General features: G+C 37.4%; 3 protein-coding genes across 3 annotated transcripts; all 3 read right to left on the bottom strand.

The window, feature by feature from the left end:
• Window positions 1-49,342: 49,342 nt before the first annotated feature.
• LOC140862115 (secreted RxLR effector protein 161-like) lies at window positions 49,343-49,900 on the bottom strand. The gene has a single exon (XM_073265120.1). The coding sequence runs from the start codon at window positions 49,898-49,900 to the stop codon at window positions 49,343-49,345; it is 558 nt and encodes a 185-aa protein (XP_073121221.1).
• Window positions 49,901-52,053: 2,153 nt separating this feature from the next.
• On the bottom strand, window positions 52,054-53,253 carry LOC140862114 (uncharacterized). The gene is made up of 2 exons (XM_073265118.1): window positions 52,744-53,253; window positions 52,054-52,455 (listed from the first exon to the last, which is right to left on the bottom strand). The coding sequence occupies exons 1-2, from the start codon at window positions 53,251-53,253 to the stop codon at window positions 52,054-52,056; spliced, it is 912 nt and encodes a 303-aa protein (XP_073121219.1).
• A 4,720-nt stretch (window positions 53,254-57,973) lies between these two features.
• On the bottom strand, window positions 57,974-58,703 carry LOC140862113 (uncharacterized). Its single transcript, XM_073265117.1, has 2 exons — window positions 58,347-58,703; window positions 57,974-58,177 (listed from the first exon to the last, which is right to left on the bottom strand). Exons 1-2 carry the CDS (start codon window positions 58,701-58,703, stop codon window positions 57,974-57,976), a joined length of 561 nt encoding a protein of 186 aa, XP_073121218.1.
• Between the last annotated feature and the right edge of the window lie 13,386 nt (window positions 58,704-72,089).

Here is a 72,089-nt window from a genome sequence, read left to right as displayed (position 1 = left end):
AAAAAATCCTCAACAAAGGCATCCAAATTCTATTTATATGGCCGCGCCCAATAAAATTCCTTCAAAATAATATAAAAATCCGAAACTAGGTCATGGACACGCGCGCAGCTTTAAAGAACAGTGACTTCGAATGTCTCGCGCGCGTGCGAGGAAAGAGCTCGCGCGCGCGCGACTTCTCTGGAGATTCTCTGGAAATTTCTTCGGCGCGCGCGGGACATGAGCTCGCCCGCGCGCGCCTCGCCCTGGAAGCATCTGACTTTTCCTTCTATGCACGCGCGAGCAAGAAGCTCGTGCGCGCGTGGCTTGGACGCACAAAAATCCCAAATTTTCTTTAATTTCCTACAAAATTCAACCAGGTGAGTCCAAATCAAACACATAACATAAAACACTAATAAAACTTACGAAAATCACTTAAATGCATGCAAACTAAACATAAAATGCTATAAACTAATGCATACTAAACACACTTATCAACACCCCAAAACTTAAACCTTGCTCGCCCTCGAGCAAGACTACACAAACACACAACAAGAATCAAGAACTACTATGGAGCTATGGCCTCTGCAAGAAAACAAATTTTAAATCCAATCTCATCAAACCTACTAACACATAAAAGTTTATAAATAAACTAGTTCACCGCATAAATTATAATCTCTTCAACTCATGTTTCAAAGGCCTTCTTCCAAATTCAATCCATACATTCATATATCAAAAGGACTTCTTAAGGTAGCAAGGGGATCAAACAGAAGGTAACGACACACTCACAATTAGCTTAATACAAAGAAAAATAGTGTGTGCGTGTTTTGATTAAAAATTCATATTCATCAATAGTGTCTATCAAGAATCCATATGCTAAATTCTAACAACTCTTCTCCACTAGTATATTGGGCAACTGTGACTCGGTCAAGAGGTCTTAATAGGCTTATAATGTTAGGTCTGGCTTATGGCTACAAATGAAGGATAACAATTCAAAGCAAGGAGTAAATTATGACTACGATATTATTTTTCACCTCCTTCTTCTTTTCTCATTCCAAATCACTTCACCATACCATTGATTCTCACATTTTCAGATTTCCCTTTTCAACCCACGCTATCAATTTTTTTTAAAAACATAATTCCACTTTTCAAATTCAAATTCCGGAGGATATATCATTCAAACATGCAATTTACTCCTTTCAAGGTGGGAATTAGTGTTTAAGCTCGTAATTGGTAATGAAAGCGGGTCATGAAAAAATGACGAATGAGGGTTTATCACACGTTTTCATGCATGCCATTCGATTTCATTAAAGCTCAAATAAGATACTAGGGATAGAATGTATTAATGGGTAGCTTGAAAGGCTCAAACGATTCAAAGAAAAATTGCCTAAATCATCCCTAATCACTGTTTTGCCCGTATTGTGCCTCGAAGAGTGTTCGAACTAGTTCTAGACAAGTTTCAATTCACCATCAACTTATACAAATTCAATCAGTGCGAAGACCCAAAAATCATCAACAAGGAATGATGATCATCACAAATACCAGGAAATGTACCTCATGTACTCATATAAGTGTAAGCTCAAAAAGGGGCACTAGAGATAATTAATTGAAAGAAAATTAGGCCCAAAAATTCCAACAACGCCTCAATCATCTATATGTTTGCATTTTTCAAACTCAGATTCTAGCACAAGTGACAGAGTCTATCAGAGATCATTTATATAATTGGTTTCACCAGTTCAAATTGGTCAGACAGGTAGATGATCATGGATTACATTTAAAAAAAAACAGAGCAACCCAAAAGCTGCATCATTGGCCATGCTATCCAATTCTTTCTTGACTACAAAATGAAATGCTATGTTTACGAACTAGATGCAACTAACGACAGAATGAATGCAAACAGAATTCCACAAAACACGAAACTAAAACTAAAATAACTAAACACCCCCCAAACTTATCTAAAGAATTGTCCGCAATGCTTCAGAGATACACAAACACCAAAAACAACAAATAAACAACGAACATATGCAATGAAAAATAGAAAACACAATGCAGAAGACAAACAAAAATATACTCCCTTGGTCTACTATGGTGCAAAAGCATCGGGATCCTCCTCATATTCTGGAGGAGGCTGTGGAACATAAGCGTCTTGTGGGGAAGGCGGAGCATACTGGGAAGGTACGGAAGACTGGAACGGGAATGGAGGTGGATATTGCGGTGCCGCATGAAAACCCGATGTATCAAGTCCCAATTATGTCACCATGCTGCGCATAATGTCTTCCACGTTATGTAGATGAGTGGAAGAAGCCTGAAAATAACCCATGGCATAGTGATCAAAAGCCGAGCTCTCAATAGCCATGTCCTGCGCGGTGCGACGCTGAGGCGTGGGCTAAGGCGGTGTTTGACTGCTAGAAGAACTCCCGACATGCGTCTGACTGCCATAGAATTCCAAATTTCGCTTTGCTTGCTTTGAAGCAGCAAGCTTCTCATCGACGGTTTTGAATGCCGGGAGACACTCCTCATCGGGACTAATCTGAACGCCCGCCTGGCGACATAAGGCTGTGATGGTGTGGGGGAAGTAGAGGCCCACCGTTGGATTCCGCATCGAATACTGAATGGAATCGTGGACAAGAGTGCCCACATCAACCGGCCACCTCTTCGTAATAGCATAAACAAGAATAGCCCTATCTGCTTGCACGTCAACGGTGTGTAGCACGGGTAAAAGACGTCGGGCAATGAATGCATACCACAAAGCTGACTTAATTTTTAGAAAACGCTTCGGGAAATGAGTGACCCGGAGGGGGTCGTGCCAACGAACACCCGCATGACACATCTCTCTCAATATCAAAGGATAATTTGGGTTCGCCTTAAAACTTCTAAATTGACTATCATCCACTACCGGAGTATCAAACAACCTATTCAATGATTCGGCATCAAACGATACAAGTCTCCCCCTAACAAAAGCTTTCAAATCCTCTCGGGCAGGGGCATTCACATAAAATTCCCGAACCACCGGTATAATGGCTGGTTCGGGTTCTTTGCAAAACACGGTCCATTTCCTCTTGATAATCCCCAAGGCAACAAATTCATTACAATCCATAGTTATACCCCGCTCAACAATAGGATTTCGATTTAGTCGAGCATGTTTGTACCTTTCTTGGGCTTCCAAAGAGACGAACTTGTTGGAGAATTGAGCGGAGGACGAGGAGCTAGGGACGATAGGGCCGGATGAACGGAATCTCTTTGCAGGCATGGTGGTGGTCGGCCGGAGCAGAGGCGGCAGGCGGCGGTTAGCGGCGGCGATGTAAGGAGGAGAGCACAAATGGAGGATTCCTACAGAAATTGACGTACCCAAATGAAAGTGCGATAAATACTCCACAAATCTGCAATTTAAGAGTAAGAATGTCAAGAATCAAAGGAGAAATTGGAGGAATAAGATTTGGGGATTTAGGGTTTATGAGAAAGAGGAAGGATAGAAGGAGAAGAAAGTGGGAGAGAAGAGAGGAGGCCCGATTTGTTTTCATCTGCGCCTCTCGCGCGCGCGATAATTCAATATGAGGCTCTGGACAATTGACTTGCGCGCGCGCGCGCTATTCCTTTAGAGTTCTCTGGAGCGCGAGCGTGCGTGCGCACGAGAAAGGGGCTCGCGCATGCGCGGTATAAATATGCAGGAGATCTAGCCTGCAAAAAGAAAAACATAACTTAAAAAAAAACTAAAATCAAAATTAAACTAAAAAAAAAATACAGAGCAAAAAACAATGCAAATAAAAATAAACAATGGGTTGCCTCCCAGCCAACGCTAAATTTATAGTCTATAGCCCGACTCTACCTCCCTCTTTAATTTTTCGGGTCTTGCAAGTCGACGGAGGTCTGTTTCTGATCCACGATACCACCTCGATAAATTTTTATCCTATGCCCGTTAACTTTGAATGCTCCTGTGGCCGGACTAAAAATTTCTACCGTACCATACGGCATCACTTGCTTGATAGTATACGGTCCTGACCATCTAAAACGAAGCTTTCCTGGCATGAGTTTCAAGCTTGAGTTATATAATAAAACATCTTGGCCTACCTCGAATTCACGTGAGACAATGCGCTGATCATGCCACTTCTTGGTCTTTGCTTTGTAGATTCTGGCATTTTCATAGGCCTCCAACCTAAGCTCTTCAAGTTCATTCAATTGTAGTAATCGTTCTTCACCTGTAGCCTGCACATCAAAATTCAAAAATTTAGTAGCCCATAGTGCTTTATGCTCAAGTTCAACAGGAAGATGACATGCTTTACCATATAACAACATAAATGGAGAAGTTCCTATAGGTATTTTAAAAGCAGTTCGATAGGCCCATAACGCATCATCTAATTTATTTGACCACTCTTTCCTGTTCGCATTCACAGTTTTCTCCAAAATTCTTTTCAATTCCCTATTAGAAATTTCAACTTGCCCACTAGTCTGGGGGTGATAAGGTGTTGCCACCTTGTGAGTAACCCCATATTTTGTCAAAAGCTTCTCAAATTGCTGATTACAAAAGTGGGTTCCTCCATCACTAATTATGGCTCTAGGGGGTACCATATCTAGAAAATATGAATTTTTTCAAAAATTTTATAACCACCCTAGAGTCATTCGTCCTACAAGCTAGTGCTTCAACCCACTTAGACACATAATCGACCGCAACCAAAATATACTTGTTCCCTTCAGACACAGGAACGGTCCCATGAACTCTATACCCCACACATAAAAAACTTCACATACAAGAATATTATTGAGGGGCATCTCATGTCTCCTAGAGATATTACCAACCTTTTGACAAGCATCACAAGCAATCACATAGGCAAAAGCATCCTTAAATAATGAAGGCCAATAAAATCCGGACTGAAGTACTTTGGCGGCGGTATGACCCGCACCGAAGTGACCTCCAGTCGGACCTGTGTGATAGTGTGAAAGTATAGATCTTACCTCTTCTGCTGAAATACACCTACGAATGATACCATCTGCACAAATCTTAAACAAAAACGGATCTTCCCACAAAAAATATTTCAACTCAGAGAAGAATTTATTCTTCTATTGATAAGTTAAATGCGCGGGAAGAAACTTACTTGACAGATAGTTAACGATATCTGCATACCATGGTAGGTTGGATACCTCAAACAACTGCTCATCTGGAAAATCATCATGGATCACCTGCGTTTCAGCGCCTTGATTTTCCAAACAAGAAAGGTGGTCCGCAACTTGATTTTCAGCTCCTTTCCTGTCAACAATTTTTAAATCAAATTCTTGCAACAATAAAACCCAACGAATTAACCTGGGTTTAGCATCCTTTTTGCTCATCAAATACTTCAAGGCCGAGTGATCCGTGTGAACTATGACTTTGCTCCCCACCAAATAAGATCTGAACTTATCCAAGGCGAATACGACTGCGAGAAGCTCTTTTTCAGTAGTCGCGTAATTAAGTTGGGCGGCTGACAGGGTGATACTGGCGTAGTAAATCACATGAAGTGCCTTGTCCCTCTTTTGTCCAAGCACGGCTCCCAATGCGGTGCCACTGGCGTCACACATCAACTCAAACGGCAGATTCCAATCAGGTGCTACTATCACCGGTGCAGTTGTTAATTTCTCCTTCAAAATTTGAAAAGCCTGCAAGCACTCAGCAGAAAAATTAAAAGGCACCTCTTTGATTAACATATTAGTCAGGGGTTTAGCAATAGAAGAAAAATCTTTAATAAATCTCCTATAGAAACCCGCGTGCCCAAGAAAACTCCTAATGCCCTTCAAATTTGCGGGAGGTGGAAGTTTTTCAATTACTTCAAGTTTTGCTTTGTCCACTTCCACACCTAACTCAGACACCTTATGGCCTAAAACAATGCCCTCTTTCACCATGAACTGGCATTTTTCCCAATTCAATACCAAATTGCTCTCCTCACATCTCTGCAACACTTTTTTCAGATTAAACAAACATGCATCAAAAGATGATCCTACCACAGAGAAATCATCCATAAACACTTCTATGAACTTTTCAACCATATCATGAAAAATAGCCATCATACATCGTTGAAAAGTAGCAGGGGCATTACACAACCCAAATGGCATCCGTTTATATGCAAAAGTACCATAAGGACAAGTAAAAGTGGTTTTGTGTTGGTCCTCAGGTGCTATAGGAATTTGCATATATCCGGAATAACCATCCAAAAAACAATAAAACGCATGCCCTGCAAGTCGCTCAACCATCTGATCAATAAAGGGAAGGGGGAAGTGATCCTTACGGGTGACATCATTCAATTTCCTATAATCTATGCAAACCCGCCACCCCGTAATAGTTCTCGTAGGAATTAATTCATTGTTGGAATTTTTAATTACAGTCATCCCTCCCTTTTTAGGCACTACTTGAGTTGGACTCACCCATTCACTATCAGATATAGGGTAGATAATACCTGCATCAAGGAGCTTGATTACCTCCTTTTTCACTACCTCTTGCATTGCTGGGTTAAGTCGCCTCTGTGGTTGAGTCGATGTCTTACGCTCCGCCTCCATCAAGATTTTATGCATGCACATGGTTGGACTAATACCCTTGAGATCGGCCAAAATCCAACCTATGGATCTTATGTGTTCTCGAATCACACGCAGCAGCTTTTCCTCCTCGCAACCTGTCAAAGAAGATGAACAAATTATTGGCAGTTTATCGTTCTTTAATAAATACAAATACTTCAAATGAGATGAAAGTGGTTTAAGTTCAAGATTAGGGGGCTCCTCGGTGGATGGCTTCAGCGGTTTTGGAGTATGGTTGAGCTCCCCCATCTTGGTATTGATGAGTCTGTCGAAGGGTAGACTTCAATCCAAATACCGTGCTACTTCATGAACTTCCTCACTAACATGTTCTTCATCAGTTGTACCTGTCAAAAATATTTCTAATGGATCCACCGACAACTGTTCCTGCATAGAACACTTATTTAAATCATCAGTAACATCAATTCTGAAACAATCAGAATTGTCTGCAGGATATCGAATGCCATGAAAAACATTAAAAATTACTTTCTCATCATTCATACGCAATATAAATTCTCCCTTATGCACATCAATCAAAGCCTTTCTGGTGGCTAAAAATGGTCTACCCAAAATAAGAGGTATCTCACGATCCTCTTCCATATCAAGCACAACAAAATCCACTGGAAATATAAACTTATCAACCTTTACCAACACATCCTCTACAATTCCCCTTGGATATTTTATAGATCTATCAACTAATTGTAGGGAAATAGTAGTTGGCTTAACTTCACCAATTCCTAGCTTTTCAAAACATGAATAAGGCATAAGATTTATACTTGCACCTAGATCACATAAAGCCTTATTAAAAAATGATTTTACAATAGTGCATGGAATTGAAAAGCTACCGGGATCCTTAAGTTTCAGAGGGGGTTTATTTTGTAAAATGGCAGAACACTCCTCCGACAACTTCACAGTTTCAAAATCCACAAGTTTTCTTTTGTTAGACAAAATCTCTTTTAAAATTTTTGCATAACTAGGCATTTGAGCTAAAGCGTCTGCAAAGGGAATATTAATATGAAGCTTTTTGAAAATCTCTAGGAATTTTGCAAATTGATTATCCAATTGCATTTGCTTTGCTCTCTGGGGGAAGGGAAGTTTACTCAAGTCAATATTCTCATTAATAGATGAGTGAGAGGACTTACCTTTATTGCCCGTAGGCGTGGAGTCTGCCTGCTTTGGTGCTTCATCCAGCTCTTTTTCCTTGACTAGGTCACTTGCTTCCTCATCCTCAGTATTCTTCGCATCAGTATCTGCTTGCGATCTAGTTATCGCCAGAATAGCATTGACATCCTTTGGATTCCTCTCAGTATTGCTAGGCAACGATCCTGCTGGCCTAGTTGATAGTTGTGTAGCTATCTGACTCATCTGTGTCTCTAATTTTTGTAACATTGCCTCTTGATTCTGTAGACGGGTCTCAGTACCAGCTACATATTTCATCATAATTTCTTCAAAGGAGGGCTTCTTCTCTACTGGCTTCAATGTGTTAGCTGTAGGATCTGCAGCTTTCCAAGAGAAGTTTGGATGGTTTTTCCAGCCAAGATTGTAAGTGTTGCTGTATGGATTGTACTGCTGTCTCCCTTGATTTCCCATAAAGTTCGCTGCATCAACTTCAAATACTTGTTGTTCGTCAGGCTGTTGGATTTTCACTTGATTAGCTGAAGATGTCTGCATAACCGACATCTGATGAGTAAGTGCATCGATCTTGGCATTAAGTGATGTTAGTGCATCGACTTATAGAACTCCAGCTTTCCTCTCCTTTTTAGCATCTGGCCATCCAATGTTGCTTTCAGCCATATTTCCTATAATTTCCCATGCCTCTACCGGTGTCTTCCTGAATAGGCTTCCGTTAGCAGCAGCATCAAACATGGATCGAACAGATTGATCAGCACCATTGTAGAAAGTCTGAGTCTGCTGGCTCTGAGTGAGATTATGTTGAGGACACATCCTCAACATCTTTTTGAATCGAGTCCAAGCAGCATTTAATGATTCAGCTTCCTTCTGCCTGAATGATATGATATCAGAGAACAGTTTTGCCATCTTTGTGGGCGGAAAATATTTATTCAAAAAGTTCAGAACAAGTTGATCCCATGTAGTAATAGAGCCAGCAGGAAGATCATCTAGCCATTCAACAGCTTCTCCTTGTAGAGAGAATGGGAATAACCGCAGTCGCACTCCATCAGATGTTACCCCATTCACCTTGAACGTGTCGCAGATCGACAGAAAATGCTCCAGATGAGCGTAAGGGTCTTCTACAGATGAACCCCCAAATCTAGCTTACAATTGAATCAGCTGAATAGTAGAGGGCTTCAGCTCGAAATTGTTCGCCTCAACAGCGGGGCGAATTATGCTAGATCCATAACCTTCAGTTGGCGGATGGATAATATCCCATACAGTACGGTTGTCTGCCATCTCTACTTCAGATTCAGATTCTGACTCTAATTCAAGATTGAAAGATTTCTTGGCTTTTCGGATCCTGCTAAGTGTGCGCTCGATCTCCAAATCAAGTGGTAGTAATGTCCTTGATCGAGTTTTATGCATACACAACAGAAGGTACCTGAAAATCACCAAGAAATTATGGTCAGAATTTAAGAAGATAAGTAATGTCTAATCTCAAGTGAAATAAAAATTTTGATATAAAAACAGTCCCCGAAAGCGGCGCCAAAAACTTGACTGGCTTTTTCGGTATGAATAAATTCTACTGGCAAGCGAACCAGGTCAAATTATAATAAAGTGGACTAAGGTCCAGATGTCGAACCCACAAGGACTGTAAAAATATGATTACCAAAATCTATTTATCTCTAATTAATCTAGACTAACGAATAAAGATGATTTCAGATTTTAGAAAAATTAATAAAATTGCAATAAATATCAAATTAATTAGAATGCAAATTAGAACGCAGCTGGAACTTTGAATTACTTAAAATTTTGGAAAATTTCGATCAAGGACACACGTAGGTACCAGACAATTCATGCAACAAGCAATCGATCTAAGATATCAGACTTAATCATAATTCACAGGAATTTTCCTAATTTGTTCGAAGGACTATTTCTAGAACAATAAAACCTATTCAAATATTGATGAACTAATCTTTCGTAATTCTAATCAAATTTGAATGCATAATCACTGTGAAAATTCAGTTAACACCTAAACCACATAATGAAACCAAATTCTATTTCTAGTCAGTTTTACACTATGTTGAAAATCAAAGTGATCGAATTCGAAACCTCCTCTGTCGACTTGGAATCGATTAACAAGCCAACAAATAACTGGCCAAGAAATTTGTAAAGCGAAGATAAATTTGATAATCAATAAAATCAATTAAGTCTGAAAATCTCAAATAAATAAACCAAGTTTTTACATAAATGTATGGCCCAATCACGTGGCCTTGATCGAAAGAAGAAATTACTCACTAATAAACATGATTCAATAAACCAAGTTTAAAAACATAAAGTAAAAAATACTAGGATAGAAGAAAATCTGAAGAACTTTGCTCCCTAGCCGCCGCAAGCTTTGCCCGTACTCAAAAATATCAAAAAAAATCCTCAACAAAGGCATCCAAATTCTATTTATATGGCCGCGCCCAATAAAATTCCTACAAAATAATATAAAAATCCGAAACTAGGTCACGTACACGCGCGCACGCGCAGCTTTAAAGAACAGTGACTTCGAATGTCTCGCGTGCGTGCGAGGAAAAAGCTCGCGCGCGCCTGGAAGCCTCTGACTTTTCCTTCTACGCACGCGCGAGCAAGAAGCTCGCGCGCTCGCGGCTTGGACGCACAGAAATCCCAAATTTTCTTTAATTTCCTACAAAATTCAACCAGGTGAGTCCAAATCAAACACATAACATAAAACACTAATAAAACTTACGAAAATCACTTAAATGCATGCAAACTAAACATGAAATGCTATAAACTAATGCATATTAAACACACTTATCAAGCGTCTAGCAACATCGCCCCATGATTCCCTAGGTATCACTGATAGTTCCTGCAAGAACCAGTAGATTTTGGTTAGCGTACAGTACGGTCCCTTCAACCATATATCCCGATCGAATCAACAACCATTGGTACATCGAGAGTTGTTCGAGATTTGATAACTATGCAAAACATCTTGAAGATCAAATAGTGACATCGCATGTGCTACTAAGAAACCATTTCTTAAAGCGCATCATGTACTCTGGCCAGAGATTTGTCACACTAATATCTCCTCAGATTGCATAGGATATTCATGCTCACAAGCATGTGGTGAATCCTTGAAAACAAAGCATCGACTTTTATATGTGTCGTAACTGCACCCAATCCCGACACCTGATGACCCCAATAGAGTCGGTAAACGAGTCAAAGTACAGTACTAGCATATAGAGTCTCCATGATGTTTCAAGTAGTAAGGACTAATGGTGTACAACCAAGACCGCGGACTTTATCCACTCGATAAGTGATAACCACTTGGAAAGTCCGGATAGGGTAGTTCGATCATTCATCATATGAATATCCATTTGCATGCTTTGAACATCTCTATGTTCCATACCAATGAAATGTTGTACTCGGCATCACAAATGCTAATCTCAATCTTGAGCGATCCTTAACCTGATTTGCGGACGGCTCAATTGACTAGGAACTGTTTAGAATATACAATGATTATAAGATGTGTTTCATGTCAGCCATCCCAATGTACTATCACATATTACATGCACTCTATTATATTCAAAGTCTTCATCTAAATAACAATAGTATATCACAATATAAAAATATGAAGAAAGATAAAGTAAATGCCATGATTAAAGTGTAAATTATATTAAAAAAAGATTGTTTACATATAGAGTCATCAAATCCCTTAGCTACAAGTTGGCTATCCGGGCACCCACTCTTTCAATCTCTCACTTGCCCTAAAACCAACTAGTCATACTACGTAATCCCATTGCTTCGCGATGTTTGTCAAACAATGGTCCTGGCAAGGGTTTAGTAAGTGGATCAGCGATATTGTCTGCAGAGGCCATTCTCTCGACAGTGATGTCTCCTCTTTCCACGATCTCCCGGATGATGTGGTATTTCCTCAGTACGTGTTTGGATCTTTGATGAGACCTTGGTACCTTTTCCTGAGCAACGACACCAGTGTTTTCACAGTACACCGGGATTGGACCAACAGCTTCAGGAATTATGCCCAACTCTTGGATAAAATTCCTCATCCAAACGGCCTCTTTAGCAGCAGCTGATGCTGCAATGTATTCTGCCTCAGTGGTGGAATCCGGTGTGGTGTCCTGCTTGGAACTCTTCCAAGAGACAGCACCTCCATTGAGCATGAATACAAATCCAGATGTGGACTTCGAGTCATCCACGTCACTTTGGAAGCTAGAGTCGGTATAGCCTTCCAATTTCAATTCTCTTCCTCCATAAAGTAAGTACTTAAGAATGTCCTTCACGGCTTTCCAATGCATTTGACCGGGATTGGCTTGATATCTGCTCGTGACACTCAGAGCATAGGCCACATCCGGTCTGGTAGATATCATCCCATACATGATACTCCCTATGGCTGACGCATATGGTATGTGTGTCATTTTCTCTATCTCTTCGTCAGTCTTGGGACACATAGACTTGGATAGAGAAACTCCATGACACATAGGTAGATGTCCTCTCTTAGACTCATCCATAGAGAACCTTTTCAATATGGTGTCGATGTAGGTTGCTTGAGTGAGTCCTATCATTCTCTTAGATCTATCTCTATAGATCTGTATCCCTAGAATATAGGATGCCTCACCTAAATCCTTCATCGAGAATCTACCTGATAACCATATCTTTGTTGACTGCAACATCCCTACGTCATTTCCAATGAGTAGGATGTCATCAACATAAAGTACTAAGAATGTTACCGCATCCTTAACTACTTTCTTGTACACGCATGGTTCCTCCGGGTTTTTGATGAAACCAAAGTCCTTTATTGTTTCATCAAATTTCTGGTTCCAACTTCTTGATGCTTGTTTGAAACCATAAATTGATCTCTGAAACTTGCATACCTTATGCTCGCTTCCCATAGATGTGAATCCCTCGGGCTGCATCATATAGATTTCTTCCTTAATGTTTCCATTAAGAAATACAGTCTTCACATCCATTTTCCATATCTCATAGTCATACCAAGCTGCAATGGCAATAAGGATTCTTATGGACTTGAACATTGCGACTGGTGAAAAGGTTTCATCATAGTAAACACCTTGTCTTTGAGTATAACTATTTGCGACCAATCGTGCCTTGTAGGTCAGTACCTTTCTGTCAGGCCCAAGTTTTCTCTTGTATATCCATTTGCACCCTATTGGAACAATTCCTTCGGGAGGATCTACTAAAGACCAAACTTGGTTAGTATGCATCGAATCCATTTCCGATTGCATAGCTTCAAGCCATAAATTCGAATCCGCATCAGAAATTGCTTCCTTGATGTTTCTTGGATCACATCCAATGTCGGGTTCACTTTGATCCCCTTCAAGAAGAATACCATATCGAATAGGAGGTCTAAAAATCCTCTCGGATCTTCTAGGAGTAGGCGTGTCCTCTGAAGTTTCTTGAGGTGTAGGATCGTTATTCTGTTTCTCGGGTTCTTCTCGAATTTCTTCGAGTTCCATCATCTTGCCTTTCTTATCTAATAAGAACTCCTTCTTCATGAAGGTGGCATTCCTCGAAACAAACACTTTTGTTTCAATAGGATGATAGAATTAATATCCGATTGAATTCTTCGAATATCCTACAAAATAACATAAGGTGGATCGACTATCCAACTTATCTCCCACTGTCTGCTTCACGTAAGCAGGACATCCCCAAATCCTCAAGTACGAATACTTAGGAGCTTTGCCATTCCATAACTTGTATGGAGTTTTATTCACTGCTTTTGTGTGGACATTGTTCAACAATAATACCGCCGTTTCAAGCGCATAGCCCCAAAACGAAGGTGGAAGCTCAGTGAAGCTCATCATGGATCGAACCATGTCCAACAAGGTTCGGTTGCGACGCTCCAAAACACCGTTTAGCTGAGGTGTCATATGAGGAGTCCACTGAGAGAGAATCCCATTCTCTTTAAGATAGCTCAAAAACTCGGTACTCAAGTATTCTCCAACTCGATCCGATCGAAGTGCTTTAATACTTTTACTTAGTTTGTTTTCTACTTCAGCCTTGAATTATTTGAACTTTTAAAATGATTCAGACTTATATTTCATTAAATATAAATACCCATACCTAGAATAATCATCAGTAAAGATAATGAATTAGGTGTGACCAAATTTAGTACCACTACTAAATGGGCCGCAAACATCCGTATGGATCAAATCCAATAGATTTTTACTACGCTCAGGCTTCCCTTTGAAAGGAGATTAGTCATTTTTCATTTTAGGCAAGACTCACAAGTAGGTAGAGAGTTAATATCAGACATATCAAACATGCCCTCTCCCACTAGCTTGTTCATCCTCCTTGAGAAAATATGACCTAGCCTAGCATGCCAAAGGTTTGCCGGGTTTTGACTATCGTTTTTCCTTTTATTTGTTGTTATCGGTTTATCAACATAATTAATTGGAACGTCTTTTAATTTTAAGCTATACAGATCGTTTTCAAGTTGTCCATTTTCAATCAAACATTTATTCTTGTAAATATTTCAAATCTCATTCACAAAATTGCAAGAAAAACCATCTCTATCAAGCATAGAAACAGAAATAATGTTTTTAACTAAATCTGGCACAAATAAAACATCTTTCAAAAATAACTTACAATTGTTCTGCAAAACTAAATAAACATCTCCCATAGCTTTGGCTTCAACTCTAGAACCATTTTCGAGCCTCAGCTGGGTCTCACTCATCCTAAGCTTACGACTTCTTGTCATCACCTGCAAATCATTGCAAATGTGAGATCCACATCCGGTATCCAATACCCAAGAAGTAGTATTAAGTGAAACATTTAGTTCTATGTAAAATGGTAGCGCTTATCGTGTACGCCCAAATTACCCGACTCAATCAGATAAACAAATTAATGTAGTAGCGTGAGTAGGGATCGTTCCCACGAGGAAAGGTAAATTTAAAGTATTCTAAATAAATAAAATAGGGGGGTTTTTAGTTTTGATTAACTACTAAAAACTTTAAGCAATTAAAATTCAATAACATGCAAGAATGAAAATTAACTTGGAAAAATCAATAAGAAACGAAACTTGGTATCGGTCGACTACACCCTTGATATTATTCATTCAATCATTGATCATCTAAAAATAATTAATCATATCAAATATTCATCATCGGAAATTTAATTCCTGTTTCACCTTAATTTTAGTTAACTAGACACAAGCGTTATAAGTTAACCCTTATCCCATAAACTAACCCAATACAAGCGATCAGATTTAAATCCACGGTAGCATTCAAACTAGTAAAACTGATAAAGCTAGACAACCCATACACAAGCGGATAAATTTATCCTAGTCAATTATTATCCCTACAATTCCTAATATCACAAGCGGACAATTATTAATTGTAGTTGCTTCACAAATTAGAGGTTTCAAATAATTACGGATTTGAATTCTAATTTAGCATTCGATTGTATAATGAAATCCTAAGATGGCCAATCTAAAAATCTCATACACAAGCATATCAATCAATTCAGAATAATTCATGATAATTGATAAAAATCAAACATTGAAAATCAAAATCTCATGAATAAATTAAATCAAGGGTCTCGTCTTCCTCAACCAAGTAAAAGAGTTTAGCTACAACTATTCATAGCAAAATCCATAAAATTCAAAGAAAAAGAAGAAAACTAGAATTAAGAAGAAAAGAAGAAAACCTAGCCTCCCCTCTGTCTCCACAAGTCTGATAATCCTCTAATAAAAACGGAATAATAGTCTAATAAAGGCTAGGAACTAAATTAACAAAGTTTCCAAAAATATATTTTTTTTTCCGAAACATGGCTCTCGCTCGATCGGTAGAAACATGCGGATCGAGCGAGAGACTCTCAATTGCTACTGTCTTCCGGAAAATGGGTCTCTCTCGATCGGACAAGTTCCGCGGATCTAGCGAGACTATTTCTCTTCCTTGCGCGTTAGCGTATCCCAGCCGCGCTTCATTCCTTGCACTGAAATTGTGCGCGATAGCGCCTCCTGGCAAGCAACAGCGCTTCATTCCTTCTTTCTTTCTTTTCTACAGTAAGAGCCCTTCGTTAGAGCGATAGCACTCCTTCAAGGGCTGTTCGTTAGAGCTGTTGGGTAGAGCTGTTCGTTAACAGCTCTAACGAACCGCTCTACTTTTTCATCTTCTTTATTTGCTTCTTTTCTTCAATTCTTTTGCACTCCAAACTTTCTTCATAAAATGTTGTTTCCTACATAATAAATCCGGGAGCATGTTATGTAGACATAATAAATGAAATATGAACAAAATGCTAAATCAAAACATATAAATGCATGCTAAACGACACTAAAATGATACTAAAATATGCAACTAAAACACACCTATCAAATACCCCCACACTTGAACCTTGCTCGCCCTCGAGCAAGTTATGCAAAACAAAATGAAAACACAACGAAAACATAAGAAAGGATGAATCACGCAAAACATAGCCTCAGAGAAAACCACTTTCATCTAACAAATAAGTTCATAGCGACTCTCAATCATCAATGATACACCTTCAGTCGAATGCGAAAGTGTGTGTGTGCCATGTTACCCCAATTACATGCAACTTCAAAATACAAAGTTTCAAGACTGTTCGCCGACCTATTAACAATTCAGTGTAAGCTACACCATCAAGAACTCTCCTCCCAACAATCCTTCAACACAACACAACTTTCTTGAGAATAATTACGCACCTCCGGATTTTGCACCCGGTATTTCTTTAGCCCCAATAATTACCCGCAAACTTAGCTACAACAAAGACAGGATTAGAATTTCAATCCCCTCATCTATAGCCCGGATGGAGCATCAACCCCATTTTATCCTCATACTTAGCCTTGATCTTGCTCTTTTAAGATTTAAATCCTGTCAAGGCCCGGATGGAGTTGTACATTATATATATATATATATATATATATATATATATATATATATATATTTTCAGGTGCGCCCAAGATCATTTATGTCATATCAAAGAAATCATCAAGATTCAAACTCTATCAAGTTTCACAAACACCTATTGTCGTGCAATGGTCCAACAGACATCCACGATATCTAATACATCGCTACACTTCACTGGTTAAACATGCGTGCTTAATATTATTCAACAGACAACCTACAGTTTTTCATATCCAACTAAGAGTCAAATTTTTTTTTAAAATCCATTTTTTTTTCAACTATCTCGTCATAGGCTAGAATTCATCCTTTACTTATACACACAAAACACTCATGACACAATTTACGAACTATATGCAAGTACGCAACAAACATAATGCAAAACAAACAACAAAACACTGAATGCACCCCCCCCCCCCACACACACTTAAACGAAGCATTGCCCTCAATGATCGAGAACTAAACTAAACAACTAACAATCACAAAAGAATATGAATGCAATGCAATGCAATGAAAAGAGAAAAAAGAAAACTCCCCAGGTTTATGGATTGGTGTCCTCCTCTGCGATATCTGGCTGAATAACGGAAGATTCCAGTTGAAACTTTGGACAGCAGATGGTGCGGCTAGGTTAACTGAAAAACAAGGAAAATAAAACAAAACAAAACCAAACAAAACAAACAAATATGAAATAAAGGAAAAAAAACACTGGGTTGCCTCCTAGTAAGCGCCTTTGTTTACGGTCATTGGCTCGACTGAATGTTGCAGTTCCTCAGGGTGGTTTAAATCTGATTCCTTTGTCCACCTTCACCCACTTCATAATTTTTCCAGTCAATGTTCCATGCTTTTTCTGCTTTGACTTCTTGGAAATTCTTTTCGCTCGGTCAGGAGGATGTTTTGTCGCGGTTTTTGGTGCCTGCATATCAGAGATAAAATTTTCAGCAGTAGAAATTTCAGCAGGCGTTGCAAGTATATTAATAACACTTTCACAAACAGGATTTTTCAGGGCATCAAAAATATTAAATTTGGAAATTTTCCCATCGAATTCCATAGTGAGAGTACCTTTATCAACATCTATTACAGACTTAGAAGTTTTCAAGAATGGTCTTCCTAATAAAATAGGGCTATTCAATTCATTGTTTTTCATGTCAATCACATAAAAATCAGCAGGAAAAACCAGATTATCAACTTGCACAAGAACATCCTCTATCAGACCCCTAGGATAAATAGTAGATCTATCAGCCATTTGAATAACAATTGCAGTTTCAATCAAAGGCCCAAGATATAAGGACGCATAAACAGAGTATGGCATGACATTAATCGATGCTCCTAAATCTAGCATGGCCTTATCAAGCTGAGAATCTCCTATTTTGCACAAAATAGAGAACATACCTGGGTCCTTGCATTTTGTAGGTACCTTTCTTTGAATGACGGCAGAGACCTATTCTCCCAATTCAACTTTCTTACATCCCTTCAACTTTTGTTGTCTTTTCATAGTACACAATTCTTTCAAAAATTTAGCTTAGAGAGGTACTTGCTTAATAGCATCCAACAGTGGAATGTTTACCTCGCATCTACGAAAAGTTTCATAGAGCTCCTTAATCCCCTCATTTTTCCTAGAATCCTTCAAAGCTAAGGAAAAAGGGGCTACAAGTTTATACTCAGAAAAAGGGGAAAACTTACCTCGCGGTGCTTCTTTAGGGGTGGACTCACTCTCCTCCACCTTAGATTCTTTGTCCCCTTCAGTCTCTACCGGTTCTTTGACCAATCCATTTTGAATCTGCAGCTCTTTTCCACTCCTCAAAGTAATATCACTCACATTCTCCCTCGGATTCACCACTATTTATGAAGGCAAACGGCAGGAATTTTGTGCTTCCAACTTGTTGATTGCTGCAGCGAGCTGCCCCATTTGGGTATTTAAGTTTTGGATGCTCATCCGAGTATCCTGTTGAAAAGCCAAATTATTAGTGGCAAGATTCTGAACTATGTTTTCAAGAGACTCACCTGGCGTAGGAATCTGAGGGTGCTGTGGTGGAGGGTACGTTTGCCTATAAGATTGATTGTGCTGGGGTGCTTGAGGTCCAGGCTGATTTGCTGGAGGATTACCATATCTGAGGTTTGGATGATCCCTCCAACCTGGATTAAATGTGTTAGAGTAAGGATCATACTTCTGCTGAGGTGGCCCTGGAAATCCTCCTGCTGCATTTACTTGTTCCGCATATCCCTCTTGAAGAGTGGGACACATGTCAGTTGCATGTCCCACTTGAGTGCAGATTCCACATACCTTTGCAATCTGTCCATTCCCTACAGCCATATGACGCACAAGAGACGTCAGTTCGCTCAGTTGTTGTTCAAGGGAAGAAACGTTTACCTCGTTACTCTTCCTTGGTGCAGGATCACTTCTGTTGGTGCCAAATTGCTGAGAATTGGCAGCCATATTTTCTATTAAGTTCCTTGCCTGCACCAGAGTTTTGTCCACAAAAACTTCTCCACTAGCCGCATCCAGCATATTCCTGTTATGAGACAACAACCCTTCATAACAGTATTGAATTAGTAAGTTTTCACTTATCTGATGTTGTGGGCAGCTGGCGCAAAGTTTCTTGAAGCGCTCCCAATACTCGTGCAGTGATTCTCCCATCTGCTGTTTGCACCCATAGATTTCTTTCCGGATGTTTGCTGCTCTAGAAGCTGGAAAGTACTTCTCTAAAAATATCCTCTTCATCTCAGTCCAGGTGGTGATGGATCCAGATGGTAAATAGTACAGCCAATCCTTAGCAGAACTCTTTAGAGAGAAAGGAAAGGCTCTGAGCTGAATCTGTTCCTCTGTAACTTCATGTGGTTTCATGCTTGAACACACCACGTGGAATTCCATCAGATGTTTGTGCGGATCCTCACCTGCAAGACCATGAAAAGCAGGAAGTAAGTGTATCAGTCCAGATTTCAATTCAAAATTAGCATTATTTTCTAGAGTGGGAAAGGAATGCATAAGGGCTGTTGGTTAGGATCAGGAGTGCCCAATTGTCTCAAACTCAGATTGGCGTTAGCAGCCATCTCTTCTTCAGGGAATGAAACTCGAGCAGCTTCCTCTTGTTGTTTCCTACGAGCTTCTCTCCGTCGCGTAAGCAAGGTTCTTTCTATCTCTGGGTCATATGGAAATTCTTCTTCTTCCGAAGATTCACCTGAAAGCATGAACAAACCAGAGTAGCACTACGAGGAATAAAAAAAATAAAATAAAAGAAGAACACAATAAATTAACACCGATCCCCGGAAACGGCGCCAAAATTTGGTAGCGCTTATCGTGTACACCCAAATTACCCGACTCAATCAGATAAACAAATTAATGTAGTAGCGTGAGTAGGGATCGTTCCCACGAGGAAAGGTAAATTTAAAGTATTCTAAATAAATAAAATAGGGGGGTTTTTAGTTTGGATTAACTACTAAAAACTTTAAGCAATTAAAATTCAATAACATGCAAGAATGAAAATTAACTTGGAAAAATCAATAAGAAACGAAACTTGGTATCGGTCGACTACACCCTTGATATTATTCATTCAATCATTGATCATCTAAAAATAATTAATCATATCAAATATTCATCATCGAAAATTTAATTCCTGTTTCACCTTAATTTTAGTTAACTAGGCACAAGCGTTCTAAGTTAACCCTTACCCCATAAACTAACCCAATACAAGCGATCAGATTTAAATCCACGGTAGCATTCAAACTAGTAAAACTGATAAAGCTAGACAACCCATACACAAGCGGATGAATTTATCCTAGTCAATTATTATCCCTACAATTCCTAATCTCACAAGAGGACAATTATTAATTGTAGTTTCTTCACAAATTAGAGGTTTCAAACAATTACGGATTTGAATTCTAATTTAGCATTCGATTGTATAATGAAATCCTAAGATGGCCAATCTAAAAATCTCATACACAAGCATATCAATCAATTCAGAATAATTCATGATAATTGATAAAAAATCAAACATTGAAAATCAAAATCTCATGAATAAATTAAATCAAGGGTCTCGTCTCCCTCAACCAAGTAAAAGATTTTAACTACAACTATTCATAGCAGAATCCATAAAATTCAAAGAAAAAGAAGAAAACTAGAATTAAGAAGAAAAGAAGAAAACCTAGCCTCCCCTCTGTCTCCACAAGTCTGATAATCCTCTAATAAAAATGGAATAATAGTCTAATAAAGGCTAGGAACTAAATTAACAAATTTTTCAAAAATATATTTTTTTTCCGAAACATGGCTCTCGCTCGATCGGTAGAAACATGCGGATCGAGCGAGAGACTATCAATTGCTACTGTCTTCCGGAAAATGGGTCTCTCTCGATCGGACAAGTTCCGCGGATCGAGCGAGACTATTTCTCTTCCTTGCGCGTTAGCGCATCCCAGCCGCGCTTCATTCCTTGCACTGAAATTGTGCGCGATAGCGCCTCCTGGCAAGCAACAGCGCTTCATTCCTTCTTTCTTCCTTTTCTACAGTAAAAGCCCTTTGTAGAGCGATAGCACTCCTTCAAGGGCTGTTCGTTAGAGCTGTTGGGTAGAGCTGTTCGTTAACAGCTCTAACGAACCGCTCTACCTTTTCATCTTCTTTATTTTCTTCTTTTCTTCAATTTTTTTGCACTCCAAACTTTCTTCATAAAATGTTGTTTCCTACACAATAAATCCGGGAGCATGTTATGTAGACATAATAAATGAAATATGAACATCTAAATCAAAACATATAAATGCATGCTAAACGACACTAAAATGATACTAAAATATGCAACTAAAACACACCTATCATAAAACATACCCTTTGCAGTTCTCAACTGCTCGAGGTATTCTTTGCAGTTACGCTTCCAATGACCGATTTTCTTGCAGTAATGGCAAGCATCATCATTCTTGTTCTCGTTTGAAGCCTTTGTCTTGCCCTTCTTCTTTGGTACAATTTTCTTGGGCGGGGCAGAACGTTTCTTGCCCTTTCCACTTGGCCCTTTCTTAGAGTTAGAAGAGGAACCAACCAAGAGTACCGGTTTATCCTTCTTTAGTGTGGCTTCATATGTGACAAGCATTTGACCATCTCTTCAAGGGTGGCCTCTATCTTGTTCATATTGAAGTTAACCACAAAACCTTCATACGATGAAGGAAGAGATAGAAGTAATAAGTCCGCACTAAGTTCGTGCTCCAACGTCAGATCGAGTTTTACCAACTTTTCAATGAGCCCAATCATGTGTACCCCATGCTCACGGACCGAAGTCCCATCTCGCGTGCGGCATGTCATAAGCTCTTTGACAGTCACATATTTTTCGAATCTTGATTGAGCTCCAAAAAGTTCCTTGAGTGCCTTGTGAATGTCAGCAGCATTCACTGCATCCTCAAATCGCCTCTGAAGTTCATCAGAAATCGAGGCTTGCATGTAACTTTTGGCCTTGATATCATGGTCCCACCATGTATCAAGTTTATTTAACTCTTCCGGACTTATATTAGCCGGGGCTTCCTTTGGAGGAGGCTTTTCTAGCACGTAGAAAGCCTTTTCCGAACTTAGAACAATCTTTAATTTACGGAACCATTCCGTATATTTTGCACCAGTCAACTTGTTTTGATCGAGAATTGATAATAGTGGATTACAAGAATTCATCGTAATGAAATACTGAAAAGAAACAGACAATAATAAGTGATTGTTTAATTAATTTACTAAGACATAAAATATGGCGATTTTAATTTTATGAATTACTCTCCCACTATTTTAACGATTCCACTACCCTCTAGTGAAAACGGAAAACTGTTTTCCTTAGTTGGAACATGGAGTCCAATTGACAAATCATAGTCCCGAATAATATCAGCCAACCATAATTTTCAAAAGGTAGAGCCCAATTGCTTCCAAAGCAACCTCCATGTTTTTACCTCATGTCCAATAAGGGCCCAATAATATGACGCCGTTTATAGTGACATGTCAAGATGACCCATCAATATTAAGTTGTGATGGACGGTCGCCATGTGGATCCTCAATAATATGATCCAATCCCATGGGAGTTCCACCCAACTTACAACATGTGTCGATCCAATGTACAACTTCCGAAGAACGGGCCCCCCAATAATATGAGCCGGATCGTATCCGCGGGTAGCATCTCATACATTGATCGTTGATGGAATGTAGGAATATTTAAACCATATTTAAATTCCCTTTTATTAATCTTGATATCAATTTTAAATCATATTTAAAATGAGGGATTTTTAATTTTTGAAAAAGTCTCATCATGCAATATTTGTATGCTTGCGGGATTCATACAATTTAGTCTAAACATGCATACAACAATAATATCATATATTATGTAAGGATGATCGACCCCAATAACTAATCGACCCGTGGTTTCCAATCACGAGTCTAAGTCCAATCCTAGGTAATATGCAAGTATGCAATGCAATCTTATTACATTGAGCTTCCAATTTACATTTCTTCGGTCTTTATTGTCTGCTGGGCCCACCATTGTCTTCAAATCTTTATATCCCACTAAGTCTAATAAATTTACAATAAATTTCGATGACAAGTAGGGGATACATATTTAAGGGTGGGAACGGGCCATAAACCAAGCCCACTTTTTATTACAAATGACAATTCAAATTGGGCCATAAACCAGGCCCATTAATAAAACCCAACAACAATAAAAACAAATGTAAATTACCTAACATACACCTATAATATTGGTCATGGCAATCGATCATCCTTTTATCCAATAATTAATTCAATAATTAAATAATTGTATAACATGCAATGGCATCATAATTAAGAAGATAAATCATATTTTATCTCATCCTTTCATAAGATCATATCTTATCATCAATTGTACCAAAATAATTAATTTTATAAAATCTAATTTAACGGATAAAATTTATAAATTTTCCAAAAATTCAAATTTATCCAAAAATCAATTTTAAAAATTTCGGACTCAAACAATTTGATCTGATTCCTCGTGGACCAATCAAAAACAATTTTCGATCGGACCAAAAACTAAAATTTCAAAATATTAAAATTTTAATTTAAAAAAAATTTAATTTTCCCAGGCTGCCCGGGACAATCCTGGGCAGCCCCGCCCCTAATGGGGCCCGGGCTAGGGCAGCTCCCGGCGCTGCCCTGGGCAGCGAGGCTCGCTGCCCGATGTGTCCATTAAATTTTAATTTTAAAATTCGTTTTTGTTTCAAAAAACCCGAGGCTAAAAATTTTTTACAATCAATTAATTTAATCGTTTGATCTGAGAGCAACCTGGCTTTGATACCACTGTTGAAAAACTGTTTTCAGATCAAAGATCTGATACCCGGTGCAGCGAAAGTTTAAAAAGTTTTATATATGGAACGATTCCATATCTCGGGTATCAAATCGTAACGAATAAATTGTGCAAGTAAAATAATAATTACAATTAATATTTTACCTCTTCAAGCAAAGGGTTGATTATGGACACCAACAGAATTTAATCTGCTCTTCTTGTATATCCCGGGAACCGATGACTATCAAGATCAGCCTTCGGAATTAAGTCCACGAACGAAAAACAAAAACCCTCTTATTGATTGCACTAGAAATCAATCAGATGTTTATCGAAGAGAATAAACAATTTGATCTGTTAATTCGGAATGTAATTTTTCACAAAAATCACAGACCGAATTTTCTCAGAAAGGGACAGAGGATTTTCGAAAATTCCCCTTGAATATTATGAGTGATTTTTGAAAATTTCAAGACTGAAAGCTTATGATTTTCGAACACTACACATGTATTTATAGATAATTTTTAGACTGGATTAAGTTATAATTATATTTGGACTCTAACTCCTTAGGGCCCATAATCTATAACTTAAGCCCAACAAGCCAAACATGTTATTATAGAAATTAATATAAAATTCATCGTGACTCCGATTGATAAACTGATTTTACCAATGCGCACAGAAACCATTTCTGCATCTTTTAAAGTCAAGATAATTTTTTTGAATCCAAATTCAGTGATTTCAAAAAATGTCCATCCCTATGTCATTTTAGGAAATTTCACTCCCTTTAGTTAAGAAGTCCAACTTCTCTTTCATTAAATTTAACTATTTAAATTTAACTATCTCAACGGGGTTTAGTAATCCATTACTTGTGTGACCCTCAATGGTTCAGGGATACAGCTAGCCGTGGGCTCACAACTCCTTGTGACTCGGAACAACAATTTCCGACTTACCCATCGAATCATGGTAAGAGCGTCTAGCAACATCGCACCATGATTCCCTAGGTATCACTGATAGTGCCTGCAAGAACTAGTAGATTTTGGTTAGCGTACAGTACGGTCTCTTCAACCATATATCCCGATCGAATCAACAACCATTGGTACATCGAGAGTTGTTCGAGATTCGATAACTATGCAAAACATCTTGAAGATCAAATAGTGACATCGCATGTGCTAGTAAGAAACCATTTCTTAAAGCACATCATGTACTCTGGCCAGAGATTTGTCACACTAATATCTCCTCAGATCGCATAGGATATCCATGCTCGCAATCATGTGGTGAATCATTGACAACAAAGCATCGAATCCTATATGTGTCGTAACTGCACCCAATCCGGACACCTGATGACCCCAATAGAGTCGGTAAACGAGTCAAAGTACAGTACTAGCATATAGAGTCTCCATGATGTTTCAAGTAGTAAGGACTAATGGTGTACAACCAAAACCACGGACTTTATCCACTCGATAAGTGATAACCACTTGGAAAGTCCGGATAGGGTAGTTCGATCATTCATCATATGAATATCCATTTGCATGCTTTGAACATCTCTATGTTCCATACCAATGAAACGTGGTACTCGGCATCGCAAATGCTCACTCCAAGCTACGTCTGCTGAGCAAGATGCATTGCGATTTCCTCTTCTGTGGACGCACCGGAGTATGACCCGGGACGGGAAGATAAATACTTTTTTCTACGGCAAGCTTTCTCTCGTAAAGCCAAAGACGTCCCCTTCGACCAGGCATTCTACCTTTGTCGAATCGAAACCAAGCTCGAACAGTTGAGCGGCTGGAAAGAAAGACGCCCTCACCTTCTCGTAAGTGCAAAGCAAAGACAAAGGAATATGGTAGAAGGAGTACTACAAGCAATCAAAGGGTGCACAGCTAGACACCCCAAGCTCCCTTATAAAGCTAACCGAGAACAAGGTTGAGCGCCTCGACATCAGCAATCTCATCGATTGAGTCTCATCGGACGAAGAAATGCCATAGTTGAGTAGGGAATCGTCCCCTGTCTTCGAGAGTGAGCAGTAGAGCCGATCTTCTTATTTTGAATCGAGTGGGAGGTCTAGTGAATGGAGGTAGCTGTCTGTGTTGGAAGGACTAGTAAATAGAGAGGAAGACGTCCGTACCCCTTCAACAAAACCCATTGAGTGGACCATCCTCTATAATAGGTTCAGAAAGGCTATGTCAGATGGTCTTTTAACCTTTGCTATAGGCGCAAGTACTACTCTTGCATCTACCTTCGATCGAGTGAAAGCCAGGGCTAGGGCAAAGATCTATTCGGTGAATGTGAACAAGCTCATTATGTGGCCGAGCGAAGCGCACCTCTGTGAAGGTGGAGCCTAGCATCACTTTAGATAGAAGCGGAATGGATGACTTACAACTAAAAGTAAGTTTTCCGGATCGATATATCGTACGACGTAATGGAGCCCCGAGCATTCCTGAAGCACCTGAAGGAATGCAGTAAGGGTCTTCCTTCAAATGAGCTCTCGAGCTGCCTATTCCTGAATCATATGAAGGAATAGAGATTCGATGGAATTCTATTGCTTAAGCACCTATCATGTCATCACAAGAACTACAAGCTAAAACCACTTATGAGGAACCATAGACTTTACGATTTAGCAGTCCATTCAAATAATAAGTTGTTATTCCGCTTCAGAGACTCGTTGAATCTACTCCCCGTGATATGATTTTCTAGCCGACCAAGTGGCCAACGGAGACCGTCAGGTAAAGGGCACTAATGGGCGATGGTCAGGGTACGGCTTATTTTATCATAGTTTTGCACAAGAAAAAACTCTCTCTTTTACAAGTTAGAATAAAATAAATTCTTTAAAGAAAGAAACCAGTTAATCTTGACCTACGGAGAAACTTAATTCATGTCTTTGCTTTTCTTTTATGAAAGACATATAATCCTGTCTTGTAGTAAAATAGGTTATACTATAGACAACAGCTCTATCCATTACAGAACTAAACCAACTAATGATAGAAATCAACTTCATAAAATTGACTATGTCTGGATATTTATTGTTCAAATATTCAATGCTAAGTCCAACTACCGAGCTATAAGAATAGAGCTACTAGCAGCTAGGCTACATTCCCATAGTCCACTAGAAAGCATATTTTTTCGCGCCTTTCAGGAGTGAGTTTTAAAAGAGAAGGAGAACGCCTTGAAAAAGGTCGTGACAATTCTAGTTACAATAATGTGGATCGTTTATTCGGCTTCAAAGACATTTGTTACACTATAACTATGGCTCACAAGGAGGCCCTGGTCCTGACTAAGGAATGGGCGTCTCTATTATGGGTGCTTTATTCTCTCTCCACTTATGAAAGGCCAAGCCCAATGGGAAGTAATGAGGCTAGTCCCCCCTCCCCAGAATGAAAAAGCCGGACCGGTCTAGCGAAGAAAGAGATCATTGAGCCAATTTTGCCAGAGCAAGGCTGTAGATAAGATAGAAGAAGGGGCCAGGCTCCCGGTGGAGGAGAGGAGACGGTTAGGATAACAAACTTGAAACGCGGAGCTCTGAACCAAAGCGAATTATTTTCTCTATTGTACCCTCATCGACATCCCTTTACGCTGATTCAATAGCAGCTGGGCAACGAGGGAAAGAAAGCTTCATCAAATTCCAAGTATGTACAACCAATTTGGATTCAAGCGGTGAGACTGACGTTTATTCAGCAAAGAAAGTGATAAAGGGCGGATGGAAGGATAGCTGGAAATTGAATCCCACTTTGAATTATAAGGAAAAAAGTCTCAGTATCTAATGAACCGAACACTTCAGCAGTGGAACAAAGTAACTGCTAGACCAATGTGTTTGTGCCAAATCAAAAGGCAATGACAATTGTCTCTGGAGCAATCCCTTTCAGTTCAAATTCCGAGCTTGCACAGCACAGGGTATATCCCACTTAAGGGAATGGGGGCAAGAAAGAATAGATTAGAAGCCCCTTACTCGTTGGTGTCAATTAGGCTTCATAGTCTAGTACTACACTTACTTGATGATGAGATAACATCTCTATACCCTTCTATAAACCAGTCGCAGTCCCAACCTGATTGATACATGGAGGGATATTCAGATCCACTAGAAACAGAGTTTCCAGCCTTCATCATCTGAGAAAAGAAGGAAAGCGTGCGAGCCGAAATTAACTTGGCAAAGCCACCTCATCTCTAAAAGCCCGGCTCTCAACTTGGTTTGGAATCACCAAAGAAAAGGCAAAATCCAGTAGTAGAGCTATCAACCAAGAAGCCTAAAAGTTCTTTTTTTTTTACTATCCCAGTGCATATCTTCTTCTTTACTAAGGTGAGGAAGAAGGACTCCGAAAGAACCAAGGTTTCCTTTGCTTTGGTCGAGCTGAGCCGGAGGCCCCTTCTAATGGAAAAATCAAATTCAATGAGCCGGTGCTTGCTATCAGTAGAAGTCTCAGCCAACGCATAAGCTTCAGTAGAAGCTCTTTCACAAGCGAATTCCGAGACTTTTGAAAAAGTATTCAAATAGCCTTTGTTCGCATTGTTTACAAATTCTGTTTGAAGGTGCGTAGCGGAGTGAAGTCAAAGTAAGATAGAGGAAGTACAGATAAAAAAGCAGTGAGCTTACGAGGTACCGATCAAATAGTAGAAAATGGCGCCCTTTTCTATTATTTGGATAAGGCGTTCCTTGTTGACGAAAACCAAGGTTTCTGATAAAAAGCAAGCATCGTCTACAAAATCATTCCGAACGAGATTCTCGAAGAATTCGCTCTCAATCTCGAGCGATCCTTATCCTTATTTGCGGACGGCTCAATTGACTAGGAAGTGTTTAGAATATACAGTGATTATAAGATATGTTTCATGACAGTCATCGCAATGTACTATCACATCTTACATGCACTCTAGTATATTCAAGGTCTTCATCTAAACAACAATAGTATATCACAATATAACAATATGAAGAAAGATAAAGTAAATGACATGATTAAAGTGTAAATTATATTAATCAAAGATTGTTTACATATAGAGTCATCAAATCCCTTAGCCACAAGTTGGCTATCCGGGCACCAACTCTTTCAAAAACCGTGGGTAAGGGTAAGATTATCCACGGCAACATTATCATTCAAGATGTTCTCTTGGTTGAAACTCTCAAATATAATTTACTCAGCATTAGTCAAATGTGTGACTACGGGCATTATGTTGAATTTCAAAAGCTAAACTGCATTATTAAAGATGCCTCTGGTAACATTTTTTTGACATGAAACCGATATGGAAACATTTATAAAGTATGCTGGAACATTCAGTCTAGCAAACCAGTTTGCCTCATAGCTTCCAATTCTAAGCGCAACTGGATTTGGCACAAGCAACTGAATCATCTGAATTTCAAATCAATTGCTAGTCTGAGTAAGCTCGAGCTAGTAACAGGACTGCCTAAAATTGATTTTTCAAAAGACAAAGTTTGCTCAGCTGTCAATATGGGAAGCAAGTTAGGTCATCTTTTAAAAACAAGGGTTAACTCATCTTCCCGATGCTTGGAACTGTTACATATGGACTTATTTGGTCCAATCCCAGTAACAAGCTTAGGGAGAATGAGGTATACACTTGTCATCATTGATGATTACTCACGTTTTACCTGGGTCATTTTCTTAAAATCTAAAGACCAAACTGCTTCTCAACTTATCAAAAATTTTAAAAGACTATTTAACGAAAAATCAAGTAAGATTGACAGAATCAGGAGTGACAGAGGAACTGAATTTGTCAATCAAACTTTATCTTCATTTTTAGAGCATTATGGAATCAAACATTAATTCTCAGCATCTAGAACACCACAACAAAATGGTGTTGCAGAAAGGAGAAATCGTACTCTTAAATAAGCTGCGAGAACCATGTTAGTTGACTACAAGATTTCTCAAAAATTTTGGGCAGAAGCTGTGAACACTGCTTGCTACACTCAGAACAGATCAATGATATGCAAGAAATTTTTTAAAACCCCATATGATATCTGGAATGGCAGAAAACCTAATGTATCATACTTCAAAATTTTTGGGAGTAAATGCTTCATCCACAACAATGGTAAAAGTCATCTGACTGCATTTGATTCGAAGTCAGATGAGGGTATTTTTCTGGGATATTCCTCAATCAGTAAAGCTTACAGAGTCTTCAACAAAAGAACTCTAAATGTTGAAGAATCAATCCATGTTATTTTTTATGAAGATCTTACTACTGATGTTGCAACTAATACTTATCAACTCTCAGATCTATTTCAGGAAATACAATTAGACAACGATAATCAGGATGAAAGTGAAGACGAAGCATCACCACCCTCAAGAACTCTTCAATCTCCTGAACCGGAACTGGTGAACCCAGTAGTTGAGGATCTAAACATTGGTCAACTAATTGATATTCACCAAACCCACACAGTTGAGGACATTGAAGAACAACACCATGAGACCACAGAGCTTGACCACAACAACATGTCTAATCAAGATCTAGAGGCACAAATGATCAGTGGAAATCAACTTAAATGGTCCAAAAAGCATCCACTCAGTTCTGTTATTGGTAATCATATAGCACCATTAAGGACTTGAGGACAAATGATTAAAGAACTTCTTCACGCAGCCTTTATATCTCAAGAAGAGCCAAAGAAAATTGAAGAAACATTGGCTGAAAGTTGTTGGATAGATGCTATGCAAGAAGAGCTAAATCAGTTTACTAGAAATGCAGTCTGGGATCTCGTCCCAAGACCAACTCATCAATCAGTCATTGGCACTCGATGGGTCTTTAGAAACAAGCTCAATAAAGAAGGAAATGTGGTTAGAAATAAGGCAAGATTAGTAGCTCAAGGATACAGACAAGAAGAAGGAATTGACTATGACGAAACTTATGCACCAGTAGCTAGACTGTAAGCAATAAGAATATTCCTTGCATATGCGTCATTCAAAAAATTCAAATTTTTTCAGATGAATGTTAAAAGTGCCTTCTTGAATGGGAAACTTCAAAAAAAAGTATTTGTTGAACAACCACCAGGATTAACAAATCATCAATTCCCAGATCATGTGTATCATTTAAATAAAGCTCTTTATGGACTGAAACAAGCTCCTAGATCTTGGTATGACACTCTAACCAAATTTCTTCTTGAACACGAATTTACTATAGGCAAAGTTGACAAAACATTGTTCAAATTTACGAAAGGCGATCACACTCTATTAGTTCAAATATATGTTGATGATATTATCTTTGGGTCAACTAACCCCAAATTATGCACTAGATTTTCAAAGCTAATGCAGGAAAAGTTCGAGATGAGTATGATGGGTGAACTAAATTTCTTTCTTGGATTGCAAGTTCGTCAAATGGAAAATGAAACATATATAAGCCAAACTAAGTACACCAAAGAATTAATCAAAAAGTTTGGTATGGAAAACTGCACGGTTGCAACAACTCCCATGGGTGCATCAATCAAATTTGACAAAGACAAAGGGGGAATATCAGTTGATGCTACAATGTATCAAGGTCTAATAGGGTCATTGCTTTATTTAACAGCAAGTAGACCTGACATTGTTTTTGCAGTCTGTTTATGTGCAATATTTCAATCAAATCCTAAGCAATCCCACTTCATAGCTGGAAAAAGGATACTGAGGTATCTAAAGGGAACTTAAAATGTTGGTCTATGGTATGCTAAGCACAACTCCTTCAATCTAGTTGGATACTCAGATGCTGATTATGCTGGATGTAAACTGGATCGAAAAAGTACTAGTGGATCATGTCAATTCCTTGGGGATAGACTGATTTCATGGTTTAGCAAGAAACAGACATCCATTGCTACATCTACAACAGAAGCTGAATACTTAGCCGCAGAAAGTTGTTGTGCTCAACTGCTCTGGATTAAACAACAGTTGAGAGATTATGGAATTGAAGAACAGGACTCCCCAATCTTCTGTGATAACACCAGCACAATTGCAATTACTTACAACCCCATTCTTCACTCAAGAACGAAGCATATCAAAGTTAGGCATCATTTTATCCGAGATCATGCACTCAAGAAGAACATTCGACTGGAGTACATTTCCACAGAGCAACAAACAACAGACATCTTTAAAAAACCTCTCCCAGAGTCTAAGTTTTCTTACTTTCGAAATCTTTTAGGACTTATTAATTTAGATTAAAAAATTAGATTATCCATTGCAAATTTTCTACACAGTTTAGTATGATCTAAACTGAATTCTTCGCAGGGCCTTTAAAGTAACATTCTGTTGTTATTTTAATTGTTGATAAATCATTTTCTGTCTTAAAAGATTTACGCATATTTTAAGGGGGAATTTATTTTGCAGGTTATTAAATAGACGCGCTTCAAAAAAAATAAATTTATAAATAACATATTCAAAATAAAAACTTATTTTATTTAATAAACTTCATTTACAATTTCTATTTCTATCTCCACATCCATTTTCAAAAGGCGAAGATGCTCTTCCAACGGATCATCTTCCATCTCTTCCAGGCCATGGAGAAGGGTTACCACCCTTAACTCCTTCTTCAAGTGCAGGAGTCGTATGCCTTCCCGACCAAGGACATAAGCAGTATCATTTATTCCAAGCACTTGCTTGTACTTCGCCAGACATCGCACTTCATCAGGATCAAGTGCATCTGGACCCCGGAACTGCATCTGAATCAGCTTGGCTCGTAAACGAGCAACCTTCTCTTCGATGAAATCATCATGCGCAGCTCTCCAATTCTCCATTTTTTTATGCCCTTACTCTAATGCACTGATAGTCCGGATATCGAAGAGTCTCTCTCATTTATTATATGTTAAATATTCAGAATATAAAAAGTCTTTTACGTATAAACTTTCACGCAATAAGGCACTATTTATGACAAAGAAAATCTCTGAAACTTGATTGCCTATAATAATTAACTGATAACATAGTTTCTCGTGGCCTTTAGTAGTTCAGTTTACCTTCACTTATGTAACCAGTTACACAATATCAGTTAAGGTAAATTCAGTTTAGGAACAATATCAGTTTAGGAAAACTCAGTTAACGTACAAATTCAGTCTAGTAAAAATTAATTCTTTTATTAATACTTCGGAATCAAAAAGGTTACAATCACACACTTTTTATTTCCCTCATATTTCGGAAAACTTCATAACTCCAGCTTGTCACCCATGCTCGTAGAGGCTCATCAGTAGGATCACTTAGCTCATCAGTTGAAATGAGAACCAATGTGATGCACTCTTTATTAACCATCATATAGAGAATATTTTTATCCTTAAAAATATCTCTGGGTGTAAAAGTATCCAGTGATATCATGTAGTACGTTGCTCTTTGAGCTATCTCCTTAGCATCCTCAAATTTTCTCGGAGGAAAATGAGCATGATGATACATATGAAGCTCTTCAATCTTTAGCCAGACCTTCATTACTTCTTCAAAAAAACGTTATTCAATCTTCTTCTTCTTAGCTTCAAAATATTTGTCACGACATGCTTCACATGCCACATACGGATTCTGACCAAACCCAAACAAAGGAATAATGTCACTCATTTTTTTTGTAACAACTATCATATAACAGCTTCACATTTTTATAGGCTTATCTGTAGCGTGTGTAGAGGGAAATACATGTACTATCTCCCACCTTTATGTACTATTTAATTTGAATTTTAAAAATTCTCGGTAAGCCACACCACTCTTGTGTCGTACTGACCAAGTCTTTTGTCTTATCTTACTATCAGTCAAATTGTTCAAGAACCCTAAGCTTCCGACTAATTTCTCTTCCGATTACTCTATTGATTCACAGGAAAAAACTCTCGATGACTACTTCATCTGCAGTTTACATTCTCAATGCTCTTGCAGTTGATTTTGATTCACTACTCGAAATGGACAAACCGGAAATATCCAAGGTCTGCACTGCTTTGGAACAATCTGAACTTCGCAAATTCCTGGATATCAAAAACTTGAATATCTATAAAAATGATCTCCTATATCTATATCATAAATGTAAGCTCAGCGATGATGGAATTTTATTAATATCTCTCGAAGGACATACGGTTCAGATCAGTGAAGGATTATTTGCCAGCACTTTCAGTTTACCTACATCAGGTAACACTGATTTCAACATTATCTCAACTACTGATATCACTGAGATGCAAAGTATATTTTCGGGGTCAAGTCAACCAATTTCATTGTCTGGACTCAAAAGAGACTTGAAGCCTGAATATCAAATATTAGCTGACATTGTTGCCAAAAGTATTCTGGCCAAAGGAGGATCTTTCGCTAGGATAACTGTTGGAAAGTTTAAGGTAATGACAGCTATCATGAAAGGTGTCAAGATCAATTGGAGTAACATTCTCTTCAATATCTTCGTTCAAATGATGACACCTACAAAGAAATCCTTTGGATATATTCTTCAGGCCAGTCAAATTCTTGAAACTCTCGGAGTTACCATTCAAGCTTCTTCTCAACTGCACAAATTTAGAATTCCGAATCATGAATATCTTGCAAAATTTAAATCTAGAGACTCCGCTGATTCAATGATCCCAAAAATACAGAAGACCCCAACAAAGAATTTGATCAAAAAGAAAAGAAATCTTGTCATTCATGATAGTGATGAAACTGACAGTGAAGAAGTAGTCAAATTGCCTCAAACCAAGCGAACAAGAACTTTACAAGAAAGGGCTGTGTCTTCCCCATCCAAACTGATAATCTCTATGGTTCCTAAATCAACTGATTTAACCTCAACTGAAGATACTTACTGTATTGATAACACAGTCAAGGAGGCTAAACCCAAAACTGATCCAAAGGGTAAGAAACCTATGCTGATTGAACCACTTCAGAGTCTTAAACCATCTCTGGAAATTCCCACACCTGAAGAATTGGGAACAGTTGTTAAGACTCAGAAAGCTACTCTACAGCTTATCTCACCAATTATAGCTTTGCCTCCAGCAACACCAACGGTGGTTTGTACTCAAAAAAAATTGTTGAATACACTCATTCAGGCTTGGACGTGGTTGCAGGAAGTTCAAAAATAGCCTCTTCCTCAGACCCTGACAGACCATCAAATGTTATTCAGCTGCAAATTGACTTAACCATGGATGAAGTACTTGAATATGCTCAGAAGCGCACTGCCGAAATATTTGATACTTGACATCAATACAGGACTTCTACATTAGCCAGGAACTTCACCAAGAAAGCTGAGCTGTCTAAGTTTGTCAAAACCGAAGAGATTGTGCTAAAAGTAGTCAAGACTGCCAATATTCAAGAAGCTTTGATAAGAAGAAAGTACTTCTATGATCTCTTACGAATAAAGAAACTAGGAGAAATAGTTGATGAATTTCAAAGCAATTATGATCCATGTGCTAGAACTTCTTATGAAGATAGATTCATATTCACTCAGCTGCAAACTGATCTCATCAATATACAATCAAACGTCAAATTCTGGGAGACTGATCAAACATTGGAGATTCCAGAACCCTTCATTTGGAAAAGACACAAGTCACACTCCTCATCGACTTCCAAACACAAGAAGAAAAAGAAAATACATACTTCAACTGACTCCTCCAATCAGTCTATTGATCAGGTTTTTGCAGAAATTCAAAGGGAAACTTCAGTTTCTCCAGATACAACAATTGAGCAGCAACTACACCCTTACGATACTGACAAAGCTCTTCCTGAACTTCAACTCATGAATGTTGATGAAGTTATCTCTCATATTTAAGCAAAGGATCACTCAAATCCTATGTTATCAGCACCAACTACAGAAGAATTTGTGTCTCCCGTGTTCCTTCAGAAAGAACTTGAAGAACCTCAACAAATCATCATGGACACACAATCTTCTCCAATCATGGTCAAGCCGATGAGTCTTTCACCTTATCTCATACAAAAATCTCAGAACCACATCTGTCTTAGGTAGATGAGTTATCCAATCCCATCGAATTAGTTATGTCAGAACCTAAGAAAGTCACTCAGACTTTGGACAATCCATCTCCACTCAAGGACACACCTGCTCCAACAGAGTCTGTTGCGAAGGAAGCACATTCTAAACTCACTTAAAATGATGATTATTTGGTCCCACCAGTTCATCTTGAGGACAAGGAGTTGCAAGAACCGAAGAATGAATCATCCCCACATGAACAAATTATCAAAGATTCATCTCCTCCTGCCAAATCTATTGAGACAGAGACTCTACCTCAAACTCTAGCAATGATTGTTCAAACAGCTCCTGAATCATCAACTCATCTGGACAAGGGCAAAGGAAAGGTTGAAATGTTCACAATTACTCCTTCATCTCCTCCTAAAGGACATAATCAAGATTATTACAAAGAACATCTCTTATTCTCTGACAAATGACTTCCATCTCCAACTTCCACAGCTGAAGATGATTGGTATCTAAGTCTTTCTCAAATTGAGAACTCAGTTTATGACATGTCCAAGACTGTCACCAGTCTTAAAGAAAATCAACAACCTACAGACAACAACATCTCCTTTTTAAGACAATCAATGAACGCTGAGTTTGGAAAACTTCAGGGAAAGCTTGCACTACTGGATAAGCCCATAGCAGACTCAAATCAATCAACTAGCTCATTGTCTCATATACAAAACTCTCATCAGTCTTTGGAGACAAAAGTTGACAACTTGAATGGATTTGTTCAAATCTTTCATACTTCAGTTCAATCCAATTTTTAAGGGATTTCTCAGCAACTAAAATCTTTGGCTAGCTTATCACAGAACATCTTGCGAGTTCAACATGAATCTCAGGCTCTACAGCGCTCTAATTTAGCAGCTCATCAACCAACTCGTAGTTCATAATTTCACAGACCATCTTCAGATCGGCGATAGTTCTTTTTCTCTCATATCAAGAACATTATATTATCTACTCTTGTATTTTTCAGTTTATCAAAAAGGGGGAAAGAGTTCTTACGACCTTGATTATCTTTGCATGACAATGAATATCAGCTTTTGATGACAAACAAATATATATTAGTTTATGATGATGATAATAAATATCAGCTTATGATATGACAAACTGAAATGTTTTGATAAACACCAAAAAGGAGAAAATTGTTGGGAAATTTAGTTTTGGTATTTACAAAAGAAAGCCAAACTACTCAAGAAAAAGGCTAAACTGATATTCAGAAAATGATGACGTCATGATGATCTGCAGGCATTCAGTCTACCTCGACTAAACTGATCTACCTCGACTAAACTGATCTATCAGTCACGCTAAAGGAACACAATTCAGTTTACCTTGCTAAACTGAATTCATCAGTCCATCCTTACTCAACTGATTATTTCAGAGATACAAAGCAGTTTACCCTGCTAAACTGAATCTAGCAGTATACCATTGCCCAACTGATTGCGTAAATGAATTCACAGTACTTCCGGATAAGATCGTCCGTACTCTGACATCTTTGCAGAAGTTAGTGTCGCGACGCCAAGGGAATGTCGGCTCCAAAGATCGTTGATGATAGTGACAAATCCAACGGAAATAATTTGAATCTCATCTAAAGAACGTTTTGAAATTATGACCGTTGGCAAACCAAAGAGTATAAATAGGGATCTTGATCAAAGTTCAAAACAACCAAGTGCTGATATCTCTGCTATTGCTCAAAATAAAAAAAACATCTTACGCTCAATACTTGATCAAGAAACTCGAAAGCACAAACACTCAAAAGCATCATTCTGACCATTGAAGTGTCGATCTTTGTGTTAAAAGATTTTGAGTTGTATTCATTCTACTGTAAGATCAGTATAGGACTGAAATCAAGGTGTTATACTAGGAGTTCTTGTTTAGGCAGTGTCTAATTCCTAAATCGGATTGGGTTTGTGCAAATTGCTTGTATAAATCAAAGTCTTCTAGTGAATCCTTCCGAGGTGGAAGAAGGGGTGACGTAGGAGTGTTTGAAATCTCCGAACATCCATAAACAATTTCGTGTGTTATTTCAGTTTACCGTTCATCTTCATACCTACTCCTAAACTGATTTACACGAAGTGTTTTAAATCTGTAGCTTGACATCTTTCTTCACATATTTTGTTTGCCAAACTACATTCGACACTAAGATAAGCCTTGAACTCATTCTTAAATCGATCGAGTTCTTTTTACTTAGCTAAAACTGCTTGAAAGTATATTCACACCCCTCTAGACTTTCAACCGATCCTAACATTATATTTTTCCTTTGATTATTAGAATTTTATGTTGAGAATTCCTGAAGAATTACGAACAATGTGATAAAAATTATTTTGTTTCTTTAGATAATTTTCTCAGTTTCTTTTAATATGGATGCAATTTAATTAAGGCGAGAGTGGGAGGAAACCAAAAAAAAAAAAAAAAAAAAAAGCAAAAAGCATTAATGGAAGGATTTGTGCACACGAACCAGAAGGTCAAAATTTCCAAGGTTTCGTTGTTCCTCTTGTATCTTCCTCGCACTAGAATTGGCTGATTCTCTACAGTCTTCCAATGAAATGGATCGAAGTGTCTGGATTTCCTTCAAGAATTCAAGAAACTCGAGTTGAAGTTTCTCAAGATGTGGGAAGTGAGAGTTGTCTGCTGTCCACTCAACAACATCTGCATAAACAATTCTCAAATACTTCAATTCAAGAAACTCTCCTTCCACAGGATTCCATTTGCGCCCTTTTATTGATTCATCCATCAGATGGAGAACTTGAAGATGAGGCAGCGAGCCGATCACTGTCAAATATTCCCAACACACTCCGTACCTTCTCAAAGTCAGCTTCTTGAGACAATGTGGAAAGCAGAGTGTTTGCAGCACTTTCTTCTCGCTGATGTCCAAGAAAAGCGATTCGAGATTGCGTAAATGAGAAAAATTGGAAACTTCATAGTTTGCAAAGCCACTAGGGAAGTTCCTGTAAGTGATTCCTAGTTTTTTCAAGTTCGGGAGTCTATGAATAACCTCATCCGTCAACTTGAAGTTCCTTATCTTACAAAGTGTTTGCAGGTTTTTCAGAACAATGATATCTCCCCTGCCATTGATGTTGTTGGTGCTCTGAGGATGAGGAAAATAAAAGTATCCTCTTCCCATTTTAGATGCCTGAGTTGTGGCATTTCCCATACTTCTGCCGGTAGATTTATTGGGGTCATACTCAAAGTACCAACAAAGCTAACTTTCTGCAGATTCCATAGTGGGGATATGAATCGCGAAAGATCCAATAGAGTTAACATTCGAGGCTTGAAATCAATGTATCTAGAGTTAACTAATTGCACAGTTTCTTCACGAGAAGACAAATTTTGAGCTTCTCGCAGTTTATGCAGCTTTGCAAACATGTTTCTTGATTCCACTCCGCCGGGGCTTCGATGAACAATATCGATGACTCTGCTACGTTTGTTGCGGCTATGCATCATAGTGACACGAAGAAATTTCTCCTTTTGAGCTTCCCTGAGGCACAGGTCTCTTAAGAGATTCCTTAATCATGCACTTGAATGAGATTCCTATCTATTAGATCTTTTAAATAGTCCTCTGCAGTTTCCTCTAAACTTCTATATCTCATCGGTTTAAGAATACCCTCTGCTATCCATAGTTTAATGAGTCTTGAAACTCTAATCTTATGGTCTTCCGGAAATATCGTCATATAAAGGAAATAAAATCATGCATTAGCCCACTAATATACCCACTCATGGACACATGCATTAGCCCACTAATATACTCACTGGTTGATTGATTATTGAGTCCTAAAAAATCAATAATGTAAGGTGTTATAATTTTTTTTCCTAAGACTAATTATTAAATGTTTTTTCTTGTGAATTTTTTTTATACATTGTTTGCAAAAAAAATTATTTAGCCCGGTAGACTTCAACTCCTAGTGCCGCCATTGTGTATTGCGTATTCAGACAATCCATTTATTTAATTTAATTGAAAAGGTCTAAACAATATTTTTAAAACCTAAGTATATAGTTTCAACCGAAAAGCGCCGACTAGGGAATAAAATTCGATCACATGGAAACAAATTTGAGGAATTTGTCCTATTTTTTGTGTGCATCGTCTCGTTTTCTGAGTTTGATATTTTTATAAAGGGAAAAATTTATAATTTCAGTTTGATTGAATTTTGCATTTCACGAAGATTATTTCTTACAAAATTTAAAATCATCAAATTTGTTATCTCAACATGCATAAAAATTCCTTTTACTATAAGTTTATGTAATAATTTTAAATAATTATTCAAATGCTTATACTTATCTAATTGATTACATAAAACGTTATTAATTACATAAAAAACATTAAGTCCAATGGATAGACGATGAAATATTGTGTTGGAAACACTTGAAGATCACACAAGTGAGGTGCTGATTCAAAAGAGGTTCCTTGATGATTCAAGTTTTCGGCACATGTATTTAAATATCCTATTGGTTTTCATGTTCTGGTTTTATTAATTTTTAGGATGTTATCTATTTTCTTACTTTTTGAGAAAATTAGTTTTTCATAGACAATCTCACTAGTATTACTTTATGTAAACTGAATATTTTCTAGTGATTTTTTTTGAGGCACCTGATAAGTAGTGGTTATTTTTGCAAAATTATTTATGTGTTATTTACTGATTAAGTCTATTTATTCCATTGCAAGTTGTCTTTAAATGTTGACAACACCGAAAGTCTTTAAATGTGTTGGAAAAATTGTTATTGGACTAATAATTGGTCTATTGGGCTTTTCCATTGTGTATGGAAATTGAGTTTGTAAAAGTTAATGGGTGGATGGTTATGTGTGGAATTTATTGTGTCCCACATTGGAAAAATAAGATGGCAAGGGAGAGCTTATATTGTGTTACACTTTGAGAATGTGTAAGAATATCAAGTGAAGAGGCTCTCTCTCGCGCGCGCCCCCGTGCACGCCTGCGCAGGGGGGTGCAAATCTTGGGTCCGATTTGAACTGGAAATGGCTTGATTTGGGTGCAAGCACATGTGCGCGATCCGAGTGCGTCGAATGTCGGTTTGATAAAGGCAGATGTGGCTACGTTTTTCGAAAAATCTGCATGCCTTGATTCTATCCAACAACTGATTGTGAACATCTCAGCTGCATGGATATGACCATATAGCTACTACTGATTTTTCTGCCAAAAATGAAGTCTTCATTCGTCTGCATCTACACCCACTGATGTGTTGATGTGACTAACCATCTGCTGCCCAAAAGTGTCGATTACACTTCCCACAATCTCTGCCCAAGTGCCTATATGTGAAGGCAACCTTCAGTCCAGAAAAAAGAACAACAACTCCCTACACGAATTTCTCTGTTCTTTCTGCATGCATGCACTGTCTTCTGTTTACTCCATTCCAGAATAACGTTCGGGTGCATCTTCAGTTCGCCGGTGTAGTGCCGCAGTGCTAGGCGACTACAGGTCCTTCCGTTGTATCCTGGGAAACATACGTCCGTGTTCATACTCCGAGCACATCCGGGAGTGGAAAAATATTTTTTAAGGAAACTGTACGTTGTACATGCCTCGGTTTTCTTCCGATATTCCTTACTATCTCGGCTCCGCGGCTAGGTTATTATTGTTCATTTCATTTTATTACGCTCTCGGAATTTGTATTTATTGGAGGCTTCGGTTCGCAACAGAGATTTAGCACAACAAACTTAAAACATATTATTATCTTCGTCTTTCAACTACGTGGATCAAGCTCAATATGGATGCTTCTTCGACTCTTTCGAAAGTCACTCCTGCTGTTTCCATTGCTCCTGCTCCTGCTGCTACTGTCACTCTCAGCCATGCTGACAGGCCGAAGAAATTCGAGGGCTTGAATTTCAAAAGGTGGCAACAAAAGATGTTGTTTTACTTGACCACCTTGAATCTAGCCAAGTTCCTCAAAGAGGATGCCCCCACATGTGTTGAGGGAGATGTGAACAGTACTCGTGCTGTTGATGTATGGCACCATTCAGATTTCTTGTGTAGAAATTATATCATGAATGGTTTGGCTGATTCGCTGTATAACGTGTATAGTGAGAAAAGGACGTCTCGGGAACTGTGGGAGTCTTTGGATCGAAAATAAAAAACCGAATGCTGGGGCAAAGAAATTTATTGTTGGCAGATTCTTAGACTATAAAATGATCGACTCTAAATCAGTGATCAGTCAAGTTCAAGAACTCCAAGTTCTCTTGCATGAGATTCATGCAGAGGGCATGGTGCTTGGTGAAACCTTACAAGTGGCAGCTATTATTGAGAAGTTGCCTCTTGCTTGGAATGATTTCAAGAATTATTTGAAACACAAACGAAAGGAGATGAATGTTGAAGAACTGATTGTTAGACTTCGTATCGAGGAAGACAACAAAATTTCTGAAAAACGATTATATTCTCCAGGTGCCTCTAAGGCTAATATTGTTGAGCAAAAGAAAAGCTCAAAGGCAAAGAAATTTGCTGCTGGAGGCTCCAAGTTGGGTCCAAATAAAGACATGTTTAAAAAGAAGTTTCTTGGTAAGTGCTATAATTGTGGCGGTCCGGGCCACAAATCTGCTGATTGCAAGAAACCGAAAAGGAACCGTGAGGAAAATCTCATGGAGGACATATCTAAAGAGGTTTCAAACATGGACCTCTGTGCTGTCATTTCTGAAGTGAATATGGTTGGATCAAATCCAAGGGAATGGTGGATCGACACTGGTGCCACCCGTCATATTTGTTATGACAAGGACATGTTTGCTAATCTTGATGAATCAAAGAATGGTGAAAAATTGTTTATGGGCAAATCTGCTACATCTGATATCAAAGGACAAGGAAAAGTGATCTTAAAGATGACGTCTGGGAAAGAGCTGACTCTCAACAATGTGTTGTATGTGCCAAAAATTCAAAAGAATTTGGTGTCTGGTTTGCTTTTGAATAAGCATGGTTTTCGTATTGTTTTTGAGTTAGACAAGGTTGTTTTGTCCAAATGTGGAATGTTTGTTGGAAAGGGTTATGTTTTTGATGGCTTATTTAAGCTAAATGTAATGGCTATTAAGCCGAAAATAAATAAAGTGAAAGCTTCTACTTATTTGCTTGAGTCTTCCAATTTGTGGCATGGTAGACTAAGACATATTAATTATGATACAATTCATAGATTAATTAACTTGAAAAACATACCCACATTTCATATTGATAAAATCACAAATGTGAAATTTGTGTTGAGGCAAAATTAACAAGATCATATTTTAAATCCATTGAAAGAAATAATGGACCCCTTTATTTAATTCACACTGATATATGTGATTTAAAAGGAGTGCAAACACGTGGTGGAAATAAATACTTCATTACTTTTGTTGATGATAACACAAAATATTGTTGTGTATCTTCTTAAAAGTAAAGATGAAGCTATTGAAAAATTTGTCCACTATAAAAGTGAAGTTGAAAACCAACTTGATAAGAAAATTAAGGTGATAAGAAGTGATCGTGGAGGTGAATATGAATCACCAGTTGCTGAGTTTTGTGCTCAACATGGTATTAGACACGAAATAACTGCACCTTATTCTCCTCAGCAAAATGGTGTTGCAGAGAGGAAAAATCGCACTTTGAAAGAAATGATGAATGCAATGTTATTGAGTTCTGGTTTGTCACAAAACATGTGGGGGAAGCTGTTTTAACAGCTAATTACCTTTTGAATAAGGTACCCCGGAAAAAGCAAGATAAAAGTCCATATGAATAATGGAATGGAAGAACACCGTCCTATCAATATTTGCGAGTGTGAGGGTGTCTTTCTAAGGTAGTTTTACCTACTTCGAAAAAAGTCAAGATTGGGCCTAAAACCGTTGATTTCATTTTCATTGGATATGCACACAACAATAGTGCTTATCGATTTATTGTATATGAATCTCAAATACCTGACATTCATAAGAATACAATAATGGAATCAAGAAATGCTTCATTTTTTGAAAATGTGTTCCCTTGCAAATCTATGGAAGAATCATGTTCATCCAAAAGATTTCACGAGACAATGGAACAAGAGGTTAACCATGAGGTTGAACCTAGACGTAGCAAGAGAGCTAGAATTGAGAAATCCTTTGGTCCGGATTTCATTAATTTCATGATGGAAAGTGAACCTCAAAGCTTCAATGAAGCTGTAAATTCATTTGAAGGACATCAATGGAAAGAGATGATAAATTCTGAAATAGAATCTATTTTGAAAAATCATACGTGGGAACTAGTGGAACTTCCTCCAGGAAGCAAAACTCTAGGTTATAAATGGATTTTCAAAAAGAAGATGAAATCAGATGGAACAATAGATAAGTATAAAGCCAGATTGGTAATCAAGGGTTACCGTCAATGTGAAGGGCTTGATTACTTTGACACGTATTCTCCAGTAACGAGAATAACTTCAATTCGGGTGATACTTGAAATTGCCGCTTTGTGGAATCTTGAAGTACATCAAATGGATGTAAAGACTGCTTTTCTAAATGAAGATTTAGAAGAAGAAATTTACATGGAACAACCTGAGGGATTTTCTGCACGTGGGCAAGAAAATAAGGTTTGTAAATTTGTGAAGTCTTTATATGGCTTAAAGCAAGAACCAAAACAATGGCATGAAAAATTTGATAAAGTCATGCTAGGAAGTGGATTTAAAGTCAATGAATGTGACAAATGTGTATACGTTAAAGACACTGAAAATGGATACGTCATTTTATGTCTTTATGTAGATGACATGATTATCATTGGGAGTAATGATAAGATGATTCAAGCCACTAAGAAATTGTTGAACTCAAAATTCGACATGAAAGATTTGGGATTAGACGAAGTCATACTTGGAATTAAAATCCATAGAACATCTGAAGGGATGGTTCTAAGTCAGTCACATTATGTGGATAAAATTCTTGAGAAATTTAATAAGGATGATTCTGCATTGGCTAGAACCCCGATAGATACAAGTCAACATCTATCGAAAAATCGGGGTGAGAGTATCTCCCAATTACAATACTCTCGAGTAATTGGAAGTCTGATGTACTTAATGAGTTGTACACGACCAGACATTGCTTATGCAGTAAGAAAATTAAGCAGATTAACGAGTAATCCAGGAGTTGAACACTGGAATGCAATTGTCATATTGCTAAGGTACTTAAGGTATACTCGTAATCATGGGCTGCACTATACCAGATATCCTGTTGTAATTGAAGGATACAGTGATGTGAACTGGATATCTGATATGAAAGATTCAAAATCTACAAGTGGATTTGTATTCACTTTAGGAGGTGCAGCAATATCTTGGAAATCTTCTAAACAAACCGTTATAGCCAGATCAACGATGGAGTCTGAATTCATTGCACTTGATAAGTGTGCTGAAGAGGCTGAATGGTTGCAGTTATTTTTAGAAGATGTTCCTAGATGGGTAAAACATGTTCCGGCTATTTGTATTCATTGTGATAGCCAATCTGCAATTGGAAGGGCACAAAGCAATATGTATAATGGTAAGTCTAGACATATACGTCGTAGACATAATACCATTAGACAACTATTCTCAATTGGAATTATCTCTATTGACTATGTCAAGTCAAAGGATAATATAGCGGATCTGTTAACCAAAGGGTTAAACAGAGATTTAGTTGAAAATTCGTCAAAAGGAATGGGACTGAAGCCTGTGGAATAATTTGATGCGAAGAAAAACCCAACCTATGATGACTGGAGATCCCAAGAACTAGGTTCAATGGGACTACCTAATCGCATTAGTTTGGTAAATCACTGTGGGGGTAATCCCTAGTATATTCCTTATATAAAACAGTGAATGTTGAGGATAAGCATACGACTTTTAATGATTTTGTTGGAATTAAACATAGAATCACCTATGTAAGAGAGAAATGGGGCCGCTTTGAAGGAATTGCTAGGCACAATTCTAGATCCTCTTACAGAACCAGGCGGGTGTTCATGGCCAAAACGAACACAATCATGAGAACTGAAGTGTATCAGGAATATTCCTGTGTGAAGTATATACTAATTTACACGAACGGATTTACAGTTCAAATACATGGCGTATACTGTCAACCAGTGAATTACTATGCTTTCACAAGGGAAGGTTCAAAGGGTAACACCTACCTATCCTATGCAGGATTTCAACTGTTGAACGTTATCAAGTCTATCGTCGTTTATATTTCAATTTCCATTCATGTGGGGGATTGTTGGAAAATTGTTATTGGACTAATAATTGGTCTATTGGGCTTTTTCATTGTGTATGGAAATTGGGTTTGTAAAAGTTAATGGGTGGATGGTTATGTGTGGAATTTATTGTGTCCCACATTGGAAAAATAAGATGGCAAGGGAGAGCTTATATTGTGTTACACTTTGAGAATGTGTAAGAATATCAAGTGAAGAGGCTCTCTTTCGCGCGCGCCCCCGTGCACGCCTGCGCAGGGGGGTGCAAATCTTGGGTCCGATTTGAACAGGAATTAGCTTGACTTGTGTGCAAGCGCATGTGCGCGACCCGGGTGCGTCGAATGTCGGACTGATCAAGGCAAAAGTTTTCGGCAGATGTGGCTACATTTTGAAAAAAATTTCAAAAAATCTGCATGCCTTGATTCTATCCAACAACTGATTGTGACATCTCAGCTGCATGGATATGACCTTACAGCTGCTACTGATTTTTCTGCCGAAAATGAAGTCTTCATTCGTCTACATCTACACCCACTGATGTGCTGATGTGACTAACCATCTGCTGCCCAAAAGTGTCGGTTACACTGCCCAGAATCTCTGCCCAAGTGCCTATATGTGAAGGCAACCTTCAGTCCAGAAAAAAGAACAACAACTCCCTACACGAAATTCTCTGTTCTTTCTGCATGCATGCACTGTCTTCTGTTTACTCCATTCCAGAACCTGTGCTTGCTGTTTATTCTCGTTCTTGCCTCTGCCCATAGTCCAGCTTCGAGCTTCTGAGTGATAACGTTCGGGTGCATCTTCAGTTCGTCGGTGTAGTGCCGCAGTGCTAGGCGACTACAGGTCCTTCCGTTGTATCCTGGGAAACATACGTCCGTGTTCATACTCCGAGCACATCCGGGAGTGGACAAATATGTTTTAAGGAAACTGTATGTTGTACATGCCTCGGTTTTCTTCCGATATTCCTTACTATCTTGGCTCCGCGGCCAGATTATTATTGTTCATTTCATTTTATTACGCTCTCGGAATTTGTATTTATTGGAGGCTTCGGTTCGCAACAGAGATTTAGCACAACAAAATATTGACAACACCAAAAGATAACACTTATTTTAAAATTTAGAGTTTCTAATTCATGTTGAGACGACAAATCCTTTCAAAATGCCAGATTATTTTGTTGTACAGGCCTCGGTTTTCTTCCGATATTCCTTACTGTCTCGGCTCCGCGGCCAGATTATTATTGTTCATTTCATTTTATTACGCTCTCATAATTTGTATTTATTGGAGGCTTCGGTTCGCAACAGAGATTTAGCACAACAAAATATTGACAACACCGAAAGATAACACTTATTTTAAAATTTAGAGTTTCTAATTCATGTTGAGACAACAAATCCTTTCAAAATGTTATAATACTCACTCATTAATACCAATATGGGTTCTCTGAGTGATATCCGTCCTTGGCTTAATTAGAAGCATCAAACAATATTAGAGACTCAAAATAATTATTTTGGTTTGTTGGTCTTGTTGGGGAAAGATAAACAAAAACAGAGTACAAGTAAAGAAACAAGAGGAATATATTTGTGTTGTGAAAATTCCTCGCAAGCGTACGAGTGTCAAGTTTTAATATAGTGATAAAATCAAGTATCGATCCCTCAGGGAGTAAAATGAAAATAATAGTACTTGTAATTAGAATAGTCCAAACTTTATCTAGAAAATCAATAATCAAGAATTTTGCAATAAAAATAAATAATCAGTTGATTTTAGATAGCACGCACACAACTTTCAGGAAAATATCAATCAGAGAAAATGGTCTAGAGGTATAGATTTCACCTGGTTTCAACAACAATCAATCCTAATTAATTAATCTTCATGAATACCAAAGAATTAATAGCCAAGACCACTTAAGTGTAATTATTCCCTCTCCCGAGTGCCGAATAAAATATATCAACTACAATTCAATTCCAATATTCCTATTAAGAATTTACTTGCAGTGATCAATTCAAAACAATGTTCTTTTTAAAAGCTCTATTAAAGTTATAAGCTCTCCCGAGTCAGATAAACAATTAATAGTGTATTTTCCAATTGTCCTATTCAAAATCTCCTCTCCCGAGTGCCAGATTTCAAATAAATATAACAAATCAATTATTGATCAGATAATTAAAAAGACAATCAATTCTAGAAAAAACAATTAATCTAGAATAAACTCAAGTCAATAAAATCAAGAATTCATGAAAGTGTCTACACCAGGTTCCATCCAACCTCTGGACTCTAAAAATTTAGTTCATAATAAAATTCTGAAAACAATAAATAATAAATCCAAACATGTTCAGAATAAAATAAATAAAAGATAAAAGAAACAAATCCGTCGTCGACGCCGTGTCCGGACTATCAAACTTCGTCTTTGTTCTTCAATTAAGCTCCAGAAATCTCCAAGAATTTCTATCGATCAAACCCTCTGATTTCTGTAGTGTTGTGGCGGCTCTTTTTTTTCTCTCTCACACAAAAATCCCTTTTATATTGTATCTCCAAAAGCCCACTCAAAAGCCCACAAAATATAGAAGTTTCCTTCCGATAAAATATTTCCAAGTTCAGAAATTGGCGACGAGCGGCCGCTCCACAAGTCACGCGCGCGTGTATAGCTTTCTGTAATCAATTCTTCAATTCTCCAGGAATAAGCGCGATTGCTCTAAGTCATGCGCTAACAACAAGCGCTAATTTTTCTTGACCCAATAAGAAAGCCCAGCACTGTTCCTTTGAACTGTACGTTTCTTTTCTTTTCTTCTTTCTTCAATTCTTTCCTTTCTTTTATTATTTTCTTTTCTCCACATTAATTCTACTTTTCCTCATCTTTTCCACATAACTTCAATAAATCACTATAAACACAAAAACAACAAAATACCCACATAAATCTGCTCGAAACAAATATTTAACAATTAAAATCATATATAAATTAAGTATATAAAATACACTTATCAAATTCCCCCAAACTTAGACTTTTGCTAGTCCCGAGCAAAACAATTCAAATCAAATATCTAAAAACTCATTCTATCAAACCAACAAGAATAGTCAAGAAATAATATGGATCAATGGCCTAAACAATGATTTCAAAAAATTTCAAATCCAATCATGTCACACCTACTAACAATTGAAAGTTTCAATCATAACAAAATAACCTCATAAACTCACAATCTCCGCAACTCACGTTCAAAACACCATTCTCCAAGTTCAATTCAAACATCCGTCGTCGACGCCGTGTCCGGACTATCAAACTCCGTCTTTGTTCTTCAATTAAGCTCCATAAATCTCCAATAAATTCTCACGATCAAATCTCTCTGATTTCTGTAGTGTTGTGGCAGCTCTCCCTCCTTCAATAAATTCTCAGGTTAAATCCCTCTCTGATCTGTAGTGTTATAGCGGCTCTCTCCTCATTGCAGTCAGAAATTTCCTTTTTAGACCTCAAAAAGCCCATCAAAAAGCCCACAAAATATAGAAGTTTCCTTCCGAATAAAAATTTCCAAGTTCAGATATTGCGACAAGCGGCCGCCTCATAGCTCAGGCGGGCGCGTATAGACTTCTGTTCTCATTTATTTCTGAAATAGATATGCTTCTTGAAAGATAATGACTTTGTTAGAATGTCAGCAGTTTGCTCCTCTGTATTGCAGAATTCCAAAGTGACTAATTTCTTTGACACCAATTCTCTGATAAAATGAACCCGAAGATCAATATGCTTCGTTCTTCCATTATATGCTGGATTTTTTGACATGGCTATTGCAGATTTATTATCACAAAAAATCTTAGTTGCTTCAAGTTGCCCCTTAGTGAGATCAGCTAGAATCCTTTGCAACCATATAGCTTGACAAGCTGATGAAGTAGCTGCTATATATTCCGCTTCAGAGGATGACAAGGCTGTTGTTGCTTGTTTCTTTGAAGACCATGAGATAGCAGCTGAACCAAGGTTAAAAACATAACCAGATGTGCTCTTTCTATCTTCCAAACACCCTGCCCAATCACTGTCAGTAAAACCAAGCAATTTAAAATCTGAAATATGATCATACCATAACCCAAAACCAACAGTTCCTGCAATGTAGCGCAACACTCTTTTTGCTACTCCAAGATGATGATTCGAAGGAGAATGCATAAACCTTGATATCACTCCAACCGAGAACGATATATCGGGTCGAGTATGAGTTAAGTAAATCAAACCTCCAACCAAACTTCTGAAATACTTCGAGTTGGCTTCTCCACTACCATCATCATGTTGTAGCTTTTCATTTAAATTCATTGGAGTAACTGCCACTTTACAACAAACCATGCTGAATCTTTTAAGAAGATCAATAGCATTTTTTTTTGTGAAACAAATATTCCATCCTCAACTTGATTCACTTCAAGACCAAGAAAGTAACGCAACTGACCCAAATCTGACATTTCAAATTTCTTTTTCATAGAAACTCTAAATTCATCAACAAGAGCAGAAGATGACCCCATGTAAATCATGTCATCCACATAAAGACATATGATCAAAATATCATTCTTACCTTTCTTCTTTAGGTACAACGTAGGCTCATTCTTACTTCTCTCAAAGCCGTTGTACAGAAAAAATGAGTCAATCTTGCTATACCAAGCTCGCGGCGCTTGCTTCAACCCGTAAAGAGCCTTTTTCAGTTTATACACCTTGTCCTCTTTACCATGAATGATATAACCTTCAGGTTGGGTGACATAAACCTCTTCTTGCAATTCCCCATTCAAAAATGCAGACTTGACATCAAATTGGTACATGGGAAAACTTAAATATGCAGACAAAGCAAATAAAGTTCTCACTGTTTCGAAGCGCGCAACCGGAGCAAATGTGTCATCATAATCAATTCCTTCTTGTTGTGCATACCCTTTCACAACGAGACGATCCTTGTGTTTATCAATGGTACCATCAGAATTATACTTTGTTCGAAAAACCCATTTGACTCCGATCGCCCTTTTTCCTTCTGGTAAGTCCACTAATTCCCATGTTTCATTTTTTTGAATTGCTTTCAGCTCTTCTTTCATTGCAATGCACCATTCTTCTTTGCCTACAGCTTCCTCAAAATTAAGAGGATCAGAAACAAATAAAGCTTGAGTTGAGTTATAAATCTCACTTAATGAACGGAATTTTCGAGGTGGTGATTCTTCAGAAGATGAGCTACGACAGCTTATAGGACTAGAGATTTCTGAATTTGATGGATTTGTACTTGGTAAATTCTGATGCATAGGTGTTTCTTCAGCTGGTGGAGCATCATTTAATGATTGAACATCAATTTGAACACCTCCAGATTCTTCTTGCCATTTCCAATTTGCCTCTTCATCAAATATAACGTTCCTGCTAATAATCACTTTGCCTTTGACAGGTTCATACAACCTGTATGCTTTAGATTGTGTACAATAACCAATAAAAATGCACTTCGTTGATTTTTCATCAAGTTTGCTACGGTTATGCGTATCAATCAAAGATATGCAATACACCCAAAAAATTTTAAATGGCTCACTGAAGGTTTCTTACCACTCCAAGCTTCGTATGGTGTTTGATTTAAAACAGCCTTGGTAGGTGATAAATTTATCAAATAAACTGTCGTGGCAACTGCTTCAGCCCAATAGATGTTTGGAAGTCCTTTTGCCTTAAGCAAGCTCTGTGCCATTTCGACCACTGTTCTATTTTTCCGTTCAGCTATGCCATTTTTCTCGGGTGTATATGGAGCAGTTAGCTCTCTGTGCAGCCCATGTTCTTCACAAAACTGAATGAAAACATTAGACAGAAATTCTCCTCCTCTATCAGTGTGAAGTGTCTTTATGCTTCCTTCAATTTGCTTCTCAACAAATGCCTTGAATCTTTTGAATGCTACAAATGTTTCTGATTTGAGTTTCAAAAAATAAACCCAGCTCATGCGACTGAAATCATCTGTAAACAACAAAAAATATCTACTACCTCCAAACGACTCAGTTTGCATAGGACCACACAAATCAGCATGAACAAGTTCCAAGAATTTAGTTGCTCTTCTAGATTTTCCAGCAACAAATGGTTTCTTACTTTGTTTCCCATACACACAGCCTTCACATAGATCCAAAGATTCGATTTTAGGCAGCCCACACACCATTTACTTTTGACTTAACAATTTCAGACCTTTTATATTAAAATGCCCATAACGTAAATGCCATAATCTGGACTCTTTGCTTTCTTTGACAACAAGAGCATGATTTTCAAGACTAGAAACATCAAGTGGAAACAATTTATTTGGCGCCATTTGGACATCAACTATCACTTGATTAGATTTTTTTATCTCTAATCACACATGAGTTGTCATAGAAAAAGATAGAATACCCACTACCCATAAGCTGTCCAACACTCAAAATATTTTGAGTTAAATCAGGAATGAAATAGACATTATAAAGGAGCTTGATATTGCCATTACCATCAATTACTTCTGCAGTGCCTTTTCCTTCTACTTGCATTTGCTTGTCATCTCCAAGCCTCACTTTTATTTTGTATGTCTCATCAAGCTCCTTAAATAATGACCTTGACCCTGTCATATGATTAGAGCACCCGCTGTCCAGGAACCATATATTGTTACATGACTTTGAATCTTCTTGATAAGCCATGAACAAATTGGCTTCTTCTTCCTGCTCTACTGCATAATTCACTTGCCTATTTTTCTTCCAACATTGCTCCTGCACATGCCCATATTTTTTGCAATAATTACAATATGGGATGTTAGTAGCATCACCTTGCTGTTTGTCTTTATTCCATCATTCAGCCTTCATATGTCCAAATTTTTTGCAGTAGTGACATTGGATGCTACTTTTATCACCTCGTCCTGTACCATTAATATGACCACTTCTGCCACGTGATCCGCCTCTTCCACGTCCTCAATTGTTTGCATTTCTTTGGTTTGAACTCTACCCCTGCACATGAAATGCTTTTTCTTCTACTTTCTCAACAGATTTATTTATTCTTACCTCATGAGATTGAAGAGAACCCATTAATTCATCAAATGAGTATGTTGATAAGTCTTTTGACTCCTCTATTGCAGCAACAACATGATCAAACTTTGGAGTCAAGCTCCTCAACACCTTCTCCACGATGGTTTGATCAGAAATTTCTTCTCCATAAGACCTCAATTGGTTGACAATTTCAGCAACTCTAGACAGAAAATCTTGCACTGATTCTCCACCCTTCATAAATAAGGTTTCAAAATCCCGGCGAACAGTTTGAAGTTTTACCATTATCACCTTTGAGGTACCCTGATATGAATTTTTTAATATTGTCCAAGCTTCTTTTGCAGTGTTTGCTCCCGCGATTTTGGAGAAGACTGACTCATGAACATCCTGTTGAACGAAAAATAATGCCTTTGAGTCCTTCTTTCTGTTTTCTTTCAGTTTTGCATCTTCATCTGGATCGGCATACCCGTATTCAACCAACTCCCACAATTCTTGAGACCTGAAGAGTGTCAATGCTCCAGAATTCATAATTGTCTCCTTTAAAGATAGGTATTGCTGGTTGAAAAATGCTCACAACATTGCTATTAGTTGCCATGGTTTTTTAAGCAAGCCCAGTTGTGAACGAACCTGGCTCTAGATACCACAATGTTGGGGAAAGATAAACAAAAACAGAGGACAAGTAAAGAAACAAGAGGAATATATTTGGCTCAAGTCTTATTTTTTATATGTTATTGAAAACTCAAAGTGCCTTTAAATAGGCTTACAACTCAACGGAAAAAATAGAAATATCTCAACAACTTTGAGATTTTATTGGCACTAATTCTACCCATTAAAAAACTGAACAACTAAAAAATATCAAAGACCAAGTCCACTAAATGCTTTGAATCAGTCTTCAACAGGTCTTTGGTCTTTGCGGTTTGTTGGTAGTGAGTAGTGAGTAGTGAGTAGTGACAATACATGCACAAGAACCAATCACTGATAAATGATATAAAAGGATCATAAAATTGCTGACACCAATTTCTCATGAAATATATGTTACAGAACAAAATAAAGCTAGATATTTTACGGAAGAAAATATGATATATCTTTGAGAATAAAAATAATTTCCTTGTCACTTCATAAAAAATATATATATATGTTTTAAAAATTTTGTCAATATTTTATTTTATTTATAAAAAAAACATCCAAAATCGTACACGGCTCTACATATTTCGAAACTTCCCCCAAAATGCAGGTGTCATTTTCTTATAATAACCGATTACGGTCAATACAAGTAATCTGAAAATTGAATTTTCAAACGCCAATTAATGCTCGCTTATATATATATGTGTGTGTATTCGGGAATTAATGAGTGGAATCATATATATATACCCTATATTGAAAATATAACTACGTCCAATTAATCCAAAATGGCAAGAATTCTAGCCAATACATATTCTGGCGGGAGTAATGCAAATGAAATTGGTCTCTTGTTGAGTTCAGGGTATATTATGATGCTAGGCTTCATGGTAATTGTTATGTCTTTACTCATCTTTGGTTGTGCAGATCGAGACAATGGCTCTAGCACACCACGTCCTAAAAAAGACGGAGGTGACTGCGAAGGTGGTTGTTGTTGTGGTGGTGGTGATGGTGATGGAGATGGTGGTGGTGATGGTGGTGGAGGTTGAGGTTGAGGTTGAGGTTGAGGTGGCGACACATGTTAGGTTTTTAATATTTGTAAGTTAGAGTTGTACGACAAATGAACAAGGTTTGAATATTTTGTTATATATAATTTGTGGTAAACATATATATGAATAATGAAATATTAGATTGAAAGATCATTTTGAACGATGATATATAGTAATTATTGATGGGGAAGATATGGAGTATGCATGTGTTTGACACTATCATAGGATTTATATATAGTACTTTTTTTTTTATCGTTGGATTATATAGTTCAGTTATATGATTTTCTGATTAATCATGCACGTACTTATATCTTCTGACAAATCAACTTGGAAATGTGTATGCAGTTGGAATGAAAGAAATTGGAATAAAAATTTTGATAATCTTATCTTCAAACTCACAATCTCATACACTTTTATAGGCCCGAGAATTCATCTCCAAAAGCCACAATGAATGGATGCATCTCTTCTCACGTTACATGCCAGCGGACAATTAAAAAATAAAAAATAAAAAATAAATTAAACTGCATATGGCAGTTTATTTCCTAAGGTCATGTCCTTTTAAAATTTCTGAAACTCCCAACTTTCTTTTAAGCTGGCACCACCTTAAGTTCATATAGGTGAGATTCTTCCAGTATTTATGCTACATTTAAAATATTTGTTCCTTGAATGAATCTTGTTAAGACCAATTTATGTTCAACCATCTAACACTGTAACATCCAGTACTTATTTCATCAAAAACAGGTCACTTATAATAAAATAATGCATACTTTTCACAATCAATAACTTGTTTTAATTACACCCTTTGAACCTTATATAATTCAAATAATAATATTTGATAGGGTTGCTTTTATTGGTGATTTATTTCAATCAAGGAGTTTTAATCCCATCTTTCTCGATGTAGATTTTACTAATTCTCTCGTAAGAGGCTTAGTAAAAGGATCTGCAAGATTTTCACTAGATCTCACATATGTGAGAAAAATAATTCCACTTTTAATTAATTTCCTCACATAAGTATGTCTTCGGCTTATATGCCTAGATTTCATTATATATATATATATCATTATATGCACTTGCTAGAGTGTCTTGAATATCACATAATATTGATATTGAACCAATACTTTTTGAAGTCAAAGGTATTTCACACAAAAGATCAAGTAATCACTCTGCTTCTTTTCCTACTTCGGCTAATGCAATAAATTTCGACTCCATGGTGCATGGAATGTGTTATGCAAGTTTGTTTCTTGGACCTCCAAAATATTGCACCTCCTCCAAGAGTAAACACCCACCCCGAAGTAGATTTATTGTCTCCCACACTCGATATCCAGCTAGCATCTGTATATCCTTCTAGTATTGCTGAAAATTTTGAATAGTGCAAACAAATGTTAATAGTTTTCTTTAAATAACCAAAAACTCTTCCAATGGCTTTCCAATGATCATTATTTGGATTATTGGTAAACCTACTTAGTTTACTAAATACAAAAGCAATATCCGATCTTGTACATTGCAATGCATACATTAGGCTACCAATTCCTCTTGAATACTCAAGTTGTGCCACTGCCCTTCCATTATTCTTGATTAGTTTGACGCTTGGATCTATTGGGGTACTAGCTTCTTTAACATTCAAATGTTTGAACTTATCAAGCTTCTTCTCAATGTAATGTGCTTGATTTAGTACATAACCTCCGCTATATATTATTCGTAACTTTAATACCAAGTATGGTATCCGCTTGTCCAAGATCCTTCATTTTGAATATGGAAGATAGAAACCGCTTTGTTTCTAATATACCTTTCATGTTGTTACATACTATTAATAAATCAACATAAAGACAAATAAATATAATGCAATCATCAAATAATTTATGATATAGACATTTATCAATAGTATTGTGAACAAAACCATTGAAAGAACACTAGAATCAAATTTTGCATGCCATTATTTTGAGGGTTGCTTTAAACCATACAAGGATTTTAATAATTTGCATACTTTCTTCTCATTTTCCGATAGGACAAAACCTTCAGGTTGTTCCATGTAGACTTTCTCATCGAGATCACCATTTAAGAACGCCGTTTTTACATCCATTTGATGTACAATTAAATCATGAATAGAAGCTAATGCAAATAAAATCCTTATGGTTGTAATTCTAGCAACAGGAGCATATGTGTCAAAATAATCAATTCCTTTTTGTTGTTTGTATCCTTTGGCTACTAGTCTAGCCTTGAAAGTTAGAGGATTCCATCATTATGATACTTTCTTCTAAACACCCACTTATAACCAATAGGTTTAGAACCAGAAGGTAAATCAACAAGATCCCATGTGTGATTTGATAGAATAGAATTTATTTCGTCATCTATAGCATCTTTCCAAAAATTAGAGTATCCAGAAGACATAGCTTCCTTATAAGTCATAGGATCACTTTCTGTTTGTAAGACAATTGGAATTGTTTTTACTATTTTTTTTCTACTTCCTTCTACCAAACATAGATATATTAATTGAGAATCAATCTCATTAGAATCTAAATATTTTATTCCTTATTCTTTTACTTCTTCTAGGCTCAAAAGTTTGTCCATTAACCTTAGTAGATATGTTCTTTTGTGATCCATCTAAAATCTTCTCTAGAGATTCATCGTATGGAATTAATTTAGAATTATCCTCGGACTCTAGTGAATTTTCAAAAAATTCAACATCTCTTGATTCTATTATAGCATTAGATTCTAAATCTAAAAATTTATATGATTTACTATTTGTAGCATATCCCACAAATGCACACTTAATTCTTCTATGACCTAATTTAGTCCTTGTTGGGTTCATGTTTTTGAAATAAGTAAGACAACGCCACACTTTGAAGTAACCTATTTTCTTCCTTTCCATTTTTCATACGGAGATAAATTATTCTTCTTTAGAGGAATTCGATTTATAATATGACATGCAGCTAGTAATGCTTCTCCCTGACAATTTTGCACTTACGATTATAGAATTTATCATTTCTACCAAAATTCGATTCTTTCTTCCGCTAAACCATTTTGTTCGGGTGTTCGAGGTGCAGAACTTTGATGAAAAATTCCACTTTCTTCACAAAATAAATTAAATTTATTTGAAAAATATTCACCACCTCTATCACTCCGAAGTATATTAATCCTTTTATTAAGTTGGTTTTTAACAAAAACTTTGTATATTTTAAACATATTAAAAGCTTCATCCTTATATTTCATCAATAACAAATGTATACATTGAACAATCATCTATAAACGTTATAAAATATCTATTTCCTCCTTTTGTTAACATTCCATTTAATTCACAAATATCCAAATGAACAAGATCAAGAGTTTGAGTATTTCTTTCAACCCTTTGAAATGGTTTCTTAGTCATCTTGCATTTAACACAAATTTTACATTTTTAAAATTTATTTAAATCACAAGATATAAGGCCACGTTCATTTAATCATTCTATTCATTGTGGATTTTCCTATATGCGCCAATCTACTATGTCAAAAAGAAACGGAGTCAATCATATAAGCCGAAGAAATACATTTATTTATTTCATTGTTGCTAGTACATAATTTGAACATTCCATCACAAGAAAATCATTTCCCAACAAAATTATTAGAGATTGAAATAGTCAACTTTCCATAATCATACACTACCTTAATCTTAGCCTTGCGAACATTTGTCAAAGTTATTGTCTTTTCCGAAGTAAAAGTTAAAATTGCACTTCCTTTACCAAAAACTTTGGAACATCCTTCATTTCCCATTTGAATCTCTTGTCCATCTTCAATCTCTTGATAAGTCTTGAATAATGACTTATCATAAGAAACATGGACTATACCACATGTGTCATACCACTAACCTAGCACTTTTTCTTGAACTACATTAACATGACTTGTAGTTGCCACAATGTTGTCCATTTCCACGGAGTTTATCTTTGCCTCTTTTTCATTTGGTTTTTTTTAAACCTACAATCTCTAGCATAATGCCCAGGTTTTCCACAAACAAAGCATGCTCTCTTGGGCTTTCTCTTGAATTTCTCGATGGAATTTTCGGATCAAGTGGATTTCCTTTCTTCTTAATGTTATAGTTAACTTTTATAGGCTGATTTATCACGTTGGCTTTAGAAGTGCCTTCACCAGAATTTTCATTCTTATCATTTGTCATGGATTCTTCCTCAATACGCAAATGATTTTGTATTTGTTTCAAAGAAAAATCTTTGGAACTATGAAGAATCTTTTTCCAGTAACTTTTCCAAGTAGATGGCAATTTTGCTATGATTGCACCAACTTGAAAAGATTCTGGTAACTCTATCTTGACAGCCCTCATTTTGTTAACAATAACTTGCAATTCATGTACTTGAGGCAACAATGGTTTAGCATCAATAAATTTGAAATCAATGTACTTCGAAATTAAAAATTTCTTTGTACCTTCTTCTTCTTCTTCTTCTGCTTTATACTTGTTTTCCAATGCTTGTCATATTTCCTTAGTGGATTTTGTGTTTGTGTAGAGATCATAGAGGCGATCGGACAAAGCGTTTAAAATATGATCGCGGCACATCAATTCATTCTCTTGCCTTTTATCTTTTTTGCTTTTGGTTCATCATCTTTTCCATGTGCCGGCTGCGGAATGTCTTCCAAATTTGGATCAAGAATATAGAAGATCTTCATTGCTGTGAGGAGCAATTTCAGTTTATCTTTCCACCGCGTAAAGTTTGTGCCGTTGAATCGATCCAATTTCACCATGTCTTGATTCGTGAACTTCAAGTTTGCCATGTTTGTTCCACTCTCCATTGTAAATTTTGTGAGCAACAGTATATAGTTTTTTGATTGTAGAATATAGAACAATTTGAAGACAAAGATCTCGAAACCGACAAACAAAAAATCAAAAAATCAAGGACTTGAAACACGTATGAATACATTTTCCTAAAAAATATATTTGTCTACTCTCAATGTTACTTAAGGAATATGACAAATGGTTTTTGAGATATGACAAGCCTCTGAAATATTTTCTGTTAGCAACAATAAAAAAATATTTGGAACTTGGAAATAAGTATGCAGTTGGAATTAAAGTGATTGGAATAAAAAATGTGATAATCTTATCTTCAAACTCACAATCTCATACACTTTTATAGGCCTGAGAATTCATCTCCAAAAGCCACAATGAATGGATGCATATCTTCTCACACTACATAGCTGAAAGGAATTTTAATTCTTTGAATATTTCGGCCCTAATTAATTGAAAATTAGAAGATTTTGCTTTCTAGACAAAATAGGTTATTTGGTAAATATTTCATGTATATCTCGTATATGTTAAAGATATATTTGCCAAAGTTTAAATCATGTCTTGATAATATGATTATTTGATAAAATACAATTTGATATTATCATGATTTGATTTTTATGTTTTGATAGAGTTTATTTCCTACTAAAAGATTGTTACCTATTCTTGTAGGACTCTATCTAAGGAAATCTTAAAAAGCCTTGATGATGATCTATAAAAGGAGATTTCCACGCACAAGAAAAGTAACGCTTCAGACTACAATACACTGCGCATACTCTGAAGAATTCCATTGAAGGATTCGAAGTTTCTGAAGCAAGGTTTGCAACCTTCGTTGTTGCTTGTCCCCGTGTCGCCGTTCGTGTTGAAGACATTAAAGACAACACTGTGGGAACTGTGTTGTTGAAGATTTTGTGTCTCTTCAATCTAGGCTACGGGATTTGCATCCAATTTCTTTTATACTATGTTGTAATTTAGGATGCAAGTTTGATTTCTCAACTTGTTGAGAAATTTAGAATTTAATGACTTTTCGTAAAATCGCTAGGATTTATTTGTAAGACTATTCTTACGTTTACTAGTGATATTTAGCCCTAAGGCACCCGCACGAGTTCTATACTCGTGCAAAATTATTTATTTGTGTTTTATTTACGCTTTAAATTTCCGCTGCACTGTGTTGTCTTTGGTGTTACGACACTAAACACAACACTGCCTTATTTTACATAACAACCACGTACACCATTTATTTCACGTGGCATCAGAGCCACCACTTGACTTTACTAAGTGTGTTCCTGGTTTGTGTTACAGGTTAGTTATGGACACTCCGTACACAAGTGCAATTCGTCAACCTATTTTGGATGGAACGAATTACGGCCCTTGGAAATTGAAGATGAGCATGTATATTCAATCCAAGGAGTCCAGGGCTTGGCAACGTTGTGAGACCCCGATTCTAATCATCTAATCAAGAATTAATCTTATCGATAGACATCCAAAGATCCAATAGAAAAAGAAAATTTTTTTTTTTTAATAACAGCGCACGGGCGCGCCGCGGATTCGAATAAAAATGCGCGGGCGCGCCGTGCCTTCGGGAAAAGGGAAATTTTCAACCCAGAAGAGGCGCGGGCGCGCCGCCCCCTCAAAATGCACTAAAAACACTCCCAAAAATCAATTCTAAGGCTTGGGAAAGTGCAAAACCATAAACCAACTTAATCATAAGCATGCATTGATATCCAAACTATCAAAATACAATACCTGAAGTTCTATACATCCAAATCTAATAAATTCAAGTTCTAAACATGCTTTCAAAACATAAACTAGATTGGCATGCATTTCCAATTTCTATTTCGAAGTCTCACTTCTAATCTTCATTCTCGTTCTATCCCTGGCGTCTCTGACTCGATCCTGCCCCACCTGCCGTCAAGTACACATACAAACAAAACGACAGCCGAATAATCCGATTAGAAATATAATTTCCAAGTAAAAGAGACATAACAAATAATTCAAGTAATATATCAAATCGTGATATATAAAACAATGAAACAACAACTTCAAGTAGTATAACCAAATCATGTTATAACTACAACTCAATTCAAAATGCAATAAAATGTAATGCATGTCTTTGGTTTTCAAGATTATCGAATCTGGATAATCAAAGGTAAATTTTCTCTTCTCTTCTTCGTTTGGGATCCCGAGGTTAAACTATCCAACCATCACACCGAACTCTCCCTTCGAGGTGGACGTGTCATATTTTAATCCTCTAGACTCCAGAGCATTATAGCGAGTTTTAATAGACCAGGTACTAATCGCGTACCAAACTCTCTCAACTATAATCCCTAGACCGTCTAAATCAATCGTCTAAATCAATTCGAATAATCAAGGCTCAATATGAATGCATATGAAATCTCATGCATTCAATCATAATTTCAATCATAAATTTCCATTGAGTATTCTATCATGATTTCACTCATAAACTCAAATCCAATCATGAACTCATATAAGAAAAAGTAATCAACAAATCTCATTCAATCAAATAACATGCAAGTATGTGATTTTTCTTTGGACACTCGAATTAAATCAAATTCGAGCTAATCGTCCCATCAAATCCAATGTCATCTTATACCTTATTCAAGGCTTCACTTCAAATCCTGAAATCAAAATAATAATTCGATTCACAATCTTTTCCAATTCAATTATCAAAGTCGAGAGAAACGAATACTATACCGTCTTCAACTCATCATTCGGTTTAAGCTTCCAAGTTTGTTCCAAAACCCAAATCTCTCAACCAAATTCTGTAAATAAGGAATACGGATTCGATATAAATTCAATCATTCCAACAAACCCGGAGAACAACCCGAAACAATATAATCGATATTCCAAAACTCAATTTCGACGGCATAACGACTATAAACGTTCAAACCAAAAATCATCAACACCATCCAACCATTCTATACAATTCATACCATTCTCCAATTCATCAAAAACAATCAAAATCCAACCAAATCCAACAACCCATTTTTGAATTTATACTCCAAAAATCATATAAAATCCAAACTTCGTTCTTTTTCCGAACCGACTTCGAATACACGATCTATGCTAGCTCAAGCACAACATACTCGAAAATTATCAAATTCTAACAACCCAACAAAATTCAAAGTTCGTGGATCGTAGCAAAACTTACGTCAAAATGAAGCCTTCGTTGCGGTGATCGTGAAACTACCTTCAAAATAAAAATCTATCGGTCGGATCGAGTGGATCGGACGGAAGAAAAGCTTGGAAAGCCATCCATGGCTTCTCTCGGTTTAGGCGTGAGGGAGAGAGAGGAATGGAATGGAGGAGAAATAAGGAGACAAGTCTATTCATGCCTCCACTATAAGACAAGTCAACCATTCATAATTTGCACCTTGGTCCTTTAATTTTTCCAATTTTTGAAATTCAGTCCCTAATCAAATAATATAATAATCTCTATTGACTAGTCAACCGGTTTAATTGCAATTCGGTCCCTCAACTCCCAAATTCAATCAATTCAATCCCGGCTCAAGGTAGTGGAAAAACAAAGAGAACTGAAAGAGTAAAATTCGGTAGGCAAGGTCGCCTAACTCCCCTAAAATCTCAAAGGAATTCGTGAGTTCATCGAGATAGTTCTCTCTCTTAGCAAAAAGAAACAACCTCTAAAAGGAGTAATCTTTTGAAATACTCGGCCTCCCTGCACCTAAGTACAGAGTTCTGTGCCGTAAATCGAATGCTTCGTTCATTCTTCTTCTCAATCTTCTTCCTTAAAGACAGAAATCTTCATCCGTCTAACGCATCTCAAAACAAATATGATCCCAAGTCAGGGAACTCAGACAATTGTCCCAATTAAATGGGATTCTCATTTCTTCTCGTACAACTCATCTACAAAAGATGATACTTCGTCTGATATCTGTTGTACGGATACCTCGTAAAATATGGGAAATCCATCCATCTAGTGCCAAAATCAAGCACTAAAGCTCAACATATCCTCTTAAAGTCTATATCGCCAATTCTCGGCTGTCCGTCGTTTTGAGGATAATAAACTGAACTCATTATATCCGATAACAAAAGTCTCTCAAAGACTGAGTTCAAGAGGAGAGCTAACTCAAATCTCATTCGGAAAGGACAGACTTTGACAAGTCAACTATCTGAAAATTTTCCTGACAATAATTTCATTCATATTGTCGTATCTGAAATTTATTATGTACGAAGACAGGAGCAGACTACAACAATATCTTTACTAAAATCATATAGCATTCCCGAATCAGACAGTTCTATACCTCTATGATCACATGCCGAATACTCTCAATTCTATTCTACACGGATAAACTGCGGCATAGCTAAACAATCTGAACTCCTTTTTGACCAAATTATCCATATTGGTCGATTCTGGAATTCATTTCGTACGAAAAACAGTAGCAGATATTTGCAATCGGTCTCATAAAGCTCAGATGGCCTCTAATTTCTAGACTTATCGATATCTTTCGAAAGGTAATCATCGAAAAGTAATCTTCTTTTCATTCTGACAATTAATTTAACCACAAAAAGTAGGTTTTTTCTCTCGATCAACTATTAAAAGCGGACAGACTAGTAATTACGAAATCATCCTTCAAACTTCATTCTTCAACAGTTCCTATAAAGGTCGATTCTTCAATCCTCTGAAAATCTTTCGGTCGTCTGAAAGAATGATGAATAACTGCAAAGTGCCAATCTCAAGATACTCTATCTCAATCAAAATTTCTGACAAAACAAAAACAATTTCTCACAACTGAGGTATCGTCACTGTACTGAAACTCAGACTGTGCCCAGTTCTGACTCTTCTTCAATAAATTCTCCAATTCGAATCTGTTTTCTGCATTATCCCCATTTCTAAATCAATTCTGGCTCAGTTCGGATAAAAGAATTCGATAGACTTAATATCTGTTCTAGACTCTAATTTAGAAGTGCAACACTCATCGGTCGGCGAAGTCAGAGATAGTAGATAAAATAAGAATAGATCCATCGGCTCAAAGAGAATAACGATAGTAGATAAAATAATAACAAATCATTCTGTTCAAACCGCAGTCGTTACACTATAATACTTCGGATCATACTGGGGTTTCACAATCGGAATCTTCATCATATCAATTCTTTTCTCAATCTCAAAATCAGTTCGGTCACAAAATTCATACTATGACTTCTCGGTTCAGAAAGACTTCGAAAATTCAATGGGAATAGAGATGCCCTAATTACAAACAATAAGATTCACTGTCAGTTCAATATCACCAATCGGATGTCGAGTTTCGTACTGCTTTAGCTGTTACTCTGACTGAGCTACCACATACTTCCTCTGAATAAGAATACCTCCAGTATCTGGATAAGAAGATGCAATGCACTGAAGATTATCAGTACAGAGGAAAATAAGAAATACTGGAGCTCTGGTCGATCTCTTTTTCATGTCAAACAAACTGATCTCATAAGATTCGATTCAGATACAAGTGCATACTCTATAGTTATAAGAGAAATCGGCTCCACGACGATAAGAATATCTCGAAAATCTTCTATAGAACTCAAATATTCAATTCTCAAATACAGATGTCTGGTTGGCTTAAATCAAAAACAGTTTCGGTCTTGTAATAATCACAGAAATTCAAGCTCTAGAATTAATATGATCGAGGAAAGGACATCTCGATACAATAAAATTCAAACTTTGATATCATAACATGCAGCGTCTCAGCACGAAATTCCGTAAGACCATTCTCCAATACTCCCTGTGAAAGAGTGGGTGCCCGGTGAGCCAACTTGTGGCTAAGGGCTTTGATGACTCTTTGTATAAACAATCTCTTGTTTAATATAATTTACACTTTTATTAATGGCAATGACTTTATCTTTCTTCATATTGTTATATTGTGATATACTATTGTTGTTTTGATAAAGACCTTGAATATACTATAGTGTATGCAAGATGTGGTAGAACATGGAGATGTCTATCATGAAACACATCTTATAGTCACTGTATATTCTAAACTGTTCCTAGTCGATTGAGCCGTCCGATAATAAGGATAAGGATCGCTCGAGTTTGAGACTAGCATTTGCGATGCGGAGTACCACGTTTCATTGGTAAGGAACATAGAGATGTTCAAAGCATGCAAATGGATATTCATATGATGAATGATCGAACTACCCTATCCGGACTTTCCAAGTGGTTATCACTTATCGAGTGGATATAGTCCGCGGTTTTGGTTGTACACCATTAGTCCTTACTACTTGAGACATCATTGAGACTCTATATGCTAGTACTGTGCTTTGACTCGTTTACCGACTCTATTGGGGTCATCAGGTGTCGGGATTGGGTACAGTTACAACACATATAGGAGTCGATGCTTTGTTGTCAAGGATTCACCACATACTTGCGAGTGTGGATATCCTATGCGATCTGAGGAGATATTAGTGTGACGAATCTCTTGCCAGAGTAAATGATGTGATTTAAGAAATGGTTTCTTAGTAGCACATGCGATGTCACTATTTGATCTTCAAGATGCATTGCATAGTTATCGAATCTCGAGCGACTCTCGATATACCAATGGTTGTTGATTCGATCGGGATATATGGATGAAGGGACCGTACTGTACGCTAACCAAAATCTACTGGTTCTTGTAGGCACTATCAGTGATACCTAGGGAATCATGGGGCGATGTTGCTAGGCGCTCATACCATGATTCGATGGGCAAGTCGGAAATTGTTGTTCCGAGTCACAAGGAGTTGTGAGCCCACGGCTAGCTGTATCCCTGAACCATTGAGGGTCACACAGTGTAATGGATTTTTAATCCCCGTTGAGATAGTTAAATTTAAAGAGTTAAATTTAATGAACGAAGAAGTTGGACTTCTTATTTAAGAGTAGAGGAGTAAGATTTCCTAAAATGACATAGGGATGGCCATTTTTGGAAATCACTGAATTCGGATTCAGAAAAATTTATCTTGACTTTAAAAGGTGCAGAAATGGTTTCTGTGCACATTGGTAAAATCGGTTTATCAATCGGAGTCACGATGAATTTTATATTAATTTCTGAACATGCGGGCTTTGCTTGTCGGGCCTGAACTTATGACTAATGGGCCCTAAGCTGTTAGTGGCCTACATTATAAATAAGTTATTGCAGTACAGAAATTACACATAACAAGGCACAAAATTTTCGAAAACCCTAAGCTATTTTTCTTAAAGTGGCCGCCCCCTCTCCCTCTCTCTACTCGAGAAAAATTCCAGCCTGTGATTTTGAATTACAGTCTGGTTTAACGGATCAAATTCGTTAACTCTCTTCGTAGAAAACTTCTGATAGATTTTCTAGTACAATCTATTAGAGGGATTAAATCTCTATTCGTGGACCTGATTGAAGAACTGTTCGTCCATCGGTTCCAAGGAGATACAACAAGAGCAGAAAAATCTGTTGGTGTCCAGAATCTCGATTCGAGATTAAAGGTAAAAATTTATAATTGTTATTTAAATTTTTTTTACACACACAATTTAATCGTAAAGATTTGATACCCAATATGGAATCGTTCCATACAAATTTTTAAACTTCCGCTGTACCGGGTATCAATCTTGTTTGATCTGAAAGCCGCGCACTCCAACAGTGGTATCAGAGCCAGGTTGCTCAGATCAAGCGATTAAATAAATCGATTGTACAAAAAATTTTTAGGCCTCGGTTTTTGAAACAAAATAAATATTTTAAAATAAAAATATTTTTTTCCGGGCAAAAACCCGGGCAGCGATTGGATCGCTGCCCTAGGGGCAGCCGGGCTGCCCGGCCCGGGAACGTCCCGGGAGGCCCGCGGGAAAAGTTATTTTTAATTTTTTAAATTAAATTTTAATATGTTAAAATTCTATTTTTGGTCCGATCGAAAATTGTTTTGATTGGTCCACGAGGCGTCGGATCGAATTGTTCGAGTTCGAAAATTTTAAAATTTATTTTTGGATAAATTTGAATTTTTGGAAAATTTTAATATTTTATCCTTTAATTGAATTTTGAAATTAATTAATTTTTGGTACAATTGATGATAAGATATGATCTTATGGATATATTGAGTAAAATATGATTTTATGTATAAAATTGGATTTTATAGATAAAATATGATTTTATTTGATAAAAAGATAAAATATGATTTTATATGTAAAATAAGATTTTATGTATGAGATATGATTTTATCTTTTTAAATTTAAATTGCCATTGCATGTTATCCAATAAATTAATTTTGAATTAAATGTTATTGGATAAGGATGATCGATTGCCATGACCAATTTTGTAGGTGTATGTTAGGAATTTACATTTGTTTTATTGTTGTTGGTTTTATTAATGGGCCTGGTTTATGGCCCAATATGAATGTCATATGTAATAAAAGTGGGCTTGGTTTATGGCCCGTTCCCACCCCTTAAAAATGTATCCCCTACTTGTCATTGTTATTTATTGTAAATACATTAGATTTAGTGGGAGATCAAGATTTGAAGATGGAGGTGGGCCCAGCAGACAATAAAGACAGAAGAAATGTAAATTGGAAGCAAATGTAATAGGATTGCATTGCATACTGCATATTACCTAGGATTGGACTAAGACTCGTGATTGGCAACCACGGGTCGATTAGAAATGGAATCGATCATCCTATATAATATGTGATATTATGGTTGTATGCATGTTTTATACTAAATTGTGTGAATCCGACAAGCATACAAAATTTGAAAAATGATGAGACAAATTTTTATAATTAAAAATCCCTCATTTTAAATATGATTTAAAATTGATATCAAGATAAATAAAGGAAATTTAAATTTGTTTAAATGTTCCTACCTTCCATCAACGATCAATGTATGAGATGCTACCCGCGGATACGGTCCGGCTCATATTATTGGGGGGGCCCGTTCGTCGAAAAGCTGTACATTGGATCGACACATGTTGTAAGTTGGGTGGAACTCCCATGGGATCGGCTCATATTATTGGGGGATCCACATGGCGACCGTCCATCACAACTTAATATTGATGGGTCATCTTGACATGTCACAATAATCGGCGTCATATTATTGGGCCCTTATTGGACATGAGGTAAAAACGTGGAGGTTGCTTTGGAAGCAATTGGGCTCTACCTTTTGAAAATTATGGTTGGCTGATATTATTCGGGACTATAAGTTTGTCAATTGGACTCCATGTTCTCACTAAGGAAAACAGTTTCCCATTTTCACTAGAGGGTAGTGAAATCGTTAAAATAGTGGGAGTGAGATTCATAAAATAAATTTCGCCTATTTTATGTCTTAGTAAATTACTTAAACAATCACTGATATTTGTCTGTTTCTTTTCAGTATTTCATACAATGAATTCGCGTAATCCACTTTTCTCGATCCTCGAACAAAATAAGTTGACTGGCGCAAACTATACGGAATGGTTCCGTAAGTTGAAGATTGTCTTGACTTCGGAGAAGATGCTCTACGTGTTAGAGAAATCTCCTCCGAAGGAAGCACCAGCTAACGTAAGTCCGGAGGAGTTAGCCAAACTTGATACATGGTGGGACCATGATATCAAGACCAAATGCTATATGCAAGCCTCGATGTCTGATGAACTCCAGAGGCGATTTGAGGACACCGTGAATGCTGCTGACATTCACGTTCAACTCAAGGAACTTTTTGGGGCTCAATCGAGGGCTGAAAGGTTCGCTACTGTAAAGGAGCTAATGACGTGTCGCATGCGTGAAGGGACTTCGGTCCGTGATCATGGGGTACGAGTGATTTGGCTCATACAGAAGTTGGTAACCCTTGATTTGGTGTTGGAGCATGAACTCAACGTGGACTTACTACTTCTGTCTCTTCCTTCTTCGTTTGACGGATTTGTGGTAAATTTCAATATGAACAAGATAGAGGCCTCCCTTGAAGAGATGGTCAATATGCTTGTGACATATGAATCCACATTAAAGAAGGATAAACCGGCTTTCTTGGTGGGCTCCTCTTCTTCTGCTAAGAAGGGGCCAAGTACAAAGGGTAAGAAACGTTCTGCCCCACCCAAGAAAGTCGAACCCGAGAAGAAGTACAAGACAAAGGCTTCAAACATGGAAAAATCCAAGGATGTTTGCCATTACTGCAAGAAGCCCGGTCATTGGAAGCGTAACTGCAAGGAATATCTAGAGCAGTTGCGAATTGCAAAGGGTATGTTCTATATTGAAATAAATGTTTCACTTAATACTACTTCTTGGGTATTGGATACCGGATGTGGATCTCACATTTGCAATGATTTGCAGGTGATGACAAGAAGTCGCAGGCTTAGGATGGGTGAGACCCAGCTGAGGCTCGGAAATGGTTCCAGAGTTGAAGCAAAAGCCGTGGGAGATGTTTATTTAATTTTGCAGAACGGTTTTAAGTTACTTTTAAGAGATGTTTTATTTGTTCCGGATTTAATTAAAAACATTATTTCTGTTTCTATGCTTGATAGAGATGGTTATTCTTGCAATTTTGTGAATGGGATTTGCAATATTTACAAGAATGAATGTTTAATTGGAAATTGACAACTTGAAAACGATCTATACAACTTAAAACTAAAAGACGTTCCAATAAATTATGTTGATAAACCAGCAACAACAAACAAAAGGAAAATCGATAGCCAAAACCCGGCAAACCTTTGGCACGCTAGGCTAGGTCATATTTCCTCAAGGAGGATGAACAAGCTAGTGGGAGAGGGCATGTTTGATATGTCTGATATTAACTCTCTACCTACTTGTGAATCCTGCCTAAAAGGAAAAATGACTAAATCTCCTTTTAAGGGGAAACCTGAGCGTAGTCAAAATCTGTTGGATTTGATCCATACAGATGTTTGAGGTCCATTTAGAGTTGGGACTCAATATGGCCACACCTACTTCATTACCTTTACTGATGATTATTCAAGGTATGGGTATTTATATTTAATGAAATATAAGTCAGAAGCATTTGAAAAGTTCAAAGAATTCAAGGCTGAAGTAGAAAACAAGCTAGGTAAAAGTATTAAAGAACTTCGATCGGATCGAGGTGGAGAATACTTGAGCACCGAGTTTTTGGACTATCTGAAAGAGAATGGGATTCTCTCTCAGTGGACTCCTCCTATGGCACCACAGCTTAATGGTGTATCGGAGCGTCGTAATCGAACTTTGTTGGACATGGTTCGATCCATGATGAGCTTCACTGAGCTTCCACCTTCGTTTTGGGGCTATGCGCTTGAAACGGCGGTATTGTTGTTGAACAACGTCCACACTAAAGCAGTGGACAAAACACCATACGAGTTATGGAATGGCAAAGCTCCTAAGTATTCGTACTTGAGGATTTGGGGATGTCCAGCTTACGTGAAGCGGACAGTGGGAGATAAGTTGGATAGTCGATCCAGCTTATGTTATTTTGTAGGGTATCCGAAGAATACAATCGGATATTATTTCTATTATCCTGCTGAAACAAAGGTGTTTGTTTCAAGGAATGCCACCTTCTTAGAGAAGGAGTTCTTATTGGATAAGAAAGGCGAGATGATGGAACTCGAAGAAATTCGAGAAGAACCCGAAATACAAAATAACGATCCTACACCTCAGGAACCATTGCTGGACACGCCTATACCTAGAAGATCCGAGAGGACTTCTAGACCTCCTATTCGATATGGTCTTCTTCTTGAAGGGGATCAAGATGAACCCGATGTTGGATGTGATCCAAGAAACTTCAAAGAAGCAATTTCTGATGCGGATTCAAATTTATGGCTTGAAGCTATGCAGTCGGAAATAGATTCGATGCATACAAACCAAGTTTGGTCTTTAGTAGATCCTCCCGATGGAATTGTTCCAATAGGGTGTAAATGGATCTACAAGAGAAAGCTTGGGCCTGATGGTAAGGTATTGACCTACAAGGCGCGGTTGGTGGCAAAAGGTTATACTCAAAGACAAGGAGTTGACTATGATGAAACCTTTTCACCAGTTGCAATGTTCAAGTCCATAAGAATCCTTATTGCCATAGCTGCTTGGTATGAATATGAGATATGGCAAATGGATGTGAAGACTGCTTTTCTTAATGGAGACATTAAGGAAGAAATCTATATGAAGCAGCCTGAGGGGTTCACATCCATGGGAAGCGAGCATAAGGTATGCAAGCTTCAGAGATCAATTTATGGTCTAAAACAAGCATCAAGAAGTTGGAACCAAAAATTTGATGAAACAATAAAAGATTTTGGTTTCATCAAGAATCCGGAGGAACCATGCGTGTACAAGAAAGTAGTTAAGGATGCTGTGACATTTTTAGTACTTTATGTTGATGACATCCTACTCATTGGGAATGATGTAGGGATGTTGCAGTCAACAAAGATATGGTTATCAGGTAGATTTTCGATGAAGGATTTGGGTGAGGCATCCTATATTCTTGGGATACAGATCTATAGAGATAGATCTAAGAGAATGATAGGACTCACTCAATCAACCTACATCGACACCATATTGAAACGGTTTTCAATGGATGGGTCCAAGAGAGGACATCTACCCATGTGTCATGGAGTTTCTCTATCCAAGTCTATGTGTCCCAAGACTGATGAAGAGATAGAGAAAATGACACATGTACCATATGCGTCAGCCATAGGTAGTATCATGTATGGGATGATATCTACCAGACCGGATGTAGCATTTGCTCTGAGTGTCACGAGCAGATATCAAGCTAATCCCGGTCAAATGCATTGGAAAGCCGTGAAGGACATTCTTAAGTACTTACGAAGGACTAAGAATATGTTCATGGTATATGGAGGAAGAGAACTAAAATTGGAAGGCTATACCGACTCTAGCTTCCAAAGTGACGTGGATGACTCGAAGTCAACCTCTGGATTTGTGTTCATGCTCAATGGCGGTGCTGTCTCTTGGAAGAGTTCCAAGCAGGACACCACAGCGGATTCCACCACTGAAGCTGAATACATTGCAGCATCAGCTGCT

The sequence above is a fragment of the Henckelia pumila genome, chromosome 4, assembly GCF_033568475.1.
Source record: "Henckelia pumila isolate YLH828 chromosome 4, ASM3356847v2, whole genome shotgun sequence".
Taxonomy (NCBI): domain Eukaryota; kingdom Viridiplantae; phylum Streptophyta; class Magnoliopsida; order Lamiales; family Gesneriaceae; genus Henckelia; species Henckelia pumila.
This window is presented reverse-complemented; position numbering and strand designations above follow the sequence as displayed.

Coding starts and splice junctions, on each gene's coding strand:
- LOC140862114 (XM_073265118.1), bottom strand. CDS start 53,253: ATGAATTCTGGAGCATTGACACTCTTCAGGTCTCAAGAATTGTGGGAG. Junction 52,456..52,743: donor GTTCTCTTCAATCTCATGAG/GTAAGAATAAAT, acceptor GGGCATGTGCAG/GAGCAATGTTGGAAGAAAAA.
- LOC140862113 (XM_073265117.1), bottom strand. CDS start 58,703: ATGAGGGCTGTCAAGATAGAGTTACCAGAATCTTTTCAAGTTGGTGCA. Junction 58,178..58,346: donor TGGGCATTATGCTAGAGATT/GTAGGTTTAAAA, acceptor TCATTATTCAAG/ACTTATCAAGAGATTGAAGA.
- LOC140862115 (XM_073265120.1), bottom strand. CDS start 49,900: ATGCATTCTCCTTCGAATCATCATCTTGGAGTAGCAAAAAGAGTGTTG.